The 72,089-nt window shown below is 35.3% G+C and overlaps 1 protein-coding gene across 1 annotated transcript; it reads left to right on the forward strand.

Annotated features, from left to right (window-relative positions):
• The first annotated feature begins 9,020 nt into the window (after positions 1–9,020).
• LOC127791399 (cellulose synthase-like protein E1) lies at positions 9,021–50,755 on the forward strand. The gene is made up of 8 exons (XM_052321263.1): positions 9,021–9,330; positions 9,412–9,733; positions 33,394–33,534; positions 33,672–33,803; positions 33,891–34,103; positions 34,195–34,419; positions 34,513–34,860; positions 50,176–50,755. Exons 1-8 carry the CDS (start codon positions 9,056–9,058, stop codon positions 50,728–50,730), a joined length of 2,211 nt encoding a protein of 736 aa, XP_052177223.1. The 5' UTR covers positions 9,021–9,055; the 3' UTR covers positions 50,731–50,755.
• Positions 50,756–72,089: the final 21,334 nt, after the last annotated feature.

The following is a 72,089-nucleotide window of genomic DNA, read 5'->3' on the forward strand; positions in this document are numbered from 1 at the left end:
TGTATTGATATGTTTGTATATGCCTCTCTTTGGAATCATCCTAAAGATATTGCATAAGTAGCTTGCGGAGCTCATGATGTGTGGCGGCATTAGTCAAAGGATAAGAGTAATGTATTCTAGATATGTTGTCTAATGTTTAAGTGTTAAACATCAAGTCAAGTTGTCTATTTGATATTTAGTATCAAATTCTTAAGGTTCTCAATGTTATAAAATTTAATGAAAGAATACTTGAAGAACTTATAATATTGAATGCATGTTATTTGATAAGCAAATCATTCAAATATCTATAGGACTGTTGATTTCATGCAACATTTGGTAAAACTCCTGAAAGTTCATCTTCTTAGGCTGATAATCGAGTGATGGTTAATCACTTGAATAAGTATGAAGATGTATTTAAGTGGTGCTATCTTAAAGCATCTAGATATAGTTAGAACATTTCTTGAATGAATTTAAATGCTCCAAGCAATATTTTCTAGTATTGCTCATGTTTAGGATAAGTGCATTTGAGTAATAGATCTCTAAAATTTTCATCTTTCAAATATCGCTCAAATTATGCATTAGATGTATATATGGCCGAGGGCTTATAGAATAAGAAATCATGCATACTTTGTGTATATGTGTTCTTGAGAATAATTGATAAATCATGATGCTAGAATTAGAGCATCTTGATTGTTGTGTTTTAACTTATGTGTGCTCTTGTCTTGATATATAAACAAGTTATCATAATGATCAAGTTAGAGTATCTTTGTGTTAATGATGTGCTCTGCTGAGGAACATATTTGCAATGTTTTATATGTGTTATGTTAGTCAAGAAATAGTAAGATGCTTAACTTATGAATATTTTATGTGAATATGTTTCATAAAACATGTATGAATATGTATGCTGAATCTTTATGCTATATGTCGTGTGTTGATGCATTTTCATGATATGAAGGATCGAAACAACTTACCCTGATGAGTCTACGCGAACTTCTCAAGGGGTCACCCATTCTTGAGTTTCCCTAGCTTAAACACGCTTAACTTGAGAGTTCTTTGCCTACATTTAGCCCAAAAGGTATCCAAATGATATTGTTTCCTTCCTTACTTATCCTCGACATATACTATCATTCTTTAGGCTCTTGGGGTATTACATATAAATTTAGAAGAATGACTTTTGTTTGAATCTAGAAATAGGATTTTGAGTAACATGTATTGTTCTCAACTTGTTATCAAAAGCCATGTGTTGTAAAATATCTCATTTGTTAGAACAGTAGGTTCTATGACACACACCAAGAGGGGGGTGAATTGGTTATTTTAAAAAAACTTAATTGATAGAACTTTGAAATCCTTTTGATTGAAAATAAATAACTCAATGCGCGTAAGGATAATGAAATGCTAGTAGTGATAAACAAATAAAAAGAAACATAAGCAAGAGAGAACACAAAGATTTATAGTGGTTCGGCTTAACCCAAGCCTAATCCACTACCTTAGCTCCTCACTAAGGATTTTTCAAACCATCCACTATCAATCCCCTACTCAACCCGAGTAGGTCCTCTAGTCCGAGACTAGGAATTACAACCTCCCACTCAAATGGGCCCTCTAGCTACACAAGCTAGGAAAATAACAACGATACAAATGAAAGAAAGAAGCTAAGAGTTAACACTCTTAGTTACAAGTTCTCTCACAATGAAAACTAAGCTTAAGAATAGATTTACAATGATAGAACAAAGCCTTGCATAGAAAAATATAACAATGAAAGCACAGAGAACACTGTAAGCACGAATAAAATGATTTGTAATATTTAGATCATCTCGTTTCCGTCCATTAGCCTTCTCTTGATCATCCATGACATGTATATATAAGTGTCCCACAAAGTTGAAAAGAAATATAGTCGTTTGGAGCCGTTGGGATTTGAAAAAATGGCCGTTGGAAGCTTTCTGCAAAACACATAGTCGACAGAGAAAATAGGTTAGTCGACTATTTTATCAAATAAAACTAGCCATAGTCGACAGACAGAAAAGTATAATCGATTATCTTATAACACAAAAATCCCATAGTCGACAGATGTGAAAATGTGAAGAAAATTTTGAATTTATAGAACAAAAATAGTCGACAGATGAAATAGCATAGTCGACTATCCTTTCACAATAGTCGACAGACACAAAAATAGTCGACAGATGCAAGATATAGTCGACAGACTAAATAAGCATAATCGACTATCCTTATGCATAGTCGACAAATTAAAGCACACAGTCGACAGATGAAGAAGATTTTCAACAGAATGAATTTTGAAAACATTACAACATATTTACCTTTTATATTTTACCTTGTTTAATTTAACAGATGAAGTAAATGTCCTCATTTTGTTTAATTTATATTTTACCTTCCATTTACTTTAATACATAAATGTAAATAAGAAAGTATCCCCATTTGGATTCAATAAAAATATCAAAAAAATCAAAATCCATAAGAATAAAAAAGTAGAATTTGGATTTTAGTAGGAACTTAAGATTTTGCGATTTTACCACCTCTAAAATATACACTTTCTATTTCTTGAAAAATTCGTTAAAAATCATTTTATCACTAATGAATGTTAACTATTGAATTACCGGGAGTTAGTTTTCTAAAACTAAAACATTTTTATATATGTCTCTTTATAAGGTGCTAGTCTTCCAGACTTAGAAAAAATATTGAAACGTTATCAAAATGAGTTTCAAGATATGATGCATGAACTAAAGGATTTTTCATACGATTAAGTTTCAAGCCAAAACCTTTCATGCACGTTTCAAAATATGAAAGGTTATTTTAAAGTATGAGATTAACATAAATGATTTTTCATACTTAAGATTGGATTTTCATCAAACACATATATGTTAAAGATGGTCTTTTGCCTTAGAACAATTTTAGCTCTATGTTGACCAACAACTTCAAAGCTAATTTGAAAATCATTTTAACAAAGCATTTGAAATTGATTTTTGTTAAAAACCATAGACTTGACTCATGACTCAGGGATAAAACAAGGTATTGTTTTTCATTATCAAAACTGAACACAAGAGTAGAACATCATCATTATCTTGGCTCCTCAAAGGGTCTTTATGTAACCTAGTGAATGTGATTGGAAAGTTTGTTTTATTCAACTTTCACAAACATCACCTATGTTTAAGGTTTATATATGTTGAGAAAATTGAGTTTTATATTTAAGCTTATTGTTTATGATATTTAGATGTTGATGAGAAACTTGTGCTTCATATATTAATTATTTGTTTTTCTCATTTAGTTGTTGTTATCAAGTAAAAAATTGTTTTGATATTATTCAAAACAATATATATTGTTTGATTGATAATCAACTAAGAGTTGTGCATAATCAAGTATATCCTTGCATTAGTCGAGTGTATTGGTTCCTTAGTTGAGTATGATTATTTATAAGGGTTTAATCGAGTATTTTTTAGAGCAATCAAGTATATGTTGATGGATAATCGACTATTAGTGAGTGATTGATGAAGATTTTCTGCAAGTGTACGGATCACACAAGTAATAAAGTAGTGAGTAGAATATCATTCCCACGAGGGTCGGGTGATAATTACCAAAATTATATTGACTCAAATGTTATTTAAATAATTTATTAAAGAGAATTAATTTAAGAAAAAAAATAATAACACTTAAAGTAAATATAGAGAGTTTCAAGATTTGGAGAGCACTAGGGTATTTTGATTTCACCTAATTAATCTAATTTAATTTAAATGGTTGATAATCCAAATTTAATTATTCATGCAATGATAATTAATCACAGAAGTCAAATTTTTACTTCCATTCCAATTATATTCTTGTGGTATTTATTATCTAGATCAAGTTAATTTAATTTAAATGGTTGATAATCTAAATTTAATTATTCATGCAATCATAATTAACCACACAAGTCAAATTTTTACTTTCGTTCCAATTATATTCTTGTTGTGTTTATTATCTAGATCAAGTTAATTTAATTTAAATGGTTGATAATCTAAATTTAATTATTCATGCAATGATAATTAACCACACAAGTCAAATTTTTACTTCCGTTCCAATTATATTCTTGTGGTGTTTATTATCTATATCAAGTTATAGATTTTTCTTTTCGGTCAAAATCTATATCAACATATCAATTAAATATTGGCCAAGTATTTGATAGCATTAACTATAATAATAAACACTTGTATGAATAAAGAAAATCAATCCATAAAAATTAAATTATCATAATTAGACTAAATCAAAACACCCTAATTATAGAGTTTAGTTCATATTACAAATGATGTAATCAATAACAAAACAAATGAACATAAATATAGAATTTAAAAGAAATAAAAGAAGAGAATAAAACTCTTTTGATGTGTAGGATTTCCTTCTTCAAAAAATGTTGTCATCAATTCTTGAAAAAGTCTTTCGCCAAGAGTGTTTCAATTCTCCAATCCTTCAAGTTCTCTCACCTCCGACTCTCTCAATTTTTTAGCATTCATTCTCTATTTATACTCATTCATTTCTTATTTTCCCTAATTTTCTCCTTAAAACATGAGATACCCTACCTCCATGTTTTCCTCTGCATATTTCATGCCACCCATGTCCACTCAAAAGTTTAGGTCCCATGCTCAATACAAAATAATCCCTTAAAATATCAAGAATTATAATTTAGGAATTTTTGTAAGATATGAGCTTAATTTAATTAGACTTTTGGGCTAGGCTTCTTAGGTCCAATTGGGCCTAATTCTTCATGAAATAGGAAGCCCAAATAATCCTTAAAAAGCCTTTTATTCCATCTACAAGTCAACCCAACCTGGAGAAAATGGAATGCAAAATTCGTAGGTAATGCTGAATTTTTGACAACTTTGACATTCTGTCACTCCAACAGCCATAGCTTTCTGCAAAAAATTTGAATTTATGCATCGTTTGAAGCGTAGAAAAGTAGACATATAGAGCTCTCACATATATTTTTTTTCAATTTTTTTTGACATTCCAATTGGTAGAATTTTTATTTTTAATCGGACCATTGGGTAGTGAAAATCCACAACTTTTGCTCTTCTTTCTCACTTTTCCTTCAAATCCTATCAACATGATAAATTATCTAAAATTAATATAGAAAATATATATAACAATAAGAATTAAGCATAAAATTAAGTAATAATGGTATAGAAAATATGTAAAAAATATTAGCACATAAGTGATAATTGACTATGATATGCAAGCTCTTTGTATTTCAAGTTTAATCAAGTTGCTGAAGAGTAAACTCGAGTATTTGATGGGCTTACTTGAGTATTTGAAGTATAATAAAGTGCTAATAAAATATACTCGAGTATAGAGCTTATATAATCGAGTATAGACTTTCATTAGTCAAGTGTAAGCTTGAGTTAGTCGAGTGAATGGCTGTTGAACTCAAATATATAACCATTAAACTAGTTGTTGCACGTGCTTTTAAGGCACAGATTGAACCGTTTAGGCTCCAGAAAAGCTTTAAATATTCTATAAATAATTAAGCATGATATTTAAATATTCTAATGATTATTATATGGATAAAGAAAGCTATCGTTGCATATTTATTTATCTTTTGACAACATTTATAAAATGAGATGAAGTTGAAGATAAAGGCTATCGTTCTTAAATTATTCCAACTGAATTAAGCCAAAGAAATTTTTCAACATTTCATCTTCAAATAGAAAAAGAGAGAAGGAGTGCTTACATTTTGTTTATTCTTTCTCTCTTTTTAGTGTGAAAAACATTTTTTGTACTTAATCTCAAATCTTGTGAGAGCATCTCTAGTTGGTTTCAAATTGTAAACTTCTTATATCTTATTGTAGTTACACCTGATCCCTAAAAGGCAAGAAGTTGTGCTTGATCCTTTGAAAAAACAATAGGTTATGCCAGATCCTATAAAAGGTAGTTTGAAAAAACAATAGGTTATGCCAAATCCTATAAAAGGTAGTGGTTTTGGTTGAACCTTTAAAAATCGATTGAGAATTGAGAACTGATATGTAAAAACTTTTTTGTTGAGAATTGAATTTTATTTTTATTCAACTTCATTAATACTTTTAGTTTAAAAAAATATTTTTCAAGATAAATCAGATAATTAAATGCTTTTATGAAATTATATATTACTTTTTATAAGAATTTTTAATTTTATAATGTAAAATGCATTCTTGTCAATTGTTTATATTTTCTTTTCCATTGCATATAAATCAATGTGTTCAAAATATGGGGATGGAATGAAATGAACATTCCATTCTTGCCTTGTACCAAGCATGCAGATGGAATGAAATAACCATTCCATTCCCATGTCGTTTCCGTTTCCGTTTCCGTTTCCGTTTCCGTTTCCCTTTCTGTCACCCTCCATTCAACCTAACCAAACAAGGAGGGTGGTATTTCTTCACCAAAGCCATTATGTCCTACTTAGTTATATCCTTTAACAAAATAGCCAATTTAGATACTACATCCATGGTACTAGGTTTGACCCACCGAGCTTATGGGTAGTGGCTCCCAGCTTGATCAAGTGGGAAGACATTTCATGTACTGTGTTGCCCACCCTTGGCCTTTTTAAAGGACAAATGAAAGAATTAGAAGTAGAGTTGGACAAAGTGTTCGAGCTAGTACACATTCTAATCTAGAGAAAGGGTTTTAGGAATTGGTAATGGAGGAAAACATACCAGTCCAATAAGAGAAAGCTAATGGTCTAACAAGAGATAGGAAGAAGATACCGGTTGAGCAACCAGGGAAAATAAACCTGAGTTGCAAGAAACTTGTTGCATGTTCACTACAAAAAAAAAAAATGACATTTAACGGCGTTTTTTTCTTCTTTTTTTTTTTTTTACATTTAGCGGCGGTTAAACCACTGGAATAACTGCCGCTAAGTCATATTTTTTGCAATGGTTTCAAAACTGCCTTTTAATAAATTTTCAAGCAATTGGGCCTAATTCTTCATGAAATAGGAAGCCCAAATAATCCTTAAAAGGCCTCTTATTCCATCTACAAGTCAACCCAACTTGGAGAAAATGGAATGCAAAATTCGTAGGTGATGCTGAATTTTTGACAGCTTTGACCTTCTATCACTCCAATAGCCATAGCTTTCTGTAAAAAATTTGAATTTACGCATCGTTTGAAGCGTAGAAAAGTAGACATATAGAGCTCTCACATATATTTTTTTTTCAAATTTTTTTGACATTCCAATTGATACAACTTTTATTTTTAATCGGACCATTGGGTAGCGAAAATCCATAACTTTTGCTCTTCTTTCTCATTTTTCCTTCAAATCCTTTCAACATGATAAATTATCTAAAATTAATATAGAAAATATATATAAGCATAAGAATTAAGCATAAAATCAAGTAATAATGGTATAGAAAATATGTAAAAAAATATTAGCACATAAGTGATAATTGACTATGATATGCAAGCTCTTTGTATTTCAAGTTTAATCAAGTTGCCGAAGAGTAAACTCGAGTGCTTGATGGGCTTACTTGAGTATTTGAAGTATAATAAAGTGCTAACAAAATATACTTGAGTATAGACACTACAAAAAAAATGATTTTTTGCGGCGGTTCAGAAAATCGCCGCAAAACATCGTATTTTGTGGCGGTTTGCAAACCACCGCAAAAGACGTTTTTTGCGGCGGTTTCCAAAAGCTGTCGCAAAATTCACTAAGACATTTAATTTTTCAGCGGTTTTAAAAAACCGCCTAAATTGGGACTAAATTAACAAAATAATTAAAAAATTAAATTAAATTTCGTGACGGTTTCTTACAAATCATCGCTAAATTAAAAAATAATTAAATAATTAAATAACATTTGCGGCGATTTTTTGAAACCGTCGCAAAATTTGTTAAAAATTTTAATTTAGCGACGATTTTTGAGAAACCGTCGTTAAAAATTCAATGAACCACAACTTGTCGTGTGTCTCCATCCTAATTAATATAGTATCACCATGTGTTCTTTTATTTAAATGTATGTTTGATTGCATTATTTAGAATTTAATTTTAGGTAATATTGACTAGAAAACAAAAATCACCTCACCCCTTAGAAAATGAATTCCATGGAAAGAATCTTTAAATACTTGTACCATACATATTTTTTTATAGAAAAATTAAGAGTGTTTGATTATTTTCTATAGAAAATGCGTAATAATTACATATTTTTCATGAAAAATGTGTGCAATCAAACACATTCTGAGTGATTTGTTAAAAAATTCAACTCTAGATCTCAATCTTGGAGGATCCAACACCTATCTAGGAGATTTGTTGTTATCTCAATCTATCCCAATGAATTCTTTGCTAACATGAGATAACTAAACCTGAGAATCTGAGGGATAATTAACTAAGTATCCTGGCTACAGCTGCCTATATAATAGCCAATACCCTTGTAGGTAAACCATTTCACTCATAAGCACTTGTTACATGCTAGTTGTTATTCCTTACTAAATTGAGCGTGACTATTTTGGAAAACTTAATCCACCTCTTGTTGCAAGTGCTTATATCAAGGACAATGGATCCCATTCATCATCATCACTATTTGAAAATCAAATATGCAACTACTAATGAAGAACAATTGTAAATCCAAAATTCAAATTATACAAATCTTATTTGCGTACCACATTTTGAGTTGAATTATTTAAATTTGGATGAAAGGCATTCTCAACAATTTATAATTATAAAATATTATTATTTATTTGAGTAACATTTGTTAAAATAATTAAAATAAAGTTATATCAAGATAATTTATCTGAATGAGGGAAGAGATAAATTTATCTGAAAAATTTAATATAAGAAGTTTCTAAATAAAATTAACAAATACAATAAAAAATATTTTGTTTTGAATGATTTTCATATTCTATTTATTTTTCAATTTATATGAAAGATTAGGTATGATTCTTAAAAATATATATATATATATATATAGTTGTTAAAATATTATTATTTCTTTAAAAATTATTGTTTTGTCTTGTACATCGTAGGTAGATGATAAGGGAAAGAAGACCACAAGATGTAATTGTTATATATATATATATATATATATATGTTCCGTATAGAGGCATACAGAGAGAGAGAGAGAGAGAGAGAGAGATGGGAAGCAAGGGTGAGTACGTTCCATTGTTCGAGACAAGCAGAGGGAAGGGAAGGGCGATATACAAAGCGTTTGTGGCATCAGTGTTTGTGGGTATAGTTTCCATATTGACATACAGAGCCACAAACATCCCGGCATGGGAAGAAGACGGGTTTGTGGGCTGGATTTTCTGCTTTGCGGCGGAGCTCTGGTTCGGCTTCTACTGGCTCCTATCCCAATCTCTTCGCTGGAACCCCACCTATCGCCGCACCTTCAAGAACAGGCTCTCCCAGAGGTGATGATCTCTCTTCTCAATAAATATATAAATGTATATATTCTATATATATATTGAATATTCTATTCTGTATATTTGTAGGTTTCAGGATGACGAGCTCCCGGGAGTGGACGTATTCGTGTGCACGGCGGACCCGAACATGGAGCCGCCGGCGATGGTGGTGAACACTGTGTTATCGGTGATGGCGTACGACTACCCGCCGGAGAAGCTGAGCGTGTACGTCTCCGACGACGCAGGCTCCGAACTTACTTTCTATGTTCTCTTGGAGGCGTCTCGCTTCGCCAAGCACTGGATTCCGTTCTGCAAGCAGTTCATGGTGGAGCCCAGGTCCCCCGCCGCTTACTTCCTCTCTTCTTCTTCCTCTCGCGATTCCGTTCCGGCTGAATGCTTCAACTCCGTCAAGGTATTTACTTCGTCAGGATTCTTGGTTAGTGGGATAACTGTTGAAATTATAAAGTGCCTAATAATCGCGTATGATGGTTGGTTGGGTCTCTCAATTTACAATTATTTTTCATTGTTCGGATCCATGCTTCAAATATATGATTTGATTTCCTTCTTTTGGCCCCCTGTTCTCACTCAGCAAAAGACCTTGGGTTTGTCTTACGTCACTTGACTGGAAGGACCCAGTACAGTAAGTGGTCTTATCTCAATCAACAGTTAAAATAATCCAATCTCCTTGTAGAAAAATACAAATAAAAATCGAATCTTTGAGGCATCCCGTTGTTTATTTTTAGTGCGTGGGTTTTGTTGATTCCACTCGTAATCCTGGCGTGCATGACTTGACCTTTCTTTTTGCCATTTCGTGAACCACTTATTATCCTATTATGACGCTCCGAGCGTGACTTGATGAAATATGTAAGAGTTTTAAAAGAAGTATCAGGAATTAAATTCTTTTGATGATATTTATTTTATATAGAGGTGTAAATTAAATGTCTTATTTTATGTATATATAGACTGTGACCCCATCCAAATTTACCCGATCAATAAATTGGGAAAGACCACGACCGTCTCCAAAACTAATAGGGACAAAGCTCAAAACTTAAGTTATCTAATAATAATAATAATAATAATAATAATAATATTATAATATTATTATTATTATTATTTAAAGTCCTGGTGGATGCGATGAGGTCGAGTACTGTGGCCATGTAATTTAAAAAAAAAAACAAAAATATTTGACATCACTTTAAAATCTCATGTTATAGTTTTCATTTTATTTTTTTATTTTATTATAATTTTTGTGCTATAGTTAATTTAATTTAATTTTTTATGTTCAATTCGTGCTTAATATCAAAAATGATTTGGCTTGTGTTTTGTATACGGCCTCTTATTTTATTTTAAATTTATTTTGACCGGATATTGAGTTATTATATTTTTTGTCATTTTCAAAAGAATATTACTTGATAGAAGTTCATTATTACGTTATGTTTTGTCTTTCTAATTTTTAAATATTTTTTTGGCATAAAGTTAAATCCAAAATTTTTATTATTACATATTTATTTATTTTATTAAATAAAACTTTTGACTTGACTCTGTCTTATTTCCAATTAAGCCAACAAGAGAATGTCAATGTAGCAATAACCCTTCACATCAGTCTGCCACCACTGTAGAGACAACCATCACTCAGGCAACCAATTGAGACCAAGTTCTTTTGCCTTGCCCAAGAAAGATCTCTAGTCGCCATTAAAGAACACGAGCTTGATTCAAACCACCACTGATCAGCAGGGATGGTAATGGGAAGTAAAGTTGAAAGTAATAAGGTCGCTTGTGAATGCTTCGTTCGGGTTTATTTATATGCTTAAATAAATAAATCTAAGTTGTACTTTTAAGTTTACTTTGTAAACTAGTTGAGCTTAAATTTTAGGGGGGCCGGTGTGATTTGTTTGGGCCTGTAAACATTGTAAATTTTTACTTAAGAATAGGTACTCTTTTCAATTAGATTAGAAAGACAAGGGGTCATGTGAACTGAAACACCATCTATGATTCAAGGAGAAGTTGAGTTGAGTGTTTTCCCAGCCAGATTGCCAGAATGAGTAGAAGTAGGTTTACCACCTAAAAGCAAGATAATTTGATCGTATTGCCCTTTTGTTAGTCCCATAATAAGAGATGGATTTGAGGCACTTTCATCACACTCTTGAGATGCATTTATTGTAAAAGGTGAATGTTTATAAAGGCTTTAGATCTTCAATGACTCACTTTGCACTTTTGATTTGTTGCCTCCAAATTTCCAATTTACTGGATATCCCGCAATCTCAAAACATTTGTCATTCGTATGACCAATTTTCTTACAATAGTCACAACACTCTTTTCATTTTATGAGGGGTTGGAGCAAAGACCAACATTGGTTTTATGAACTAGGGTAGTTGTTTCATTCATCGATGCTCTAGATGAAGCCAAGCAGGGGCAGAGCTAGGCAATTTTTCCAGTGGGGGCGAGCGACGGAAAGTCGGGGCTCGAAGAGACGAGACCGAGGCAGCGACGCCAATGAGCAATAGAGTAAGAGAGCCAAAGAGGTAGCAAGTAAGAGATCGAGGGGAGAGCCGATGGTCGGCGAGGGTGAGTGACTACTGAGGGCGAAGGGTCCAGGGGTGACTGGTGAGGTGACAAGAGTGAGGCTGAGGCCGAGGCAGTGCTGGTGAGCGACAGAGGAGGACAAGCGAGGCGAGCAACTCAGGGATGATCCGAGTCATCTAACGGAGGCAAGGAGGCGGGAGCGAGTGAGAGCGAGAGACTGGTAGGCAGACAGCTTGCAACCGATAGCGAGTGAAGCAAGAGAGGGAGAAGGGCAGGGAGGTGGGCGGCGGCTGGCAGTGGGTGCTTGAGCAAGAGAGGGAATGAGTTGTCTAAGTGCGGGCCAAGGCCAAGGCTCGAACTGGGCCTATACTGGCTCTGCCCCTTAAGTCAAGGTAGTTGCTGATAGAATTGAACTTATATGACACACACCAAGAGGGGGGGTGAATTGGTATAATTAAAAAAGATTTCTTTTGAGAAGCAAAGATACTTTCAAATGGTGAAGAGTAAATATGGAATTTTATCAATGAACATTCAAAGTCAGTAGAAACAGAAATGCAAAGGAAGCAAGAAAAAATATGGAAAGCAGTGAAGACACGTATTTATAGTGGTTCAGCTTTCCAAGCTTAGTCCATTACCTTAGCTATCAACTAAGGATTTTAAAACCAATCTTTACTCTCAAACCCCCTACTCAATACGAGCAGGTCCTCTAGTCCTTGACTAGGGAACTTACAACCTCCCAACTTAATGGGCCCTCTAGCTACCGCTAGGAAAAATACAGAGAATGAAATGGAGATTCTAAGAGTACAACTCTTAGTTACAAGCTCTCTCTTTAAATGTAAGATCGAGGCTTAAAAGTACTATAACAGTAAAATATCAAAGCCTCTTAAATGAAAATACAGAGAGAAAAGTTAAAGCTCGATGTAACAGTGAAGGCATGATCGTTCAAGATATTCAATGTGTTTTCAGCAGCCTTCAATGCATCTTCAACCACCTATTTATAGTTGATGGTGGGTAAGTTTGAATTTTGGACCGTTGTGGGTGGTTGGGCGAGCATTTAATGCGCCAAAAACTAGCCGTTATAAGTTTCTGTGAAACACATAGTCGACAGAGAAAATGGGTTAGTCGACTATTTTATCAAATAAAGCTAAGCATAGTCGACAGACAGAAAGAGATAGTCGACTATCTTTTAATATAAAAAAACCATAGTCGAAAGATGCAAGTGAATAGTCGACAGATGAGAAAATGTGAAGAAAATTTTGAATTTACAGAACAAAAATAGTCGACAGATGAAAAGCCATAGTCGACTATCCTTACTTGATAGTCGACAGACTAAGAAATAGTCGACAGATGCCTCACATAGTCGACAGATCAAACCAGCATAGTCGACTATCCTTATACATAGTCGACTATCCTTAACAGCATAGTCGACTATTCTAAGGCATAGTCAACAGAATGAAACACATAGTCGACTATCCTTTTGAAAACATAGAAAACTTTAACAAATCCACATTTTGATCTTTTTTGAAGGCAAGTTGAGATTATCAAAAATATATTTTTAAAATAAATATCACTCAACCAAACTCAATATTTTTTCTATAGGATTTCATATCTTGCTTCAAAATTCATGTATTACAAATTTATTTTCTCATTCATATAATCCATACCTTACTTCACAATTCACATATTAAAAGCTATTTTCTCATTTACATAATCCATGCCTTGCTTCATTTTATAAAAGTTATTTTCTCATCTATGTAATCCATATTGTAGAGATTGATTTTCATATAGTCATTATCAAAACCATTTTATTACTAAGAGTAAAATATCAATCTCCCCCTTTTTGATGATGACAAAACAACTATGAACAATTATGAAAATCAATTCATCATTTTATCTCCCCCTTTTTGTCAATATCAAATAAAAAAAAATACTCCCCCTTTTTGAAACACACTAAGGCTCCCCCTTAAACCAAGCTGCACATAGAAATTCAACTAAACCATTCAGCTAGATTGAAACATACATTAAATAAGAGAAAAATGTCAAAACATTCATTCATAAAGTGATGCTTGAGTTCAACAAACCATAGAACAAAAAACAACTAGTAAAGCTGCTAAAATAAGCATACATAAGGCAAAAGTAAAGTGGAATGTATGATGAGGGCATCATCTAAACATCTGGAGAGATGGAAGAAGGAGAAGACTGAGCTGATGAAGGAGAAGCAACTGATGGAATGGATGGAGATGCAGCAGGTGGAGGAAACTGAAAGGAAAGCATCTGAATAAGCTGCCCCATCTGAGACGATAGATCTTCTTGCTGCTGATGAAGACTCTGTAGATCTATCCTGACTTCTTCTCTGAATTCTTGCAGACTGGCTTCAACTCTAGAGATATCTAATTTGAGATCTGCCATACCTTGAACCACTGGATCTTCATGAGATGAAAATGGTCCTTCTGATCTTCTCTTCTTTCTAGGGGTTTCAGGTTTGTCAGCTTTAACCCATTCACCATCTTTATTTGCATAGCCAATTCTAATGGGTGTCTTGTCATTTATATGTTGAGAGAGATTGAGATATACTTTTCTAGCACTGTCCATGTTCCCAACCAGACTATCCAGTAAAACACTGACTGTCATACCATAGGGAAGTGACCTAGTTTTGGTGGAAAATGAGTCTATCATCAGATTTATCATTAGTAAACACAGATTTGGCCTTCTCTTAGCCTTAATGCATTGGAGTAGCCATAAGTCAAGTCTTGTAACAAGAGAGAAGCTTCCATTTCTAGGGTAGATCATCTAACAACAAATAAGATGAAGAATCCTAGTGTTTAAGTCCATACTTGACGTGTCAGTGATTTTAGTTGTAAGAGAGTCATTTCCTATGACTTCTTTACTAGCCTACACAAAGTCTTGAGTCCAAGAAGCATACTCTTCTCCTTCTAAAGGAATTTTAAACTGATCGTGGATTAATGTCAAAGTGATTTCCATATGAGAGTCCCCAATGTTGGTCCTAAACTTTTTATTCGACTTTCTTTTGTGATAGGTATTGTCAGCATTGGAATAAAAAGCCCTAACTGCATCTTCATATATGCATCTATGAATTGTTAGAAAATCCCACCAACCAAAATCCTTAAACGTTTGAATGTATGGAAAACCAATGGTGTCTAGAAATGATAAATCCAAATATCGACCGACAAGAACTTCGCGGGACTCAAAATGAATGGAATACCTTTCTTGTTGTCCCTCAGAAATGAAAAGCTGAAGTTGAGGCCTCGGTTGAGATGGAGGACGGCTTGAAGAACTAGATACCTTCTCTTTTCCTTTTCCTTTTCCCTTATCCGAGTTCTTGGTACGCGCCATTAAAAAAACTTGAGATAGAGAGAGCAAGAGAGATCTCGGAATATGACCGAGAAAATGATTTCCGAATGTAGTCGAGTAGAAGCGGGTGATTTTGAGAGCTTTGGCACTTTAAAGAAAGAGATGGGCTATCGGTAATGCCAAGAAGAGATGGAAATTGACACTTTCAAAGAGAGAAGGAGAGAGCAAATCGGCCACAAGGGAGAAGTTAGGGTTTAAGAAAGCCGATAGTCGCCTATTCTTTAAATAGGCGGGATATGATAGTCGACAGATGAGAGAGGTATAGTCGACTATTATTAAAAGAACTGAAGGAATAGTTGACAGATACAATGAAGCTGTCGACTGATTTTTGCTTTATACTTAGCGCATAGTCGACTAGGCTGAGCCTTCTGTCGACTATCTTAGCAATCTCACAACATCTTAGTCGACAACAGCACAAATGCTGTCGACTATATTTAAGATTTAAACAGATTAATTTGCAGAGATGTGCCCCAAACATCACATATAAATTTTGGCCTGAAAGCATTCTGTCAATAGATTTTATATTGATTTGACATATTTGAATCTTGGCCGTATCAAATATATATATAAACAGGAGCAAGAAAAGAAATCAATTACCACACACTTACTCATGTTATAATTAGTCCCAGATCACTCCTAAAATATTCAAACTTTTCTCTATCAAGAGGTTTTGTAAAGATGTCTGCTGCTTGATGATTTGTATCTATGAATTCAAGACTTATGTCTCCTTTTTGAACATGGTCTCTAATGAAGTGATGTTTTACTTCTATATGTTTAGTTCTTGCATGAAACACTGGATTTTTTGTTAAAGCTATAGCACTAGTATTATCACATTTTATTGGGATGTTATGAAGTCTTATGCCATAGTCTTCTACTTGGTATTTCATCCACAATATTTGAGCACAACAATTTCCAGCTGCTACATACTCAGCTTCAGTAGATGATAGAGCCACTGTATTTTGCTTTCTACTTGACCAAGATACTAAACAATTTCCTAAGAATTGACATGAACCACTTGTATTTTTTCTATCTATTTTACATCCATCATAATCTGCATCAGTGTATGCTATTAGATCAAAAATATTTGATTTTGCATAAAATAGTTCTAGATTTGCAGTTCCTTTTAGGTATCTCAAGATTCTTTTAACTGCTTTTAAATGAGATTCTTTGGGATTGGATTGGAACCTTGCACATAAGCACACACTAAACATAATATCAGGTCTACTGGCTGTTAGATATAACAAAGAGCCAATCATGCTTCTATAAAGCTTGTTGTCCACAGCCTTGCCTAACTCATCTTTGTCTAGGCTTTGAGAACTACTCATAGGTGTAGCCATAGGTTTACAATCTTGAACATCAAACCTCTTGAGAAGATCTCTTATGTACTTTTGTTGAGAAATATATATACCTTCTTCTTCTTGTTTTATTTGTAATCCTAGAAAGTACTTAAGTTCACCCATCATACTCATCTCAAATTCTCCTTGCATAAGATTTGCAAATTGATCACATAGAGATTTATTTGTAGATCCAAAGATGATGTCATCTACATATATTTGAACTAATAAGATGTCCTTATCATGACTTCTTATAAATAAGGTTGTATCTATTTGGCCTCTTTTAAATCCTTTTTCTAAGAGAAACTTACTAAGTCTCTCATACCATGCTCTAGGGGCTTGTTTTAGACCATATAAAGCTTCAGACAATTTGAACACATGATCTTCATACTTGTGATTTTCAAAACCAGGGGGTTGTTCTACATAGACTTTTTCATTAATATATCCATTTAAGAAAGCACTCTTAACATCCATTTGATATAGCTTGAAATTTTTGTAACAAGCAAATGCTAACAACATTCTTAATGGCTTCTAATCTAGCAACAGGGGCATAGGTTTCATCAAAGTCAATACCTTCTTCTTGGCTATAACCTTGAGCCACTAGCCTTGCTTTGTTTCTTGTTACAACTCCATTTTCATCCATCTTATTTCTAAATACCCATTTTGTGCCTATAATAGGATAATCTTTTGGTCTTGGCACTAATTTCCAAACTCCATTTCTTTCAAATTGATTTAATTCTTCTTGCATGGCTATAATCCAATTTTCATCTTCAAGAGCTTCTTTGATATTTTTGGGTTCAACTTGAGATAGAGAGGCAGCAAATTGACATTCATTTCTAATGGAAGATCTAGTTCTAATGCCTTTGGATGGATCTCCTATGATTTTATTCTTTTTGACATATTTCCTTTCTCTTGGAAATGTTGGTTCTTTTTCTACTTGCTGCTCTTGTTCTTCTTCAAATGGATCATTTTCTTGAGAATTAGATTCATTTTGTCTTATTGAAATCCTTTCAAAATTTTGAGTTACATCATTTTCACCATCTTCTCTAGGTTTTGGAACCCCAATGCTTATGTCATCAACTATTACTTGAATTGTTTCTTCTACTACTAAGGTTCTTTTGTTGAATACCCTATAACCTTTACTTTGAGATGAATATCCTAAAAATATACCTTCATCACTTTTAGCATCAAACTTACCTAGTGATTCTTTTCCATTATTGAGAATATAGCAAGTACTACCAAAGACATGGAAATGACTTATGTTAGGCTTTCTTCCTTTAAATAATTCATATGGTGTCTTTTTCAATAATGGTCTCATTGAAACTCTATTAAGGATATGGCAGGCAGTATGCACAGCTTCTGCCCAAAAGTATTTAGGAAGATTTTTTTCACAAAGCATTGTTCTAGCCATTTCTTGTAAGGATCTATTCTTTCTTTCTACTACACCATTTTGTTGGGGAGTCCTAGCACAAGAGAAATTATGATCTATTCCATTTTCTTCACAAAACAGTTTGAAAGATTCATTTTCAAATTCTCCTCCATGATCACTTCTTATTTTTGAAATACAAAAACCTTTTTCTCTTTGAATTCTTTTACTAAATATTTCAAATGACTTAAAGGTTTCATTTTTGGATGCAAGAAAGATAACCCATGAGAATCTAGAATAATCATCTACTATTACCAAAACATATTGTTTACCTCCTAAGCTTAGAGTTCTCATTAGACCAAACAAGTCTAAGTGAAGTAGTGTTAGAGGTCTAGATGTTGATACTTCTTTTATTGGTTTGAATGAAATATTGATTTGCTTGCCTTTCATGCAAGTGCCACAAATGTGATCTCTTTCAAATTTAAGCTTAGGCAATCCAATAACAAGATCATGTTTTACTAACTTGTTTATTAGGTTCATACTAGCATGCCCTAACCTACTATGCCACAACTAGGAATTTTGAGTTGAATTTGCAACTAAGCAGTTCTCCATTTTTGGTGATTCTAGAAATGTGAGATAGATGTTTCCTATTCTATTTCCTTTTAATTTTGTTTCTTTTGTCTTGGAGCATACAACTTTACAAGAATTAGCATCAAAACAAACTTCATAACTTAAATCACACAGTTGACTAATACTAATCAGATTATGTTTAAGACCATCAACAAGAAATACATTTTCTAATGTAATGTTTTCAAAAGAAATAGAGCCCATACCTATGATCTTACCTTGAGAGTTGTCACCATAGAAAACCTTACCTCCTTCCTTGAAAACGATGTTGCTGAGAAGATCTTGATCTCCTGTCATGTGCCTAGAGCACCCACTGTCAAGGAACCACTTGCTCCTTGAATCATTTGAAACTAATGCAGCCTACACAAGAAATCATTCATGTTGTTCCCTTTGGTACCCATATCATCTTGGGTCCATACTTGTTAGAAGATACTACATCTTTAGGAACCCAAACTTGTTTGAATTTTTGAGGAAAATTTCGTATGAAGCATTTGTTGACTGAGTGACCATCTTTTCCACAATAGTGACAGTTAATACCTCTTTTTGAAAACGTTGGTTTGAAAGATGATTTTCTTTGAATAAATTTTTGGTTTGATGCTTTAACAAACATTGTTTTACTGGAGCTTGCTTGAAATGGATCAAATCCAATTCCTTGTTTATTTCCAAAATTTCTTTGAGCTCCAAGTATCATCTCTAGTTTATTTTTACCTTCAACTAATTTTTCTAAAGATTCCTTCATGTCTTTGTTTTCTTTCAAGAGATTTTTCTTTTCAGTATATAAACTGTCTCTTTCATTTTCCAACATTCCTATTTTGATTTTCAGATCATTTACCTTATTTTCTAAGGAATTTAATTCTCTTTTTAAAACACTATTTTTCTCATTCATATGCTCACATTCACCTAGCAAATCATTGAATGCATCATGAAGTTCTTCAAATGTAAATTCAGAAATTGAATTTAGATGCTGAGAGCTTACCTCGTCTTCAGTGTTGGCCATAAAACAAATGTTGGCAACTTCTTCATCTTGAGATTCATCACTTGATGAGAGCTCTTCTTCACCCCATGCAGCTAGAGCCTTCTTCTTCATTTTTCTTTCCTTGCGATCCATCTTTTTCAGTTGAGGGCAGTCACTTCTAATGTGACCTAGCTTCTTACATTCAAAGCATCGAAGCTCATTAGTTGGATTAGACTCTTTTTAATCTTTTTCTTTCCGAAATATTCTCCTTTGATTAAACCTACCTTTCTTCATAAATTTCCTAAATTTCCTAGCTAATAGTGAAAATCATCATCTTCACTTTGAGAGTTTTTATCTTCATCCTCAATTTTAAATGCTACATTTTTGTTTTTCTTGGAATCATCAACTTCATTTCTTTTCATCATTATTTCATGTGTCATTAAAGAACCTAGCAAGTTGTCAAATGGAAGTGTATCTAAGTCTTTTGCTTCTATTATGGCAGTGACTTTAGATTCCCATGATCTAGGTAAACTTCTTAAAATTTTTCTAACTCTTTCTCCATTTGTAAATGTCTTACCTAAGGCCTCTAAAGTAGTAACAATGTCATTGAATCTAGTGTACATATCTTTTATGGATTCGTCATCTTTCATAGAAAATAATTCATAATCATGGACAAGAAGATTGATTTTCGTTTCTTTTACCTGATTTGTTCCTTCATGTGTTACCTTTAATTTGTCCCAAATTTCCTTAGCTGTTTTGCACGTTGACACTCTGTTGAATTCCTCTGAGCTCAGTGCACAAATAAGAGTATTCATGGCTTTAGCATTAATCTCCATATCTCTTCTTTCTTCTGGTGTCCAGGTCTCAATTTTCTCCATGTCAGCTAACTTGATGTCCTTATAAACTGCTTGCATTAAGCTTGAATCCTGCATCAAATAAATTTGCATTCTTGTCTTCCAGTAATTATAGTTAGTTCCATCAAAGAATGGGGGACGAGTGGTGCTTAGACCCTCAGATTGGGATGATGATGCAAAATGAGCCATATGATAAGATCTTTTTCCCTAGGTTGTTAAACCGATAAAAACAAGGGAACTTGGCTCTGATACCAATTGATAGAATTGAACTTATATGACACACACCAAGAGGGGGGTGAATTGGTATAATTAAAAAAGATTTCTTTTGAGAAGTAAAGATACTTTCAAATGGTGAAGAGTAAATATGGAATTTTATCAATGAACATTCAAAGTCAGTAGAAACAGAAATGCAAAGGAAGCAAGAAAAAATATGGAAAGCAGTGAAGACACGTATTTATAGTGGTTCAGCTTTCCAAGCTTAGTCCACTACCTTAGCTATCAACTAAGGATTTTAAAACCAATCTTTACTCTCAAACCCCCTACTCAATACGAGCAGGTCCTCTAGTCCTTGACTAGGGAACTTACAACCTCCCAACTTAATGGGCCCTCTAGCTACCGCTAGGAAAAATACAGAGAATGAAATGGAGATTCTAAGAGTACAACTTTTAGTTACAAGCTCTCTCTTTAAATGTAAGATCGAGGCTTAAAAGTACTATAACAGTAAAATATCAAAGCCTCTTAAATGAAAATACAGAGAGAAAAGTTAAAGCTCGATGTAACAGTGAAGGCATGATCGTTCAAGATATTCAATGTGTTTTCAGCAGCCTTCAATGCATCTTCAACCACCTATTTATAGTTGATGGTGGGTAAGTTTGAGTTTTGGACCGTTGTGGGTGGTTAGGCGAGCATTTAATGCGCCAAAAACTAGCCGTTATAAGTTTCTGTGAAACACATAGTCGACAGAGAAAATGGGTTAGTCGACTATTTTATCAAATAAAGCTAAGCATAGTCGACAGACAGAAAGAGATAGTCGACTATCTTTTAATACAAAAAAACCATAGTCGACAGATGCAAGTGAATAGTCGACAGATGAGAAAATGTGAAGAAAATTTTGAATTTACAGAACAAAAATAGTCGACAGATGAAAAGCCATAGTCGACTATCCTTACTTGATAGTCGACAGACTAAGAAATAGTCGACAGATGCCTCACATAGTCGACAGATCAAACTAGCATAGTCGACTATCCTTATACATAGTCGATTATCCTTAACAGCATAGTCGACTATTCTAAGGCATAGTCAACAGAATGAAACACATAGTCGACTATCCTTTTGAAAACATAGAAAACTTTAACAAATCCACATTTTGATCTTTTTTGAAGGCAAGTTGAGATTATCAAAAATATATTTTTAAAATAAATATCACTCAACCAAACTCAATATTTCTTCTATAGGATTTCATATCTTGCTTCAAAATTCATGTATTACAAATTTATTTTCTCATTCATATAATCCATACCTTACTTCACAATTCACATATTAAAAGCTATTTTCTCATTTACATAATCCATGCCTTGCTTCATTTTATAAAAGTTATTTTCTCATCTATGTAATCCATATTGTAGAGATTGATTTTCATATAGTCATTATCAAAACCATTTTATTACTAAGAGTAAAATATCAGTTGCTTCAATCATTGGTGCTCTAGATAAAGCCGCACTTTGTTGTTTTTCCTTTTTAGATACCATAGCATAAACTTTACCAATATATAGCAATAGTTCTACGCTCAAAATTTATGTACGAATGAATGCAAAAGTTACATTTAATCCCATTAACAATTAATGTACCTTCTTTGTTTCTTTGTTTGTTATGAAAGCTTTAATAGCCTCGCTAGTGCACCTGCAAGTACAAATTGGTATGGGATCCAAAATAGGTTTACATTTAGTATGATACATGAATTCTAACCTAGTTTGTTGTGTGAGATTGGCTAATTCAAGTTTCAATTCATGTACTTTGGACACATTCCCTTGTGAGAATGTTCTTGATAAATTTCTCATGTGTCATCAACATATGCTACACTTTCATCTAATTCTTTAATTAAAGAATTTAAGATTCAAGAAATTACCATTGAGTTAAACTTAGACCAAGCTAGAAGATTAGGTGTATACATATGATAGTTATCCCCACTCAAGGGTGTGTTCACTAACACCCTTCCTAGATCATCACTTGGGTGAGGGTAATATGGTGACTTTGGATTAATGATTTTCCTAGTTGATTAAGAGGCCTCTTTTCATATCAAACTCAATGGGGGCCCAATCTAGCTTCCTCGGCCCATGGCTTGATCCTAGCCTTGCACCACCCTACAACAGCATCATTGCAGCCGCATGTTGGATACTCCCGCACTCGCTCAAGATCCCATCCTCATTTATGACAGATCCCATCCACATTAATAAGGGTCTCGTTGGCACCATGCCGCCATTTGGGAGCCCAATTGACGCCGGATATCCCATCCTATCATCCTACAAATACACGACGTATGCATGTAAGATGACCTCTCCTCCTTCTATATAAACCAACTTTCTTCAAAGCCAAGGTATGTTCTTCTCTAACCCACTGATACTCTGCCCATTTACTCATTTACTTACTTGAGCGTCGGAGTGCTTGCAGGTGTCAGCCGTCCCTCGATGGACCGGTTGCCAGAGTCCATTCCTTGCCATTGTAAGCCCTTGTTTGACCTCCCTTTTTGGGTTAGAAGGAACAGTAATCAAGACACACGAATTCATTCCATAGGGTATTGCTTATATACAAGCAGTTGCCTTCCATTTAGCCTAATTACATGTAAACATAGGGAAGAGAAACATAAATAAATCAGCCTATAAGTTAGCCTAAAATAGGGTAAATTGTCTTCAAACCCTTATAGTTTAGGTTTTTACACAAAGAGTCCTTGTAGTTTATTTTTGTCTCTAGCTAAAGGTCTTCTTATTTTTATTTATTTATTTATTTATTTTTAGCACAGAGACCCATCTATCAATTTTTAACTATAAAAACTAAAAAAATATAAAAAAACAAGAAGAACAAAATGTTCCTTTCTTCAAAATGAGATTTGTGGTAAAAGAAAGGCCACCATCGACAACAATTGTAAGGAAATGAGGGGGGAATAAGAGAGTGAGTAAGATAAGATAAGGGAATAATGAATCTCTCTAGTAGCTTTTTTGAGGGAGAATGAGCCCTACCACAAGGCTAGGGTCAACAACAAGACTTTGATGGTCTTTTTGAGCAAATTGAGTGAAAAAAAAGAAGAGAAAATAAGATGAAGACACAAATAGGAGAGATGAAGACTAAGAGTAAAGGAGAAATTGGAAGGGTTTTTAGAGGATGACTCAAAAGAGTTTTATTTTGCAATTAGGGACAACAACAATCTTTTCCTCCATTAGTGATGGTATCTAAGCAACAACATTGTTATCCTTCTCCGAAGTGATTTTAAGGCTAAGGCTTCTCTCCTCAATTATATTGATAATGGTAGATATACTAATGAGGTTGTCTTCTTCTTTGCTAGCGACTACAACGACAATATTCTTCCTCAACCTTATTTTTTAGTTACTTCTAAATGTCAATGAAGATCCATAACCTTCTCAACATGGTCATTAGTCTCATTATTAACCCTATAGCCTTGGGAACTTTGATCATCTCCCTTAATAAAAGTAGTTGGAGGTGTATGTGTGTTCTCTCTTTCCCCTTTCCCCTAGTAGTTGTTGCTGGTGGTGACCTTTCTTCCACAACAGCTTTTTTGTTTGAAGAACAAAAAGATCTATTCTTCTTTTACTTTTTAATTTTCTATTAGTTAAATTTTATTTTATTTATTTTTAAGTGTTAAAAATTGATGGAGGTGTTTGGGGAAAAAAAGTAAATTATAAAGGCCTTTACAAACCGCTAAAGGTGTTCATGTAGGTGACCTAAACCACAAGAGTATCGGGGTAATTTACCTTATATTAATTTACACTAAACATAAAATTAGGTATATTATTGAAAAAATTGAAAGCTCATTTTATTATTGAAACTAAACATAAAAATTCAGTATATTGTTAAAAAATTCAAAAGTTTGTAATAAAATTGAAACAAAGGTAAAAGTTTGGTATCCTTTTGGTAATTTTATTGATTATATAAAATAAAATAATAAAAATAAAAACACATTAATTAATGTTAACAGGTTGAAAATGGATCAGGGACCCCTTACCCACCCTTAGTGGATATCTCAAATGTCTAACTTAAGGCTCCCTTATGGGAATTTCTTGTACCATCCCTCCTAATTACTCAAGAACATCTATCTAAGTTTTGCATAGCCTTCCCAACACTATCTAGAAGACTTCCTTCTCTTTTTCATTTTCCAAGACTTTTGGTTTATACTAGGTTTAAGAGAAAAAGGAAAATAGAGAAGAGTGAGGAGAGAATCAAAATACAATTAGGATAGAGGGAGGAACCTCAACTAAATAAGACAAATCACTGTCATGCCTTCCTCATCTCCTACTTTGCTATCCTTGTCCAAAAAAGGTTCTTTCCACCCAATATTGCCAGGATTTCCTTTGCCATATTTGGGAAAAGATAATGATGACATTTTGCAGTTGCCTCATTTTGTAATTAAGAAGCAACCCAACTCAATTTGATTAGTCCTTACTTAAACTAAGTTTTAGACCTATCTTTAACTTCTTTTAAATTAGTTTAACCCAACTAGGATCAACAACCTACCTTTTGATCTGACCTTGTGCAATGGCATCAATTTCACTAAGCTATGAAAATATCTTTATCAGATGAAAAGAAAAAGTTTTATTTAATGGTAGAATGTGGTGTATCAAGGCCATGATATGGTTTTAGATGAGCAAAAATAATAATAATAATAATAATAATAATAATAATAATGACATAACTGTATGTTTATGAATTTTTTTGGCTGAAAAGGAGCCTCGTGCATCCTAAAAACATGAATCTTATTGGCTTACTTAAATCTTTATTTATCTCCACTTGCATAGTATGTGTTCCCTTTTCCCATCTTACTTATTGAAAAAGAAGTTACTTTAAGACTACCCCACATATATTGAAAAAGAAGTTACTTTAAGACTACCCCACATAAATGTTGAGAAAATAACATCAGATTAGAGTAGAGTCGCAACTAATAATTTGAGAAAAATAATTGGACACACAAATTTTATGTGGAAAACCCCTAAACAAATCAGGGTAAAAAATCACAGACAAGGATGGAAGAATTCACTATGAAAAATAATAGGAGTTACAACTTTCTCTCTAGATTACAATCAGATAATAATAATAATCTCTCTTGAAAATAGGAGAAAACACTTTAATATTTCTAACTCTATTTTTTTTTCTACAAATGGGAAATTTAAGATGCTCAACAAATGAGGTGGGGAGCCCAATTTATAGGCCTCACTTACACGTTCAAAACCCGTTTGACAGCAATGGGAGGCCAATTTTGGCAGTAAGGGACGCAGCTAAAATTGGCTACCCACTTTTTATCTTTTTCCAAATTGGTTGGCCACATTCCATTTCTTTCTTCATTCAATTTCAAGAGTGGCTACTAGAACCACAACTTTTGACTTTCCAACAATCTCTCACTTGAAGATTTGATTGAGAATTAATCAATCTTCAAATCATTCTTTCTTCCTCGTCATTCTTGTTGCTTATGTCTCTGTTAGACATAAATAATAGGAATATTTGGCTTTCTTAGAAAAATTATTTGAAGAAGGTCTTGCGGCACTTCAACATGCAAGATTGTAAGCCAATTTCTACCCCACTTCCTGTTAATTTTAAGTTATCCTCAATTATGAGTCTTAGCAGTGAAGTAGAGAGGATAGAGATGTCTTGAGTATCGTATGCATCAGTAGTCGCTATGATTTGTACAAGACTAGACATTGCACATGCAATGGGAATGGTTAGTCGATATATGAAGAATCTTGGTAAAGAGCATTGGAATGTTGTGAAAAGGGTCCTGATATACATTAATGGGACCACAAATGTTGCATTGTGTTATGGGGGATCAGACTTTATTTCTAGAGGATATGTAGACTCAGATTATGTAGGTGATCTTGACAAAAGCAAATTCACCACAAGATATGTGTTTGCACTTGCTGGTAGAACTATAAGCTGAGTTTCAAAACTGTAGTCAGTTGTGGCTACATCAATAATAAAAGCACAATATGTAGCAGCTATACAAACCAGTAAAGAAGCAATATGGTTAAAAATAGTATTGGAGGAACTCGAGCATGAACAAGAGAAGATTTCTCTATTTTGTGATAGTCATAGTGCTTTGTATCTTACAAGGAATCCAACCTTTCATTCAAAGGCAAAACACATTCGAGTTCAATACCACTTCGTTTGTGAGAAAGTGGAGGAAGGAATAGTGGATATGTAGAAAATTCATACTAAAGACAACCTAGCAGATTTCATGACAAAGGCAGTCAATTCTGACAAGTTTATTTGGAGTCAATCCTCTAGTGGCCTAGCAGAGACATAAGCAACAAGAATGGTAAGGAAGAAAGAATGGTGTGAAGATTAATTGATCCTCAACCAAATCTTCAAGTGGGAGATTGTTGGAAAGTCAAAAGTTGTGGGTCTAACAGCCACTCTTTAAATTGAATGAAGAAAGAAGTGGAAAGTGGCCAGCCAATTTGGAAAAAGACAAAAAGTGGGCAGCCAATAGAAATCAAAGGGCATCAGCCAAAATTGGTTGCGCCCTTTGCTGCCAAACATGTAAGGGAAGCCTATAAATATTCCTCCCAGCTTATTTGTTGAGCATCTCAAATATCCCATTTGTAGAAAAAAAAATAGAGTTCGAAATATTAGAATGTTTTCTCCTATTTTCAAGAGAGATTATTATTGTTATCTCCTTATAATCTATAGAGAAAGTTGTAACTCTTATTATTTTTCATAGAGAATTCTTCTATCATTGCCCATGGTTTTACCCTGATTTGTTTAAGGGTTTTCCACGTAAAATCTATGTGTCCATTATTTTTCTCAAATTATTAGTTGTGACCCTGCTCTAATCTGGTGTTATTTTCTCAACAAGTGGTACCAAAGCCTACATTGGGGTGTTTATATATCTACTTATCGTATGCTTTGTGGTTGCCACTATAAAAGTGGATCCTCCACATCTGAAAATAAGTTAGATTATTAATCACTCTGTTTGAAGGTATTAGGTACTATTCACATATACGAGGGTACTATTCATACGTATGGTTACTGTTCACATGAAATAGTGGGAGCTAATTTTTTGTTCAAAGAAGTTCGTGATAGAAGCAATGGCGACAAACCTTGAGATTGAAAAATTCAACGGGAGAAATTTCTCACTGTGGAAGTTGAAAATGAAGGCTATCTTGAGAAAAGATAATTGCCTAGTGGCCATCAGCGATAGGCCGAGTGACTTCACAGATAATGATAAGTTGAATGAGATGGATGGGAATGCTATTGCAAATCTTCATCTAGCACTAGCAGATGAGATGTTGTCTAGCATTGAAGAGAAGAAAACGACAAATGATATTTGGGAACAAAATTGTACAAGGCCAAAACATGTCACAAAAATTTTTTTCTTAAGAGAAAATTATATACTCTACGAATGTCAGAATCTACTTCGATAATAGAGCACATCAACACTTCAAATACTCTATTTTCTCAAATCACATCTTTAGGTTAGAAAATAGAAACAAATGAACGTGCTAAACTTATACTTCAAGGTCTACCATATTTGTATGATCAACTCATCATCAATCTGACAAATACTTCCATTAAGAAAATCCTAGTTTTTGATGATATTGCAGCTGCTATTCTGGAAGAAGAAAATCGACACAAAAATAAAGAAGACAGATTGGCCAGTTCACAATAAGCAGAGGCACTAATGGTGGTGAGAGGGAGATCGACGGAACGTGACTCAAATGGGAATCAAAATCATGGTAGGTCAAAGTCAAGAAGTAAGAAGAACCTGAAGTGTTACCACTGTGACAAGAAGGGACACTTAAAAAAGGATTTTTGGAATTTGAACAAGAAAGATTCCAATCCTCAAGGAAATGTAGCAAGTACCTCAAGTGAAGGTGATGCACTATGTTGTGAAGTAGCGACGACTTATGAAGGCAGAAAAAGATTTGTTGATGTATGGCTCATTGATTCGAGAGCCTCATTTCACATGACCTCTCAAAGAGAATGGTTCCATCATTATGAACCGGTCTTTGAAGGATCTGTGTACAGTTGTGATGATCATGCCTTAAAGATTGTTAGTATTGGAACCATCAAGTTGAAGTTGCATGATGGTACAGTTCGCACTGTTTGAGAAGTGCGACATGTGGAAGGCCTGAAGAAGAACTTGTTGTCTTTTGGACAATTGGATGAACTTGACTACAAAATTATGGTTGAGAAAATGATCATAAAAGTGATTCGAGGAACGCTTGTACTAATGAAGGGAGAAAATGTGGCTGCGAGGTTATATATGTTGAATGGAGAGACTTTGTTGGAAGGAGACACATCAATTGCTTCAAATAATTCAAGTGAAAGATCTACAACAGTGTGGTATCAGAAACTTGGACATATGTCTGAACAAGGAATGAAAATCCTTGTGGAGTAGAATCTACTTCCGGGTCTCACAAAGGTATCCTTACCCTTTAGTAAGTATTGTGTTACAAGTAAATTCTAGAAGCAAAGAAATTCTACAATTGGTTCACTCTTATGTATGGAAAGCACCAATTCCATCCCTGGGAGGAGCAAAATATTTTGTGTCCTTCATAGATGATTATTCAAAGAGATGTTGGGTGTATCCTATGAAGAGGAAGGAAGATGTGTCTCCAATCTTCAAAGTATACAAAGTGCGGGTGAAACTTGAATTTGGAAAGAAGATCAAGTGTCTAAGGTCAGATAATGGAGGAGAATATATCAACAATGAGTTTGTTGAATTCTGTAATCAGAAAGATATCAAAAGACAGTTCACTACTACATACACTCCTTAAAAAAATAGAGTGACAAAGTGGATAAATAAAACCTTGTTAGAAGAACAAAAGTAATATTGGGAGCTGTAGGTTTTGAAAAGTTTTTCTGGGCATAAGCAGTTAATACCGCCTGTTATGTGATAAATTAGGCCCTGTCAATTACAATTGAGTTGAAGACACTGATGGAGATGTGGACTAGGAAGAAAGCTGATTATTCAAACCTCCATATATTTGGAAGTCTAGTGTATGTGATGTATAATACCCAAGAAACTACAAAGCTAAATCTAAAATCTAGGAAATGCTTATTCTTGGGGGTATGCTAAAAGAGTGAAGGGGTATCTCCAATGGGATCCCATTGCACACAATGTTATAGTTAGTAGGGATGTTATCTTTGTAGAAGATAAACTATAGAGGAAAGAAGGTGATCATAGCACGGTGAAAGAAAATCTAGAGACTATAATGGTACAAGTAGAAAAGGAATATGAACAAAAGGATTCTTTTGAAGTAGCACGAGAGCATGAGGAACAACAATCAATTGTGTCCGAGGCACCATAAATTCTTCAATCAGGTCGCTTGACAAAATGGCTAGGTTGGCACTCAGATTATGTTATGGAGAGCAATGTTGCATACTGTCTTCTAACAGAAGACGGAGAGCTATCGACTCTTCAAGAAGCAATGAATAGTTCAAATGTATTTCAGTGGATGACAGTAATGCAGGAAGAAATTGAAGCTCTTCATAAGAATAAGACTTGGAAACTTGTGTCATTACCACAAGGAAGAAAGCCTATTTGTAACAAATGGGTGTATAAGATTAAGCGTAATAGCAATGATCAAATGGAGCAGTATCATGTAAGACTGCTGGTAAAAGGATATACTTAGAAAGAAGAGATTGGTTTAAATGAGATATTTTCTCCTGTTATTTGAATTACTACAATTCGAGTAGTCCTGGCAATATGTGCTACATTTGACCTATATCTAGAGCAGCTAGATGTGAAGACGACTTTTCTTAATGGAGATCTTGAAGAAGAAATATATATGCTCCAATCAAAGGGTTTTGAAGAAAAAGGAAAAGAAAACTTGATTTGCAGGTTGAACAAATCTCTATACGGTCTCAAATAAGCGCTAACATGTTGGTATAACAGATTTGATTCCTTTATCATAAGCTTTGAATACAACAGACTTAATGCAGACCCTTGTGCATATTTCAAGAGGTTTGATGAAAGTGATTACACTATTTTGTTGTTATATGTAGATGACATGTTGGTAGCAGGCCTTAACAAAGATCGTATTAAAGAATTAAAGATACAGTTGGCTAGGGAATTTGAAATAAAGGACTTGGGATCGGTAAACAAGATTCTAGAGATGCAAATTCACCGAGATAGAAATAATAGGAAGATTTGGCTTTCTCAGAAAAATTATTTGAAGAAGGTCTTCCGGCGGTTCAACATGTAAGATTGTAAACAAATTTCTACCCTACTTCTTATTAATTTCAAGTTATTCTCAAGTATGAGTCCTAGCAGTAAAGCAGAGAGAATGGAGATGTCTTGAGTATCGTATGAATTAGTTATGGGAAGTCTAATGTTCGCTATGATTTGTACGAGACCAGACATTGCACATGCAATGGGAGTGGTTAGTCGATATATGGCGAATCTTGGCAGAGAGCATTGGAATGCTATGAAAAGGGTCCTAAGATATATTAAGGGGACTACATATGTTGCATTGTGTTATTGGGGATTATACTTTATTGCCAGAGGATATGTTGACTCAGATTATGCAAGTGATATTGACAAAAACAAATCCACCATAGGATGTGTGTTTACACTTGTTGGCAGAGCTGTAAGCTGGGTATCAAAATCGTAGTTAGTTGTAGCTATGTCAACAATAGAAACACAATATGTAGCAACTACACAAGCTAGTAAAGAAGCAATATGGTTGAAAATGGTATTGGAGGAACTTGAGCACGAACAAGAGAAGATTTCTCTATTTTGTGACAGTCAGAGTGCCTTACATCTTGCAAGGAATCCAGCCTTTCATTCAAAGACTAAACACTAGTTCAATACCACTTTGTTTGTGAGAAAGTGAAGGAAGAAACAATGGATATGTAGAAAATTTATACTAAAGACAACCTAGCAGATTTCATGACAAAGGTAATAAATACTAACAAGTTTGTTTGGTGTCGATCCTCTAGTGGTCTAACAGAGACATAAACAACATGAATGGTAAGGAAGAAAGAATAGTGTGAAGATTAATTGATCCTCAATCAAATCTTCAAGTGGGAGATTGTTGGAAAGTCAAAAGTTATGGCTCTACCAGCCACTCTTGAAATTGAATGAAGAAAGAAGTGGAAGGTGACCAGCTAATTTTGAAATAGACAAAAAGTGGGCAGCCGATAGAAATCAAAAGGTAGTAGCCAAAATTGGTTAGGCCTCTTATTGCCAAACGCATTTTGAATGTATAAAGAAGGCCTATAAATTGGCTTCCCGAACTCATTTGTTAAGCATCTTAAATATCCCATTTGTACAAAAAAAATAGAGAGTTAGAAATATTAGAGTGTTTTCTCTTATTTTCAAGAGAGATTATTATTGTTATCTCCTCCTAATCTAGAGAGAAAGTTATAACTCATATTATTTTTCATAGTGAATTCTTCTATCCTTACCCGTGATTTTTATCATGATTTGTTCAGGGGTTTTTCACGTAAAATCTATGTGTTCAATTATTTTTCTCAAATTATTATCTGCGATCTTGCTCTAATCTGGTGTTATTTTCTCAACAAGAATCCAGAGTGGGAACTCAAGTTAGCTTATTTTATGGGCTCGTTTCAAAACAACAATTGCCTAAAAGTCATAGTTGGCAGGCTCACATATTTGAGTCTCCACTCGGCTTAATTTATGATGTATGTTGCCTCTTTCCCATCTTACTTATCAAAAAAGAAGTCAACTAAAGGCCATGTCACATTGTTCTAAAGTCATGGATTTAAATTAGCCTATAAGGATTCAATGAGTTCCTTTCTAGTTAACAGTTGCCTGGAAGTGGTAGTTTAGTGGGTCCAGAATCTCAATGAGCTTCTCTTACGTTGGACATGTTCCCCATTTCCATCTTCTTATGAATGAAATTTTCTATAGGCTATTGCACACTAGTTTGGAATGGCGATTGAAGTTAAAAAATAAGCATTCCATGGACTCTCTTCTAGTAAAGAATTACCTAAAAGTGATAGTTCATAGGGCTTACCTACTTAGTTGAATCTTTATTCTGTTAGCATTTTTACCTAATTAGGTTACATGCATTGCTTTACAAGAAACAACATAAAAGACACTATAAGAAAGTTGGAGAGAATTCATACTTTCAATGGATTTGTATCCACTCAAAACGGAGGGAAAAGGTAATTTGCATGATCATATTAATACCTTTAAATAGCTAATGTTTGGTTTCAAGAGTCTATATGAGATGAATGTTATATATCAACTTTAAAAAATAAGATTGTTATGCTTTTTAAGGACAAAGCACAAACAAAAAGTATGTTTATCCCGTTCAACTTTTGAATAACATTCAATTTCACATAACATTTATGCTAGCCATCTTAAGTAGGAAAATTAAAAATGTGAGATCCAATATCCTATACCCTTTCTTTAAATTGTTCACTTCAGTAACAAGTTTAGAAAAGTGACCGTTGATGTTATGTTTGGAATAATTTTTTTGATATAAAAAAAAAAGGAGAAAATTTCCTATGTGTATGTAGGCGTATATTTTTACATGAACTAAAAAAAATTTCATTTTATTTTCATTTCCTTTTCTCCCACCAGTCCTTGTTACAAACAATATAATTAATAAATTATCTCCAATAATAAAAAAACGAAGTGTTGATATCATAATGGATTTTTGTGTTTCAATTGGAGCATTATTCCTAGTTATGAAGGCTTATACTTTTGCATGTTGTGATGCAATTCCACTAATTAATGGGATCATCTTTTAAGTATTCGTTTTGCTTCCTAATTTTGATGTAACATATTCAAAAGTTCCTTGATGTCTACTGCTCATATCTTTTTTCCCCTTATGTTTTATGCAGAAGTTATATGAAGACATGGAGAATCGTATCACAATTACAGCTAAACTTGGAAGAATCCCAGAAAACATCCGCTCAGAGCATAAAGGATATCTTCAATGGAACAAATTTTCATCTAAATATGACCATCACACCATACTTCAAGTATTTCACACCTTATTTTCTTCATTTAGCATTCAATCTTGTTGTTCTCCTTTGATATATATATGAAAATGCTAAAACTAACCAAGTTATAGTAATTTATTTGCCTTTGAGAATTTCTTTCTTGATTATATTTTTAGACACTAATTGATGGGAGAGACTCAAATATCAAGGATATTAGAGGTTGTTCATTGCCAACTCTTCTATACTTAGCTAGGGAGAAGAGACCAAAGCATCCTCATAATTTCAAAGCTGGAGCTATGAATGCATTGGTAATGAAAATTAACCAATACTTTATATGTAGATGAAACTAATGGTCTAGAAAAGATTGCTTCTAAAAAATTATGATCATTTTGCAGATAAGGGTGTCATCAAAAATTAGCAATGGGCAAGTAATATTAAATGTGGATTGTGATATGTTCTCGAATCATTCATGTTCTGTGAGAGATGCACTTTGTTTCTTCTTGGATGAAGAAAAAGGAAATGAAATTGCCTTCGTCCAGTTCCCACAGGGTTATGAAAATGTTACAAAGAATGAATTATATGGTAGTTCATTAAGAGTTATTTATGAGGTAAGTGTTCTTTTAAAATGATTTAACTATATATATGTATATATCATCTTTTTGAATTGTTTTCTTATTTGTGAACTTGACAAAAATGAAGCTGGAATTCCATGGTTTGGATGGTTATGGAGGTCCTTTTTATGTTGGAACTGGTTGTTTCCATCGAAGAGATAGCTTGTGCGGTAGAAAGTTCAACAAGGATAGTAGGATTGAGTGGAAGATGGAGAATGATGGGAATATAAAAGAAACTGCAAGTAAATTAGAGGAAAGACTTCAAGGACTTGCAAGTTGTGGATATGAAGAAAATACTCAGTGGGGAAAACAGGCTCTCTCTCTCTCTCTCTCTCTATCTCTCTCTTATTTTGTGTCTATTGTACAAAGGCAAGGTTTATGACTTAGGGATTTTTTTCATATGCAGATGGGCTTGAAATATGGTTGTCTTGTTGAAGATGTGATAACTGGGCTATCGATTCAATGTCAAGGATGGAAATCCGTATATTATAACCCAACAAGGAAGGGTTTCTTAGGTGTTGTTCCGACCTCATTGAGTGACACACTTTTGCAACACAAGAGATGGTCTGAAGGTGATCTACAGATTTTGCTCTCTAAGTATAGTCCTCTAAGGCATGGAGTAGGAAGAATTAGCCTTGGCCTTCAATTGGGATATTGCACATACGGCCTCTGGGCTCTAAACTGCTTCGGAACATTATATTACTCTATTATCCCTTCACTTTACCTTCTAAGTGGCGTCTCTTTGTTCCCACAGGTGTGTTCAAATTTCAATTTCTAATAGTGTCATTATTACAATAATATTAATTCTGCCATTGTTGCCATAATGTTAATATGCAATTCCTTTCATTTTTAGAAGTACTGGTTTGATCTAATTATTTTTGTTTGTTAAATTGAGAAGTCCTTGAATCATCACCAGGATGCATATGTATGAGCCAAATGTTTTAGTAAAATCAACCAAAATGTTGCAAATTTAGGTTATTTATTTAATTTTTTTTTGTTACATAAACAATAAAAATTGATTTGAACTTTGAGGTTGAAAGAAATTATCTAAAACAAGATATAATGGGAAAGAGTACTTTAAAAAGCTCATTAATAAATAAACATAATATTCTTAATGATTCTATTCTTATGTGGTTAAGGTAAAGAATCAAATCAAAAAATTTCTTTTTCTCTTTTGATTCTATAGTGTAATATCTATTTTATCACCATTCATGTCTTCATTTATGCTTTCACATGAAAAATACGATGTTACCTGATTGCAAGTCAACAGTACACATTTTTGTGGTAACTCAAATGATTACACTAAAAATAAAAAGGAAAGACGAGAAATGGAAAATTATCCATAAAAATGTAGAATATCAATCTCTATGTTTCTAAATTGATTTGGACCATTAGCATGATATTAGGGATTGGTATATATGATTGTGTATTTTGATTATATTATGGGGATTGAATAAGATTATTTATATAAGGATTGCATATATAGGACCATGATATCTACCAAATGTGTTGACTTTTCTCATTATAAAATTTATATACATATGAGCATAAATACCCGTACATATATAATGAAATAGAGCATGTAATATTGGGGACATAAGGATTGGCCACAAATTAATTTATACGATTTAATCAAAATTTTGATCATGTGTGATACTGAGATGGACTGGAATTGCCTGTAAAGACAAAAAAAAAAAAGAAAGGAAAAACTATTCTATGACCTATTCAAGATAAAGTCACTTCAATGCTTAAGTCAACAAGAGATTTAGAGAACTCAAAGTTATAAGAATTGTAACCATCATACGTTTGGCTCACCTCTCGAGGTTTTTTTTTTTTTTTATCTTTTAAGATGAGGATAGTGATAAGGATAGCTAATCTTGCCTATTTTGAAAAGGATTATTTGATTCCCTTTGTTTCATGAGTTTGTTATTGAGTTGAGTTGAGTTGTGATTGGAAAATAAGTGTTGATCAAGAAGACTTGGATTGCCAATCCCTTAATTTTGTGTTCTCTAGGTGTTATGGATAAACCTAAAGGGTAATTTGATAGGTTTTGGAGATCTTATCTTATTTGAATTATGCTTGTAGTGGCTAACAAATAATACCTTTATTTATCTTTCTTGGAGTGTACTTTGGTGTTTGCCTTCTACCTTAATTAGGTTTCCTTGTCCCACTTTACTTCAGTTTCTCTATAGACACGTAATGATTGGGCTCCTAATCCTTCTTGACATCTATTCTATCATGGTATTGGTTCAACAAGTTAAATTGAGAGTTGACTAGGTGTTGACTATTGACATGGTATGGTTGGCAAAGCTTTATTTGTCGACGTTGTATTTGTTTTCACAAGCATCATCAAGACTCCCCCACTTCCTTAGTTCAATATTTTTTTCACTTAGGAAGTAATTTAAATGCTTTGCCAATCATGCTAATTTATTTCTAGCTATTAATAGGAATTTATTTGAAATGAGACATTTCCTCCATTAAGGCATAAATGGGATGTTCTACTTTTTCCAATTTCTAGTATAAGCTGAAGTTGGGTCATCAGTTTAACCATAATTGCAACCTTTTCATTTTCCCACAATCACGACCATCTTTGGTATCTAAGAATTTGTACTACCTCCTTAGCCTTTCTTTTTCGGCGAGTACAAGCATATATATAGACATGCATTGGGGAGAGATTCCTACTTCCTTTGCTCATGGTTCCTGTTTTGAATTCCCTTTTATGATTCCTCGCTTCATGGTCCTTACTTTATCTTCATTCAATATAATTATTCTGTGTTTCCTTTACTCTTATATGTCACGATGGCTTTTGGCTTTAGCAAATTTGAAGTTGTTAATATTATGTTAGTGAAGTACAAAGTTCAACTGTCTTCGCTACTTACCATGACTATATTACTCGAGGACAAAGGACAACATTTCTTTCTACTTACAACATTCTTGAAGTTTGGCTTATGGAGTTCAACTCCCATCTTCCAGCCTACCGTCCTATGTTCAATTGATTTTTCTTTTAAAACGCAGAGTTCAAATGGGGCTTCTAGTTATCGTTTGAGAAATAAGATGATGAACTTGCTTCGCTACATTGCTATTTTTCCAGCTTAATTATTGGCCTTTGGTTAGAGTATCTAATGGGTTCTTGGCGATCTACTTTATCGCCAAAGTTAAGACAACTACCAAAATGTTCTATTTCTTATTTCATTCCAACCAAGACACTAGGGGTTAGGTTCTTCTAGTACTTCAGATGATCAAGGAGAAGAACTTGGTTGCATTAAAAGAATTGGGCACTAAGCACATGATTTTAATGGAATATGGGGAGGATTTTGGTGACTCATAGAAGAAGTTAGACTTTATCAGGATGAACACTAATTAATTTTCTATCAAAGTTTAGGACATGTGCAACTCTTCTTCACCACTAACTTGTCGAGGAAGTCCATGATTTCCTGAGGTTATTAAGGCCAAAGCTTGTCACCATTACTATTCAAAAAGGTAAGGGTAGGAGTCATAAAGTTGGTTTGGGTATTTTCAATCCAACTAGACCAATTTTGAAGAAACAAGCTATCCTACAAACAAAAGTACGCTTTATAGGTCCTTAAGGACAAGATTTCAAGGAAGAGGGTTGTTGAGCAATTCACAACCCAAGTGGGTGGAGCTTTGATGGAAGTTGTCAGAGAAGAAATTAAGGGTGAAGTTGACGTGGGAGTGATGGAGACTTTTTTAGAGTCCTTTCGATCTCAAGGCTAAGCTAAAACTTCCTTCTCTATTATTACTTATGTTCTGTTGGCTCTCTTGCTAAAGTGACTTCAACTCTTATCTCTTTCATGAAGATTACCCTTCTGTTAAGGAAATGAGAATTGTAATACCTCGAATGTTTTTAGAAAACTCAAAGAGTTAAGCCTAAGAAAAAATTGAGGATGAAATTTCTTTAAGGGATATTTGATGTAATATTTGAAAATTTTATAGGCTTTGGATATGGAAGAATTAAGGTTGAATTAATTTGAACTAGACCCAAAATGGGGAGGGGTTGAGAGGTAGTTTGAAAATTTATGGGGCATAGGAGGAATTTAGGAAAGACAAAATGTGAATTCATGAAAGGATGGAACTAAGTGTAATTTATGGAAAATAATAAATAGGCCATATATCAATAAGTTCATATGCTAAATTTAGCCGCAAAATTTTAGCAAACTTGACCAAACTGCATTGAGCCTAATTGGATTAAAAATTATTCAAACCCAAAATTGGTTGAAATACACGATGGGTTGACCGAGTAGTCTACTTTGGACCTACATAAAATTCTATTGAGGTCAGGTTGAGATGAATCAAAAGATGAGTATTAAAGTAGACATAATTGAGAACACAGTGGTGATTTTAGATTTTGATATCAACAGTCAAATAAAAAATAATAATGCTCGAAAGATTACAAAAATAAATTACAAACATGATGAACAATTCAGGAAAGTGACTTTAGACTTGAATATTGAACAAATGAGTATGAAATGGACAAAACAACTTGACAACCCTTACAAAAGCCATGTAGGAGGGTAAAATGGAAATTTTAGTATGTATTTCAGACCCTAACGGGGAAGACACCAAAACAATTTGACAAAAATAACACAAATCACTCATGAGGAAATCTCCTGATTGCGTTGGGTTTCCAAAACTTGTTGAAATATCTTAATTTGGGTAGAATATTGATACAAATAATTTTTTAACCAAAAAGGGTGTTGGATAACTAGGTGATTGGGCAAATTTTGACAAGAAATTCGATGACACATGCAATGTCAGATAAAATTGAATTGAAAGGTTTAACACTATAAAATGTGTTTTTTTTCCCAGTTTTTGAGGCCACAAGCAAGACTGAACAAGCAAATGAGTGAGAAAGAGAGAGATTGGAGGTGTTTCGGTGGCTGGAGGTGGTTTTTAGTTAAGCAATCGTGACATACAGCTCTTTCTAGCTTCTCTAGTGGTAGAAAAAGAACACTAGTGGTTGACAATGAACTAATGGTGTTTTTTGATATGGCAAGTTATTGTTTGGGAATTACTAGAAGTTCAATGAAGCACACCAACAATGAAACGGTGTGTTTAGAGAAGACAAAAGCATGGGTAGGATTTCTAAAAAGTTGGAACTTTTGGCCAAGTGACATTTCTACCCAAACTTTTGCTTATTACACTTAGACCCAAAAATTTCTATAAATTATGCATACAACCTCTAATTTTTCACTTAAATTTCACGAGTTCCCTTTAAGTTGCTTGTTTTTTCAATTATGATCATTATTATTACATAAGTTGCATTGATGACATGAAATTCATGCATATTACCGTGTTGTGTAAAAGTTATGGTCTATTACATGAAAACCTATATGTCATGGCATGCATATGCATTTATGGCCATATCATTGCCCAAATGATAATGGTGGATAATCAATAAATGTTGTCATCTTCTCATTCATCAAAATGGGTGCAAGAGGTATTTAGTATAACGAATTTTCATGTGCATGAAATCAACATGTTTTGAAGGTGTCACTAGATGGTTCATTTAATACCCCGAGAGCCAAGGTCAAGTTCAAGAAGGGACTCTAGAGAAGGTAGTATATATATCGAGGATAGTAAAGAAGAAAACAACACCACCTGAATACCTTTTGGGCTGAATGTGGATAAAAAACACCCGGGTTAAGCGTGCTTGAGGTAGGGTAGCTCAAGGATGGGTGACCCCGTGGAAGTTCTTGTAGGTTTATCATGGTAAGTTGATTCGGTCCTTCCTATCGCTCGATGTAGGATGTTACAGTTCATCACCTAATCGACATATTCCCACATGTTCAAAAGTAATCTAAAAGTGTTAAAGGGGAAAGAAAAGATGATAGGTAAAGGAGATTCTTACTTTAGTTTTGTTAGGGTAGTTTACCACTTGTATTTTTTCTAAAAGTTTCCTAAATGACATGGACTAGATTTGTGTTTGTTCAATGTTGACATGTTATTTAAGCTTGATCTAGACTACATTCTATGTAAAACTTTGTTTACTCACCTTAATTATGATTAAATGATTAAAAGAGGAATCCATGAAAATTATTGGGCATAAAGGTAATTAAAGAAAAAACTAGAAAAACTTGAAATTTTAAGAAATCTTTAATTTCCAAGGAAATGTACTACAGAAGTAGGGCATTACATGAAATTCTCAAATTCAAGTTTATACTCCCTAAGAGTTGTTGCAAATGCTTGATGGAAAAAGATTGACATTAGGTCATCAAGGTTTCCTACAAAAGATTTAAGCCTTGTTTTGGTGGATCCTTTCAGCATCATTAATCTAAATAGGTAAAGCTTTGAAGGTAGACTGTGTTAGTTCTATATAATGGCAAGTATAACCCAAGAGGGGGGGTGAATTGGGATTTAGGTAAATTTTAAATAAATTAAAAATTTATAGCATGTAGGACATTATGTTTCAAAACATGCATGAGAAAGTATGTTTCAAAATAAACCTTTTTGTTAAGTATGTTTTGAAATCAAACTTTCTGTCAAGTATGTTTCGAAACCTACTATGATATGTTTCAAAACCTTTCTCTCTATTTTGCTAATTTCGAAACTCCTTTAGCTTTTGAAAAACGATTCTTTTGAAAGCATGAACAAAGATAACAACAAGTAAGAATGAAAAATAAAGTGCACACGAGATTTATAGTGGTTCGACACCCGCCTACTCCACTACCTTCAAGTTTACCCATTTGAAGGATTTGCAAACACAATCACTTTCACTAGCAATCAACGACACCAAGGGTTTTACCACGATTCACCCTAAAACCTTACATAATGAGTTTTTACGGGCTCAACTTAAACCTTACAATAAGATAAATAACACTTATCTTTTACAAACCAACAATTTGAATGTAATTAAACACCTTACCAAACTAACAATTTGAATGTAATTAAACACCTTACCAAACCAACAATTTGAATGTAATTAAACACCTTACCAAATAGTTATTACAAACCTATTGGTATGGAGTGAGGAGAGCTTGAAAGGATGATGGTTTCAGTTTACTTCTCCTCTTCACACCACAATGCACACCAAGGAATGATTGAAATGATCTTCTTTGAGAGCTTGTTGAAAGAGCTTCGTTTGCTTATGCTTGTGTATGTGGCAATATCTCTTGTAGATGTGTAAACTTGTGTATGTTTGTGAGAGAGTGCTTCTTGTCTTCAAAGAACTGATATATATATATATATATATATCAAAGAGATAGAGTTTTGGCTAATTATAACCGTTAGAGACAAGATAATAAAATAGGTTTTGAAACACACATTATAGGTTTCAAAACAACACATTTTTACACAGAGGTTTCAAAACATACATACCATGTTTCAAAACATCCAACCTTTACAGCTGGATATGCACCAAGAGACAGAATAGATAGAATGAGTGGGAGACATTGTTTTAAAAACAAAATGATTTTGTTTTATTCTCCACTTACAAAACATTTGAAATTAAAACATCAAGGTATGGAGATTATTTCAAAAGTTGACTTTTAAAATAGCTTTTGAATTAAAGTGCAAAAGCATGATAGATTTTCAACTATTCTACTGACAGAGTCAGATGTTTCGAAACATGATATGAATATTTCGAACATACTTCAGAAACATATTTCAAAACATGTTAAACAAAAATTTTTAAATACTCTGCTGTCAGAGATGACAAAGGTTTCAAAACATACTATATAGGTTTCGAAACATATGCTTAGTTTTTAAACATGTTTCGAAATATAGCATATATACATAGAAAATATTGAAACCTTATCAAAAGACATTTCGAAACATGTATAGAAACATGACAGAATGATGTTTCAAAACATAGAAAGTTGGTTTCAAAACATAATGCATGAATTTTGAGATTTTCAAACATTTGAACATTCGTGCCAAAACACTAATCATGCTTGTTTCGAAATATGAAAAACTTATTTCGAAATATGAGATTTTCATAAATGGTTTGTCATTATAAGTTTGGTTTTTCATCAAACACATTTTCTCATATATAAAAAAATATGATACAACAAACTGGAGCTTATCCCAAGGTCCAAGTTGAGGTTTGAGATCCTTCCTTATCAAATAGAGAAAAATAAAGAAGAAAAGAGAAATCAAAATTTAAGGAAGACCAAGTGCATTCCTTCAAGGAAAAAATTCCTCAGGTGGCACTTGAAAGGTCCAAGAGAAGGATTATTTGGCATATCGCTTAAGGGTACATTCTCTTAAACTTTCTCTATTAGGTTTTTACTACCTTTGGGAATTATGATGTACTTTTCTTCCCTTTCCTTTAGAATATTTCTACATTCCAAAAATCAAGTGACTTTTTGGGAGTCCAAACTTGAGATAAAGGTTGGGCTAGGGAACTTGGAGGCTACCTCTCTTCATTGTCATCTCTGAAGGCTTGAAAGTTAAGTTACCCCAGTATATCAAGCGAGAAAGAGAGAAAGGGAAAGAGAGTTCTTTAAGAACTTAGCCACAACAAGCAAGATGATTGAACATCTAACTCCAATCCAAGTTCAATAGGGTATATTCAAGGCTAATAAGGCTAACTTCAATTTCAGTTGAGATTATGATAATCGGAAGGCCTAGCTTAACCGTGTCAAGAAGAAGTCTATGGATTGGAATGCCCATTTATTAAAGATGGTCTCCAAATGTAATAAGACAAGAATTGATCGAAAGGTGATCATGGAGTCAATTGAAACCTTTAAGATCAACTTGATTAGCTTGAGATGGTGTTTCTTTAGTGATCCACAATGCCAAGGAGAGGTATCACTAGTTAATTTAGTATTCCAAAGAGCTAAAGATGAGTGCTTTGAGGAGGGGGAGAGTACATGAAAACTCTAGTAAAAACCTAATTCCCCAAAGTGGATGTTAACTCCTTGGATTTTAACCTTGACAAACCTTTTCATTCCTTGCCTTTTAAACTTTTTGTAACAAACACTAGTAAAGATTTCTTACACATCAATGAAGATGCATTCTTTAAAGAATTTTCTTCCTTTTTTGATTTTTGCTTTTATATGCTTGTGATCTTATATGGTTTTAATGATATGAGCAAGTTCTCCCAATTACTAAGGTAATGTGTAAGGTCATGTTGTTAAAGAGTTACGATGTACCCTCAATGATACTTAGTTTCAAGAACTTCTTAGTTAACTTGATTTTCGATTCCTTTATGTTAGATTTGAATAAAGGGGGGTGAATTGGGTTGTTTTAAAATTTTGATTGAACTTGAAAATCCTTTTGATGAAAAACGAGATTTTAGTGTAAGTGATTAATGAAATGCTTGGAACAATAAATGAAACAAAAAGCACAAGCAAATAAGAGACACAACGATATATAGTGGTTCGGCTTAAACCAAGCCTAATCCACTACCTTAGCTCCTCACTAAGGATTTTTCAATCAATTCACTAAAACCTCCTATCTCTTTGGATAGGCCCTCTAGCAACAAGTTAGAAAATACAACCTCTTGCTTAAACAAGCAAGCGCTCTAGCAACAAACAAGCTAAGAAAAATACAAAGAGATACAAGAGAAGATCTGGGAAACAATATTTTCAGTTACAAATTCTCTCAAAATAAAGACAAGCCTTGATAATGAATTTAACACAATGAATACAAATCCTTGAAAAGAGAACGAATTTACCAATGAAGCACAACAATGATCTTGGCACTTGGGAGCTTGTAATGTAATCTCTTGGTTGGTTTAAATCACCCATTTGACTTGTATTTATAGAGCGTCTCGAGTCCATGCAAAAATATAGCTGTTGGAGACTTGAACAGTGGAGAATCTAGCCGTTGTAAGCTGTCTGTGATATAAACTGTCAACAGTTTCTTAGGAATTGTCGACATCCTTGATGCAGAGACTATCGACATTTAGATACAGAGAGTAATGTTTGAAACTATCGACGATTTTTATTAAATTGTCGACATTTTTATAAAAACTATCGACATCTCGAAACAAACTGCTGACAGTTTGCCAAGATAAAAATTCACTACTTTGATGATACAATCCACAACATATTTACATTTCATTTACTTTAATACATAAATGTAAATAAGAAAGTACCCCCCATTTGGATTCAATAAAAATATCTAAAAAATCAAAATCCATAAGAATAAGAAAGTAGAATTTGGGTTTTAGTACAAACTTAGGATTTTGCGATTTTACCACCTCTAAGATATACACTTTCTATTTCTTGAAAAATTCGTTAAAAATCATTTTAACACCAATGAATGTTAGCTATTGAAATACCGAAAAATAGTTTTTCAAAATGAAAACATTTTCATATATGTCTCCTTATAAGGTGCTAACATTCCAGATTTAGAAAAATATTGAAACCTTATCAAAAGGAGTTTCAAAAAATAATGCATGAACTAAAGGATTTTTCAGATATTTAAATTTCAAGCAAAACCTTTCATGCATGCTTCAAAATATGAAAAGCTTATTTTGAAATATGAGATTAACATAAATGATTTTTCATACTTAAGATTGGTTTTTCATCAAACACATTTATGTTCTACTTGGTCTTTTGCCTTACAACAATTTTAACTCTATCTTGACCAACGACTTCAAAGCTATTTTGAAAATCATTCTAGGAGATTTCATCATAATACATGTTTGTGCAAATCTCCATGTATAGGAATATAAATCATTTGGTTTTCATTTTAACAAAGCATTTGAAATTGATTTTTGTTGAAAACCATAGACTTGACTCATGACTTAGGGATAAAACAAGATATTGTTTTTCATCATCAAAACTAAATACAAGGGCAGAACATCACTTTAGTTTGGGGATTTAGTGGTTGAATTGCCAGCCTTAGTACCTAGTCCTTGCAAATGGTGTTAAGTTCGGTTACTAAGAAAATTTTTAATTTGGCAGTTTTCCCTAACAAACTTTTTAAGGAGTGCATAACCTTCATTTCCCTCTTTTTGGAAGTTCTATCTAATCTTCGATTACATGTCTTTCTTTTAGGGATTTCGTCTAAAATGTTAGGGTAGTGGCATGACATCTTGGCCATGAGTTATGCTTTAAATTTACTAGTGTGGTGATTAGAGTTTAATATGTTGTGAACGTTATCCCTTAAAAATACATTCTTGCTTAGGTTTAGTGCTAACCAGTCATCAAACCACCGAGGACTCCTAGAGAATCCATCTTCAAAGTCCCACAACTAATCTTTTGATTCCCAAACTCCATACCTTAAGAAGGAGATTTGGTGTTGGTTTGCTAGGGAATAAGGTATTGCAAATGGCTTATCACTTTGTTCATCAACACTTAGTTCATGACACTTTTCACTTTCTACTAATTTATTTATTGACCTAGTTGTTCACACTTTTGCCAATGGTCATCAACCTTGCCACTTCCATGATGTAGCTTGCAAAGTTAAGTTGTTATATCTCTCTTACAAACTTAAGTTTCATGGGGAAGCTAGCATGATTTTAAGGGTTGATTAAATATTGAGTTTCATTACTTAACTTTATTATTTTGGATTATACATTAATAATATAGGTGAAGGAAATCTCGTATGGCGGTATGGGTAAAATTAAAAATTTTACATATATAAGATACACGAAACGAAATTAATCATACATAAACTATACGCAACTTGGATATTTAAGCAACACACATATTCATCTCATGAATATAAATAAACTCATACCTACAGTCTGATGTAGGGATGGTGTACAAAACCAGTTTTTGTATTGAGATCGTATCCACCTTAAGTTGTGGTGGTTCTAGTCCGTCCATACCTAGTACGCTATTCGGTACTGTTCCGACTACCTCTTCTCGTGCTAGACACTGAGGTTTTTCATATCACTCATACTCGTGTCTCAATTTTTTGCATGACTCTCACACGTATTTAATTTCGTAGCTGTAGCAAAATTTACAGAGGAATTAGAAGAAAGAAATAGTAATGTAAAGCAGTAAAACTTGCGTCTCCAATTTAATCTCTACCCAAAAATTAGCCATCGCCTCCCATAATGCTTGCCCAATTTCACGCCATGTGAGGTTCAATTAGGCTGGCTGAGTGGTGCCAAGAGTTGACTCTTGGCAAGAGTCAACTACTCTTGTTGCCTCCGAAAGTTAACTCTCTTAGGTAAAGTCGACTCTCACGTTCTGTTGGTCAACTTTTGATTAGCCAATCCCTGAGACGCTTTAGGCACATGATGTTGATACCAAATGTGACACTATAGTGTGTATAACTTTCTATGTTCACTACCCACTAACAATCAGATAGCACCAAAACTTATTTTTGTACTGATCAATATCTTGACCCATCACTAGAATCTCTCCATTTCTCAATGACGATCTGAGAGTTCTTAAGAAGTGCTTAGTAGTAGCTCAAGACAATATAGGTGGTAGTGAAGTCTCACTTCAAGTGAATCTATTATGATTGATGATTACTGTGTGCTACTGTAACACCCTGCCTCGCTAGGCGTGTCAGTATAAGAGAATTCTCGAGAATTTTTCTTTTCCAAGTTCATCACGCGCGGTGCATCAAGAACAATCTTCACATGCATACACAGGTCAGCACCCGCGGTGATTCCAAGAACAGTCTTCACATGCATATAAGATCTCGAAAATCTCAGTTTTGCCCGTTTAAGTAACAATATCAATAATCTTAAACTAAATGAGTTATAGAATAACGCAGTGGATAAAATAACATCAAAATGTCGTGGCCTTCCACGAGATTCTTCCATAGTATTTCCACAACAAAATATGTTGTACAAGGCTACCAAATGATAACAACATTATCATACAGTCATTCATTCATATATCAAAGTAAATACTATCGCCTCAAAATGCTACAACAACTATCATACTTAACACCGTTAGCCTTCAACTGGCCACGTCCTCACATTTGCAGTAGTCCCTAGTTGGAACGTTGAACGTTCCAGGGGCATAACCCAGATTAGATGATAAAACATCTAAGTGATGGCCTGATACAGTTTACTGAATGCATGAAACACACACACGAGCATGGCATATACAGATAACGACAACATGCAACACGTCTATCTTGAGAAATCTCCCTGACAAACTCAACCTCCCGTGGAAAATCCATTCCACATACCTTTGGGGTTGACCTTGTCGCGACATACTTAATTCTCGAGTGCCCTACTGTGTCACCCGATCACTAGGATCAACCTTGCCCCATTTTTAAAAAGACCCCACCCCAATAATATGAAAAATCATATGCCATGCACCGACTATTTTACAAGTAAAAAAAATTGATGCAATATACTACATGTTTAATATGCATACGATGTCACAAGTACGTAAGTAAAACGCCTACACGATATAACCCAAATTTTGGAGAGTATAATCGCTCGCTGGAACTAGTTCAAACATATGCAACCTAAGCTCGGGAGGGTAGAACCACTCACTTAAACCCATTACACACACTCCAAACCATTTTCAAGACAATGGGTAAGACTGGAATCGAACCGCTCACCTTATTCGAAAAGTCGATTTGCGCCTCGTAATGTGTTCTAAGCCTCAAAATGTGCATATGAATAATTTCTTAACTTTGGCATGCTCCTCTAGCCTCAAATTAATCCTCAGAATTTTCTGGGATTTTTTCGAAGCTTTTTTCCTAATTTTCCCAATTTTTTCTTCTCATTTTTCCTTCTATTTTCTCTTTTCTTTTTCTTTCTTTTTCTTTTCTTCTTTTCTCCTTCATCTTCTTTCCTCTACAACTCCCATTTTCGTCCAGTGAATAGAGCCTCACGCACAGCCTTCCACGACTGTCGCCTGGCCTCTCGCAGGCCTTCCACCGGCCTCAGCGACCTCATTGGACCACCGCCCCACCTTCCAACAGCCATCATCATGGTTGTTTTGGCCGCCATGGATGCTGCCCAGTCGCAGCAAGCTGGTGGATATGGCCGCTGCTTTCAATGCAGCCAACTCCGATAACCTCTAACACTCGTCGCGACCACTTCCGACCTCCCAAGACCTCGCGCAACCACTAGCCAGTCTCCTTGTCGTCGCTGCTCGCCTTCAGTGTGTGCTGCCATGGCCGTGGCTTATGTCCATGGATGCTATTTGCCTATCGCGAATAGCTTGGGTCACCATCTCGGCCTTTCTCGCAGTTGCCTTCGGCTACAAGCATCGCTCCCAGCAATCCCTCTTGATTCCTCAAGCTCTCAGCCACTTATTGTAACTCTCGGCCACTTCCCTCTTCCTTTTTCCATTTTTCCTTCAATCTCTTCACCTATTTATAGGCTATCCACCGACTTAAACATCCTTAGACACCACTCTTGCATCCAAACTTGGCCACTACTCTAAGCAATTTGGCTATGAAGCTTCTCGGCAGCTTCCACCAGCACACACGCACACATGTATATATATATCACACTATTAATATAAACAAATTACACAGTAACCCCCTAATTTCCATCTTAATTTCACTTGGCTAATTCCCTTATTGCAACTATGCCCTCAAACATCCAATTAATTTGCATTTTAATACCGAAAACGCAAAATTAATAATCCAAGATTACTCGATAAAGACGATTCTGCCCCAGTGTCCTCATCGGGCTATCGTTTTATTCCGAAACCACTGAAGGGTTGTTCCTTATGAAAAATCGAATCCCCCTCAAGCTTCCATTTATTTTTCGAAGGTTTCCTATGACAATTCGATAATTTAGGCTGAATCAAAGCTATACCAAAAACTGTCTCTATTCTGACTTCTCTCAATGTCATAAATCACGTTTGGATATGCTTGATGACTTCATCCTCTTTATTTTAAACAGCTAAGTCCCGAGGCATTCCCTCTCGCTGATTCGACAACTTATTTTTCTATCACAGTCATTTTTTGGTATCCCAGGCTCATTCAAATAACGTGGCAACCGAACGAAACATGGGATATTATATTCATCCACAAAATACTTTTTCTTCTAGAGATCCTTATGTTCTGAGGTATTCCCTTCAATCGATTCGGTTGTTTATAACTCCAAGAAATTATATTTAAACCCCAAAACTTCTAATAATTTCATTTTTGCCCCCGGATAAATTACATGTGAGTCCTTTAGAAATTCTCGGGTATTATAGCTATAATCCTTCCATCACTTAACGTCTTGACTGAGTGAGAGACATGGAGTGATAAACTCACAAACTCAATAACTATGTGTCTGGCCTCATCAATGTGACTAGTTGACACTTCAAGAAACCCATTTCTTGATAATCAATCTACCCTGACCAGGGACTGTCCTATCACACTAATAGTAGATCACGTAGGACATTCACCCCATCAAATACCGACGAGGGCAACAGATCCTATCCTCAACACCTATCTCCACATACCAGTAATATGAAACGATATAAATGAACGTTCCCAACTCCCAATTGGATTGTGCAGCTCATTAACAACTCTCGTACACCAATACACAAAACAACCGTGCTAGTTCAAGTCCAAGGATCAACACACCATCGCACCTGATGACTTGACCATTATGCACGATCCATTTAGTCAATCATTGACATCATATTTAGTTAGTTGTTCCCCAATAGCCACCCATCGGTTTACTAGCGACATCCCCATGTCATATGGCGTGTGACACACCATCCTTCCATCAATAATTTATACTGAACAAGGTAGTAACCCCTGTGCTAGCTCATACTCGACTAATCGGAATTCTCATCCAAAGAATCTAAGGACTAAGAATAGTTTAAGACATCCTGTTACCAGAGAATCCTGTCACATAGTCTTAACACCTTGAGAATAAGATTCTCAAATAGAACATCTAGAGACTCATTCATATGGTAAACTGGAGATCTCATAAATGAAGAAAAAATTACCTTTTATTAAGGTATACAAAGACACAATAAATGTGTTCAATTACAAGCCCGCTAGACATCATCCAAATCTAACATTAGGACACACAACAATAGGTCCCTATATAGTTAAACATCATAGTGTGCAATACATATAGATTCCTTTTGGTTTGCATATTTCTCATTTGTTTCATTTGCTACATACATATTGATTTTGGTTTGCAATGCATACCAATGTTAGCTTATTTTGTTTGGTTTACTTGTTTACCCTTTGTTTTTACTAACAAGCTAAACTTTAGGTCTCAAGCCCATGGTTACTACCATTTGCGTACGTGATAATTTGCGTAAACATGTACAGTTTGGTTGAGTTTCTATGGTGTCAAGGCACAATCTTAGGATGGTGGAACGAACAAAGAATGTGGCTCTATAAGAGAACAACCTCCTATCTATATGCCTTTATTGATGTCATCTTAGGGTTACTTGGTCTTTCAACAACATCTTTTTTGGTCACAAATAAAGTGTTTGATCCAGATGTGTCCCAGAGATATGAGCAAGAGGTGATGGAGTTCGGAACCTCTCTTCCCATGTTTACCATTTTGGCAACACTAGCTCTACTCAACTTATTCTCGTTGATTTTGGTAGTCAACAAAGTGTTACTCACAAAGGATGGACTTATGCTTTGTAAGACCATGGTTTTACAGATTCTACTATGCAGCCTTCTTGTTGTCATGAATCTGCCACTATACCAAGCTCTTTTCCTCCGAAAGGATAAAGGTAATATCCCAAGCTCTATCACAACAAAATCGACCTTTTTAGCTTTCTTTATTTGTTCTTGTTTTGTGTTTTTGTACTAGATTTGATATTCAACTTAATATCCTTCAATATTATAGGAACCTTCATTCAACTTGGATACTTTATTGAATTTGGACAATTGTAACTACATTGCATGGTTAAGCAAAGTCTAAACTACAAGCTCCAAGTTGTACTCGAAGTACAAATATATATTTTGTGAAGTAAATGATCAAATTGTCTCTTGAACTTTAGTTTTAATGTCAATCTTAAGTTTTTTGTTTTAGTTATTTAAGTTATTTGACTTTAAAATTGAAGTCAATATAATCTCATCAAATTATTTCTTTACGTTATTGCATTCTAGTTCTCTTAATACTATGAAAACAATTATTAAATAATAAAAAGAGAAAAAAATGTTGATCATATATGAAACCTCTATTCTAACTTTTTCCTAGCAAAAACAAGAACATGTATTCTAACTCTTAAAAGAATAATTAATAAAAGTAATATATAATTTGTTAGAGATTAAATTTTCACCTTGAGAGGGTGGAGAAAGAAAAACCAGTTTGGACAATAGTAGTGGTGTTTCATCAATTCTCATATTTAAATTCTAACTATGTTTACTTACTCACAAAATTCTAGTTAAATTAATTATTTATAGCTTAAATATTTAAATTAATTAAATTATATTTACTATATATATTACATTGATGTGTAGAAGGGGCTAAGCCCAAAAGGTAGGCCCACCATTAATGAAGCCCATGAGGGTTAAGAAAAGAGCAGGTCGCAAGAGAAAAATCTAGGAGACCCTCTTGGGAAGAGGATCCTTAAGAGACTTTCTTAGAGAGCCATAGCAAGGCATGAAATATACCTCCACCAGGGAGGATTAAGGCCTTTGAGAGAACCTGAAAGGTCTCCTAGTGGGCCTTATGCAAAGTACTTACCTATGATAAAAATGTGCAAAATAACTCTGTGATATTCCTCAAAAATTGTGTAATTAATTATGATTAATGGGATCTATGTCAATCACAAGAAATCAAGAATCATTATTATTGGATAACTCTGTGATATTCCCAGACAACTTGAGCTACTTTTTCATAGCATTCATCTGCTTATTCATCCATTTCACCTACTTGTGCATGACACCATGAAGACTACGTCGACTTAAGTATTGAAGGGCCTGCGTAGGAGAAATCCTTGCATGCCTTCTAATTGTTGCTTCCTTGCAAAAACTTTATCTCGGAGAACAGAGCACTCCCTTAAGCATTCACCTTCACTCTCTTGCTTCATCCTTGAGTTGCTTATTCAAGTATAATAGTTGCTTATTCGAGACGTAAACTAACTGATCTTTCTCCCGGACAGAGGCGTGAACTCTCCCCCAGACAACAACTTGATACTTGTCTCTCGACTTGCAGACTAAGTTCCTTTTCTAGCTCTATCTTAGCTTGAGCATCCTAGTCTTTAAATTTTACTTGTATTTCCATCAACAATAAGTTGGCATCATCCGTGGGAAGATACAAAAAGTTAAGCTAAAATGACAAGAATAGAGTCCACCCATGCCGAAGAACCACAACACCAAGGAGCAGAAGTTGCCAGAGCTAGAATGAGTCATTCAAAGGACATGTGTCCGTTGCATCTCTAGGGCCCCAACAGGACGCTTATCCGTCGCATCTCTAGGGGGCCCCTGGAGGACATGTGTCCATAACATCTTTGAGACAACTTTTTTCTGGTGGCATGCATAGTCCTCCCAAACAAAAGAAAAGTAGAGCCTAATACCAACCAACAATATTCACTAGAGTAAGGTTAATCCATCGAACATAACTCTCCTAGACAAGTCTATAGTTCACCCCAAACATGTCTAACCTATTACCAGTCAACAAAGACGTCCTCCTGGACAACTTTCTGCTCCTATTTGGTTTCATGACATGCATTCCTTATGAAGAACTTTAATAAAAATAGCATATGGTATGTAAATATACATGAATCAAAGCAGAATAATCAAACCAAGATTTGTCTAAAAACCTCTGCTGAAGAAAGCTATAAAAGCTTTATGTCTTCTATCCACCTCTTGTCCATCCAAGGCTCAGAATGGTGATGTCGGAGATGGTGTATGAGTGATTGGAAAACTAAATCAGAGTTTTTGCTTTTCTCTTTTTCCATTGTTATCAAAATGTCGTTTTAATCTGATGCAAAAGTAATGTTAGATGGAGAATGAATTTTTTTTTTAGGGTGAGGCGGGATTAGCACCTAAACGAGGCCTTAGCCTCAACAAAAAGAAATATCAGTTCAAGTTAGATATGTCAAAATTCAAATGGTTATAGTAAGCTATAGAAATGTTGATGTCAGGGCATCATTTTCCAATTAAACTAGAAGATTCCTGTATTTCTCTGTTTAAATGATTTGGGAATGCATCTTTCTTGTTACTTGCTAATGATATTTCATTTCATATCCAAATCCCTAAGTTGAAATGTACCAAATTTCTGATTGTTTTAATCAATGATGTTCATCTCATATTAAAATTCTCAAATCGTAGAATATCAAATTTTTAATTGCTTAAATGGTGGACCATTGGGATGCTTCTCCCTTCCCCTACTCCTATGTCGACCTTGGCATAATGTTGTGATAGCCAATCTATACCTAGGATAAGGTTAAAATCCTTTATGTCAAGCACCACTAGGTCGTCAAGTAATTCCCTATTATGCACCCTAATCTCGCAATCTTTGAATACCTCACTACCCATTAATACCATATCTCCCAGTGTAGTTACAAATAAATAATACGACAATGTAGTCTTAGAAATAGGAACATGACATACAACATGAGGTGAAATAAAGGAATGTGTAGAACTCGTATCGAAGAGTACACGAACATTAATACTATACAGGAAGAGAATATCTTGGATAGTGTCATTTCATCCCTCTACACCAGTTGTTATCAGAGAAAACACCCTTCCCTAAACATGTGTCCTGTCAACGACGGTAGGGTGCTATGTTGATGGAAGTGCTAACTGCGGGCCTCCCTGCATCTTGGGCACTGTCGGCCTCTGATTAGGTCTCTGACCCTATCCTTCTAGTCTCTGGCCTCCATGCTGAGGTGGCTATGTACAATTATTTTCCTTGTGACCCTTTTAACCACATCGAAAACACGTCGCCTCATGAGGATAATCCTTCTGAACATGTCCCCTCTGACCATAGAGATAACAAACCCTTCACCAAAAAAGACATGGTCCTCTATGCTTCTTACCACAAGTGTTACATGTCAAGATTCCTATTGTGTTCCTCCCTAAACCTGCTTTCCATTTCCTCTTCTTATTGTTGTTGTGAACTAGAAATGTACTTGTCCCTTTTTTTAGTTCCTTGCCCAACCTTTAACTCATTCCTATCCCGCTCAATTGCATATGCCTTTTGCACTATGGTCGGGTAATCCGTGATCTGGCACCAGCTAGTACGTGTCGGACGTCCACACATAGTCCTCTCTAAAATTTTGCGACCTTCTTAGCTCTATGGAGACCAACTCTAGAGAAAATCAAGCTAAAGAAATGAACTTTGCTTCATATTAAGATCTTGCTTCCCTATACCAACTCAATAAACTCATAAGTTTTTTGTTCCCGGATCCACTCTTAAAAATAATTCTCGTTGAATGCTTCTTGAAACTCCACCCATGATGGTTCCCTGCCTAAGTACTTCTGTCTGGTAGAGTCCCCCCATTTCTTTGTATCGCCCCTCAATAGGAAAGTCGCAAGCTGCACACTTTGTGCATCGTTACACCCCATAGATCTAAGGTGCTTCTCCATCGATAGTATCTAATTTTTCGCGGCTAAAACATCTATCCCTCCAAAAAATTTAGGAGGTCAAAGTGCCATGAAATTCTTCAACAACAAGCTTTTGGTATTACCATCAGTTCCTTAAGCTACAGAATTAGATGCCTAACCATTATTGTTTTCGATTGGATTACCATCCATTCTCGGTTGTGTCTGATCTTATCTTGACTAGTTAGTAGTTAACATGTCCACTGCTCTCCCGATGAGTTTGGTATAGGTGTAGGTGTTGTGGCAGGTATTGGTATAGTCTGGCAATGGCCTTGACCTCGTCCTTAACCTCGGGTTGGCGATCACCCTTGATGGGTACTCATTTTCCTGCATAACCAAAGTATTTAGAACACTAGTCCTTATTAAAAGTCACGCCTAACTATGAGACACCACCCTCACTCTACCCAATGTTTCTATGTGTACAGAGACACATCTTGATTGTAACACCCCCCTTTCCCGAGCTACCCTAATCCTTGGGTAACCTAGAAGAGAGAGTGTTGCAAATCAAGAAAAGATCTGACAGCCATTGACAAACAAATAATATATCTATACATCAAGCATAAGCCACCAAACCTAACATGTAAATAGAAACTCTAGGGGTTACAAACCCAATTCTAAGTTAGGTTACATATTACAAGATCAAACCTATGCAATCTTTAGACACACATTTTCCCCAAGACCTTTGATTTGAGAGTAGACCCGCGCTCATATCTTACTACCCATCTTTCTAGCTCGACTCCTTGCCAGCTATTTCTTTACTTTTACCTGGAATGGTGAAGAGTACAAGGTGAGCTACAAAACCCAGCAAATATAAGAAATAGGAAGGGAAAAGCATGGCAGATAGTGATGTAACAGAAGTCAAGTGAGTGGTATCTGATAAGCATATAGATGTGGATGACAGATTACAGCATATGGATCACCCACCCACCCATGAGGACAAATGCCATGCATAACACACATAGAAACTGGTAAACACATAACGGGCTAGTGGCCTCACATAACGATATAAGATGCGAGACTCATTCAAATGTATCCTAGGCCATTCTGATGTCTCTCTTAAAGATATGAGGTGTAATACCCGGGAATGGTTTGAGGTCATAAATGGTATTTAATGAAGGGTATAACCGAAATTATCGAAAGAATAAGGTTATAGGACACACTAACGCAGTATTAGACGACCGAATTAGTTAGAGGGAGTACCCCGAACCCTAGACGATTAATCAAAATGGTATAGTATCGACGAGTAATTTAAATTATGATTTTCAATGATGAAATAAATTAGATCGGGAACAGTTTTTGGTATAGCTCTCGACCAGGCTGAGAAAATCGAATCGACGTAGAAGAGGTCCAGAAGGTCAATGGAGCGCATCAAGGGCTAGTATTTAATGTGTAGAACAACCCTTAAGCGATTTCGGGTTGAATAAAATGGATTTAAGGTCAATTTGACCAACCGGGCCTAAGTGTAATTTTCTAAATTTGCTCGAGGGAGGTCAAAACGATAATTTTTTGGAAGTTTCAAGGATCAAATGAAGAGTACAAGACTTATGGGGCTTAATGGTGTATTTGGATAATTCGGGGGCTCAAGGAAAAGGGCAAAAAAGTCAATTGAAGAATCTGGGGGGCTGAAGTGCAAATTATGAAAGTTGCATAATGTGAATGTAATAACAGAAAACAGCCACCATTTCCGACGATGGGACGGTCGAGGGATGGCTGGGGAAGGTTGTATCCGGCGCTAGGAGTCTTGGGGGCCAAGCCAGGGCCTTTGATTGGTTGCAAACTGGCCGGAAATCGCTTATAAATAGCGAAGGGTTTGACCTAGACTTAGCATAAAAATTAGCCATGTTTTTGGATGATTTCTAGAGCTTTGATAAGGGGCTATTGGTGCTTGCATCAAAGGGAAGATTTTGGGAGATTTAGGGAACGTTTTCATTAAGAGTTGAGGCCGTTTGAAGCTTGGTCGGTGATGGGTGGTGGATCCACCACCGCGACCTGTAACTGCCCGTTTGGGCCTCTTTCTGGTGGCCTTTCGGCCAATAAATGGTACGGTTGGGATCGACTCAACAAGGGCTTGAAGGGGGTGTGCTCGGCTTCGCCATCGGAGCCGTCGCCGACGGCTGGAAATCGGGAAAGATGGTGGTGCGTGAGTTGCACGTGACACACTTCACGCGCACTCATGAGCTGGGCTGGTGAGGGCGTGTGAGAAGGGGTATTTTGGTAATTGTTCTGCAAGTATTTTTCTTTAATTATTTTAAGAATTATTGTGTTGAAATATTTTGGAAAATGTCTGAGGAGATAATTATTTTTGAATTATCGAGGTGAAAAATAGGAGAAAAATAGAGGAAATTATGGAAAAATTGAGGAAAATGGATTTTAATGTTTCCTTAATTGAATATGGTGTTTAGGAAGTGTTGTGGCTTGAGGTTGAGTGTAAGTTCAAATGATTGTGAATTGGCACGCAAATCGAGGTAGTACACCAGGATCGAGGCGATCAGAATATGTTCGAGGTGAGTGGTCTGACCCTAGTTTTACCCTTGTTTGGATATGTCTTGGTGTGAATGTAGTGAGTTCAGGTGAACAAGTGACACGGTAGGGCACTCGAGACTAGAACTCGGGATGCTATGCTTATGCGTTTTATTCATGTATATATGGCATCATTTATCATGTGGTATATTGCATCAACTGTTTTTACTTACAAAAGGTCGGTGCATGGCGTGTGATTTTCATATCATCGGGGTATTAATTTTCGTGTCGTTATTGGGTCCGTATGGGACGGGATGGGGTCTACTTGAGAATGGGACAAGGTTAATCCTGGTGAACGAGTGACACGGTAGGGCACTCAAGAGATTAAGTATGTCGCGGCAAGGTCAACCCCAATGGTGTGTGGAAGGTGTTTTCCATGGGAGGTTGAGTATGTTAAGGAGATTTCTCAAGTTAAACACGTTGCATGTTGTCGTTTTGTCTGTGTATGCCATGCTCGTATGTTTTTTATGCATTATGTAAACTGTTTCATGCCGTCACTTAGATGTTTTGTAATCTAACTTGGGTTGTGCCCTTGGAATGTTCAATGTTCTAGCCAAGGACTGCTGTGAGGGCAAGGACATGGCCGATTGAAGGTCAATGGTGCTTAGATTGATAGTCATTGTAACCTTTTGGGGTTTTAGTATGTATTTCAGCTTGTGTATGAATAGTTGTACGATAACGTTGTTATCATTTGGTCATTTGTATTACATATTTTGTTATGGAAATACTATGTAAGAACCTCGGTGTTTGATGTTAATGTATCCACTGCGTTATGATATGTCTCGTTTAGTTGTTAAGATTATTGATCTTGTTAAGTTAAACAGGCAAGACTAGGGTTTTCGGGATCCTGTGTGTGCATGTGAAGGTTGTTCATGAAGCACCGCGCATGGTGATGAACTTGGAAAAAAAAAAAAAAGATTCCCGAAAATACCCTTATAGTGACACGTCCGGTGAGGCAGGGTGTTACATGAGGTTTCCATGCAAAGACATTCGGATGAGATGATTCATATTTGAATGAATTAGAGAGAAATTTCAAGTTATGAGAGTGACATTCGAATGATGTAGTGGGGCATTCGAATGAATTTTAAATAGTTGGGTGAGTTACTAAAGAAATTGGGAGGTCATTCAAATGCAACAGTGGCCTCATACAGATGAATTTCTCAATTTTCACTTGGCTCATTTGAATGAAAGAGTGGTCATTCAAATGTGAGGGTTTAATTTACAAAATCGGATTCTGAATAGTTCCGACACCTGTTCGAACTTTGGGCATAACTCTCTTATCCGAACTCCAATTTAAGTGATTCAAGATGTTATGGAACTACAAGAGAAAGATCTACAACTTTCATGTTTTTAGATTTGAGAGATTCAAACTTCATCATGGTAAAAATCGGGTTGAAAAGGAAACACACACATAGGAATATAGTGTAATACCCGGTATTATATAGTATTAAAAATAAATAAATTTGGATTATTTTGTCAAGACCTCGGGTGGTCCGAGAAGCCCAAGGGTCAATATCGAGAAATTAATTAATAAAATTGTCGAATTGGCGGTTGGGAGTGTCTCGGGACTTGGATGTCCAGGGAAGAGGGCAAGGGATTGGTGAGCGTCTCGAGATGAGGATAGTGATGCTGGTAGCGGTCCGACCGAGAATAATTTTTGGAATAAATTCTGTATAAGCCTGAGTGTGTACCAATACCGAATAGTCGGAGGGGACCCTAGGGGTGGTTCAATTTTTTAAGTAAGGCAATCCTTAAGTGTTTTCGGGTCGAATAAAGGTCTCGTGAAGGCGCAGGGACGAGGTTGGTATTCCCGAGTAGCGGTCGGTTATTAATTTTAGAGAAATCAAGATTTAGTGGGACTTGATATCTATTAATTAAGGCATGGAGGGTCAAAGTGCAATTATCTAAATTTCTAATTGCAATTAATAAATCCCTCAAGTGTAATTATAGTGAATAAGGAGGGTTTAATATGTAATTACATAGATATATATATATATAGGCGAGGTGAGCTTCCAGGAAGCTTCGTGCCTTCCTCTGCCTTTTCAAAAACAAAGAGGGAGAAGAGAGTTGCGAGAGTGTGAGAGTGAGTGAGAAGCATAGAGGCCGAGAGATGGAGAGCTTGGGTCGAGAGTGATCGAGAGAAAGAGGGAGTTGGAGCGGTTATGGTGGATGCGGAAGGTAGCAGCAATGGCAGACGGTTGTGGCCGAGGCAGAGGCGATGGCGCGGGGATGCCCTGAGGCGGCTGTCGATGGCTCAAGTGCGGGTTGTAGCAGCTCGCAGTGTTGTCGGTGGGGTTTCTAAAGGCCGCAACTGCAACGAAGGAAGCAGATGATCGGCCATGGCAGCTCACTGGTGCGACTGTGCGTGCTGGCGGTGGCTCGCGGTGGCTCACGCCTGCAATGGTGGATGGTAGTAAACGCGAGGCGGTCAGCGGGAGTGCGAGGAGGTGCTCGGAAGCAATGGGGATGGCCGGGGGCACGGCCATGGCTGTGCGCAGCAACTGTAGTTGCGAAGTGGGCGACGGGCGGCGGTTGCGCGGTGGCCGGAGAAGATGGCTGAGCGGTGGCTCGCAGCCATGCGCGGAGGCTGCTGGCCGAGGAAGGAGAAGGGGCACGCAGGTCAGCCGCCCGAGGAAGAAGGAGGAGGAACAGTGCGCGTGGGAAGAAAGAAAGGAAAAGAAAGAGAGAAAAGAAAAGAAAAGAAAGGAAAAGAAAGGAATGAAAAGAAAAAAAAAAAGGAAAAATCCTGAAAAATTCTAGAAATTTGGGGGAAAAAGTCTGGAAATTATTTTAGGGCCCAAGGAGCGTGTCGAAAGCTCGAAAATGGAGATTTTGGGACAAGATGGCAGTCAAGAAGGCAAGGCCGATATGGGCGTTTGTCTGATTTTCTTCTCCAGATTAGTCGAGGTAAATGAGCTATTTTCTTTGAATTAATTTATTCAGAGAGTTAATAATGATTCGCTGGATTAAACCCTGTGTTGGGGTTATTTGAAATTTTGTTGATGGATGATTTTGCGGTGTGTGGCGAAGTTGAGGGCATTGGGTTAATGTCGGATGTTAATGGAGTTGGGTTTATGTGCGTTTGCATTTAGGATTGACCGAGAAGGCGGTGATCCTAGAGGAGTTTGAGGTTTAGGCTGGAGTTCGTGCCGAGGAAGGAGAGGCTTCGAGTCAGGTAAGGGATGGCCCTATGTGGAGGTGGCCCTGCAAATTGATAAATATGTTTGATAATGTTTTTATGTTACATTTGCATGTAGTGGTTAACACTTGAGTGATGCGAGATCTAGTGTACCTGTGGCCATATAGAGGACTAGTGTTGTGAGGGCTGATAGGTTAATGCCTCAAACCTTGGAGGGTTGTGAGGATGAGTGGGCCTAGCTTCATTTGCATGCATTCGGCATACATAAACATGGTTATATTCATATTTACATGCATTGTACCCTTACTGAGTCTTTATGACTCATGAGGCTTCACCTCATGTGTAGATGTTACAAGTCCAGATGCAAGCAGGGACGGCGCCGGGAGGCTATTGTGGCAACTAGCGGTGTTGCCCGAGTTGTGTATTTTATTATCTCTTGTATGTAGCCATGTGGTGTTGTGTATGTATACCCTTGTGAGTAAATGTATGTGTTGTTGAGCGTAGATGTATCTAATTGTTGTAATCATCAGTGTGATAGATGATTGTGAGTCTGCGTGATTTATATGTGGCTTGAGTTGTTAAAGCCAAGTTTGGACCGAGTAAAGATCAGCAAGGTATGTTCTCATAAATCCCCAATACTCAGCGAAGTGTTTGTTATGCTAGTTTTGTGCCTGGGTCACCTCTGGCTTGCTATGGGGCGAGCTGAAGAGAGGTGAAGCTCACTCGGGTTTCGGGTCTTGGTCCGCTGAGTTTTTCTTGTTTGAGTTGAGACCGATTCCTGAGTGGAGCGAAGGGAAGGACGAAGCCTAATTCCCACCTAGGGCGTTTCCTGTTGAAACATAGTCCAACCCTTCAATTGTGGTTCGTCGGGTGAGTAATCCGGTCAATTATTTACCGGTGGCGCCCGAAAATGGGAGCGGGTCGTTACATATAGGCCATTCGAATTGCTTGGCTCCCCATTCGAATGCTCCACACCCCATTCGAATTACTTCACTAAAACTCAAAAAACTCATATGAATAAAACCTAAGACTCACACATCCAAATGCCTAAGCTCTCATTCGAATATCCTAGCTTACATTCGGATATCTAAGCTACAATTTTCACATACATTTCGTTACAACACCAAAAATTTAGCTTACACACTTAACCTCTATCCAACACAAAAAAATTATCACCAAAACAACATATTAAACATCAAAGCTAACCAACTCAATCCTCCAGGCATGACACAAGAATAACTAAATTCGGGTTATTACAAATCCTCCCCCCCTTAAAAGAATTTAGTCCTCCAAATTCGGGTATGAGAATTTGAAAAGCTAGGTGGTATATATTTTATCTTGCTATCTTTTTATTACCATAGAATCCATTCAAAAATGTAATCATGCCGAACACATAAATCCATTTACCGGTTTTGAACAACACTACTTTCCCTGTTCCTTCCACAATTTGTTACATCATCCCATGTTCATGGAGGTGAGTATGAAAAATCATTTAATGTAAATATTTCCTTATTCCAAATACCTTGAAAACCAAAACATCACTATGCTCCTCAACACTTTTTCCTTTCTGGTCCAGAATGCAATTAAGAACCTCTTTATAGGACAAGTTTTCTCTTACCTCTAAAGGCTAAAAGTCAATTACATGCCGAGGAGCCGGGATATATTTTCGAAACACAGAAACATAGAGTACATTATGCATGTTAAATAACTAAGGAGACAAAGCACGTCGATCCACTAAAGGTCCAACACATTCTAAGATCTGCAAAGGACATGTATAGCGCGGGCTGAGCTTCCCTGAAACTCCAAATCTTGCTTCCAATGATCTGTATACCTCTTCTATCTATCCTAAGTTGCTTGCAAGGTGTCCCCAAAACACTTCATGTCAAAATCTCTAAGTAGTACCAGGTAGGCTTTATTGCCAACATCAATTCGATGATGGAAATTTTGACTCCAATCATCGAATTAATAACCCTAAATATTAAAGCACGAATAACTTCAATTTCTATATTAGGAGATTAGACTCTACCTACTACTTGTATCATTAACCTAATTATCCCCTCTTAAGAATTCGATGTTACCTGGACCATATCATTACCTCTAGTGCATTTATCATTCTTAAAAATATTACTGATGCTTGTTCTTACAAAATTATGATCCCTTATTATCATGAAGGGGAATTTACTTTGCCTCAATATCTTGTTTGTATCATGAAACCCATTCAAGCATGAATTTAAGCTGATTTGTTAATTCATTGTTCGCTTGTTGCCTTATTAAAAATAGAAGATTCTTACATGCCCCTATCATGAATTATCCCCAAATTTTATCATTAACTTATTTTTTTGGGTTCCGCCCGACTCTAGAGTGTGGCCCTTCAACATTTGATCTTCCACAATTCTTATAAGATATCTATAATCTTCAGATCAAATATCACGTTACTACTCAGAATAAACTATCCCCTCCATCCTAGAAAGATCCGTACCATTTTCCAAGTCTGTTCCACAACATATCACACATAATCACCTTAGTATTTACTATTATAGCATGATTGGGAATTCTCACTAAACAAACTTCTACCATGATAACCATAAACTACTCATATAATGAATCGATTCGCATAGACTTCAGGATTAATTTACCTATTCAAGAAAAATCGTGCCTCCAATTAAATATCGAACACTAAAACCCACATATCTTAAATAATTTCATGTCACTTCCTGACTCATTCCAAATCAAACCTCTTATGGTCGCATCTTGGGTGTACCCCTCATTTGATTTCATAAATCCAGTATCTTCTCTTGAACCACTAAATCTTTCACGTAGAGACTTTTATCTAGGTTCATACTACGTTCGCTACTATGGTTACTCCCAACGAGTAATACCCTAATCATATACCAACTTTTAAAATTATTCCCTACTACTGCAACCAGTTTAGACTAGTCTTTATCCCAAGGTAAGGTGTAACTATTTCCCATGGTCATTCTCTCTAGACACGATGATTCACTTACCTTCTCAATACCTAATTCCCTTTCACTAACCCATTTTCCCCAATTATACTTCAAGTTCCTTTTTCACCTTTTTATAGGGAGGCGCATTCACTTTACACCAAGCTCCTTTAACTACCAAACTACTCATATCATTATATCTATTGTTTGCTAGCTAATCTATTACAAGTCCTATACACTTCCCAAATCACTTCACTCAATATTCAAAAACTTCCATTCATCTTCCACACAATTGCACCATTCAAGGCCTAATATAACAATGTGACCAACAATCCCGTAAGTTAATCAATGGCCAATTAAATCCTTCTACTCGAAATGATTTTCACTTGGTGAATTTAAATCTTCTGCATGTTGCTCAACTATACACCTATAAACGTCTTTACTACCTACTAAGCTCAACCAATTCCTCTATTCGTTTCATAATCAAACCGCATGCGATGTTGAGCCCTTAAATAGTAACCTCAAACTTGGAAGTATATATATATATATTTATAAATTCTAAGTCTCCAGTACTTTCAAGCCATTAAATCTACGTTTAACTCCTCACTTTAATAAATCGTCTAGGTTTCCTTCTTTACATATCCATACGATTCATTTTAAAAATCCCTATCAAGTATATTTAGGTTGAGACGATACAAAACTTTCCTCTTATTCTTTTATAAATACATTATATCACATCAACTTGTGCTCACGAAACAAGCAAGACTATGGTCATTCTTGAAGGATCAAAAACGAGGATACAATAGCATGCAACGGAAGCGTTTTAATAAAAAACGATCCTCGTATTGATTAGAATCTAAGAGACTTACTTTTACGGCGGATTACCGGTCGGAATGGGGCGATAGGGGCAGGATGCGCGGTAGCTTCTTCGCGTGGTGGAGACGACGGCTGTCCTGCTATCCTTCGGCTCCTTCGCATCAGAACTTCGAGGCTCTCTTTCGATCTTCCGAAATATGACTCGAACTCGTGGCCTTTCTTCGGTGAAGAAGAATGAAAAACGACTTGGATGAAAAAACAACCAAAGAGAGATATATATATAGGGAGAACCCTAGGGTTAAAACCCTAGTGGGCCAAACCCTAATGGGCCAAGATCATTTAATTAATATCTAATTGGGTTAGCCCAATTAATTAATTAAAAACCCTAATGAACTATTATTTTATTCTAGCCCAATTAATTATGGACCATTCTGAATAAAATAATTCTCTCTCAATGTAATTCATCCAACAAGCCAAATGTATTAAAAAAATACATGAGTTACATCGAGCTACCCCGGGGACCAAAAGACAAATTATTCACGGCTACTAAAATGACCAAAATATCCCTGCTACCTAGTAGCTATATTTTGTCATTCTAAGTGTTCCAACTATCACCATATGGTAACACTGACCCCACGAATAATTTTTGCATATGCCATGTCTTTGACCTACTAGTGTAATGACGAAAATACCCCTCTGCGTAACACCCATCATTTAGAAAGGAATAATGTACTAACACATTTCTAAATGATTTCTACCATCCTTAGATCACTAGTCCAATAATCCGTGACTACTCGAATGTACTTGCTTATCACTGGGAGCTACCCAGAAGCACACACTCTTAAGTCACGTTCCCAGGGCCCTGGATTATTTGATTACTCTTGGACAATCACAAGGGGGTGAATCACAGAAACTATCTTGTATTAGTCTGTCTTAGCTAATTAGAAACCATACTCCCAACTCAAAAGGATATTGATCTTTGATAGACCTCACCTACAATGAATCTAAGAATATAGCTCTAGGTTCACTAGACCACCAACTAATACTCAAGTATTAGAGTACTCGTCCACGTAGTAGCAGTGATAGACTAGCTCCATGATAATTAGTACTTTGTCATTAGCTTCTATCACAGGTCCACTCTACGCATTCCAAATGCGCTTGTACAATTAGAGTAAACGGACTGTTTACTGGCTAAGGCAAGCCATCCTCCATTAGGATCTATTGCACAATGATCTTATCATGATAGAATGCCCAGTTCTATCAAAAGATCAAGAGTAATATTTTCTTGCTTATTAAGTACCCATGATTCATGCCTAACTGTGAAGAACGACCCATCACATGAATCACTTACTTAATAGCATGGACACCTTTCCAACAATTAAATGCAAATAATATATGTGTCATAAACTGAATAAAAGAAACATCATTACCATAAATTAAACAAAACGTGTCTTTAGGGCATACATTTCCAACAATTCTAACTATAAAACTTAATTGTGTTGTAAACCATCTTCATTTTCAGTATCACAGCTTAACTCAAGCTTACCATACTTGCACTATCATTGCATTACAAAAAAAATGGCATTTAGCGGTGATTTTGAAACCGTCGCTAAGTCAGCCGTCGCGAAGCATTTAGCGGCGATTTTTAGCAACCGCTAGAGTAACCGCCGCAAATTATATTTTTTGCGGCAGTTTTTAAACCGCCCCAAAATTAGTGATTTAGCGGCGATTTTTAAAATATTTAGTGGTAGTTCAAAAACTGCCGCTAAATATTAAAAAAAATTAATTTTAGTGGCGGTTTTTAAAACTGCCACAAAAATTAAAAAAATTAAATTTTTTAAGCTGCAAAATTAAAAAAACAATTAAAATTTTTAAGCCACAAAATTAAAAAAAATTAAAATTTTAATTTCTCGCAAGCGTGGGCGACCAGGCCAACCGCTCACGCCCGCGCGGGCTCATGCGCACCCCTGGACTTTGTGCGCCACGTGGCAATGCTTCTTCCCCGATTTGGAACACGGAACCTTCTCTATGCACGTGCATGCGCAAAAGCATCTGATCTGCCAAGTCTCCTTATTATATATCCGCACATATAAATTATATACTAATCTAGCCACTATTTTTCAGAATTATATTTTATATTTTTTAATATAAATTAAAAAATATTAATTAATTTATTATTTTTTAAAAGAATAAAGGAATAAATTAAAAATAAATTAATTGAATTAAATTCAATAAATTAATTGATTAAAAAATAAAAAATATATTTTATATATTTTTTAAAATTATTAAAATTTCATATATTAGTTTTTTTTAGTTTCTTTTTATTTTATTTTTTTAAATTTAAATTTTTAATTAATTTTGCAATTAATTTAAATTAAATTTTAAATTTCTTTTTAAGATTTTATATTTCTTTTTTTTAATTTAACTTTTAATTATTTTCTTAAGTAAAATTCAAATTTTTAATGAATTTTGCAGCAGTTTTGAAAACAAAACCGTCGCAAATGTTAATTTAATTTTAATTTCAAATTATTTAATTATTTTTTAATTTAGCGATGGTTCCTGAAAAACTGCCCCTAAATTCAATTTTTAATGAATTTTGCAGCTGTTTTGAAAAATCGCTGCAAATGTTAATTTAATTTTAATTTTAAATTATTTAATTATTTTTAATTTAGCGAAAGTTTTTGAAAAACCGCCGCTAAATTCAATTTTTTTTCAATTTTGCACTGGTTTTTACAAATGTATTTTAATTTTAATTATTTAATTATTTTTTAATTTAGCGACGATTTTTTTAAAATCGCCGCAAAATTAAATGTTTTAATGAATTTTGCAGCATTTTTGAAGAACCACCGCAAAATGTTAAAAAAACCATAATAAAATATCATGTTTTGCAGTGAATTTTAAAATCGCTGCAAAAAATCAATTTTTTTGTAGTGTGGCCAGGGACATACTCATAAGATACCGTCATTCTAGAAAATCCAACTTGAATCACAAATTAATGTCAATCTCAAGCCCCTTTCAACAAGTTATCATCCTCACATTTCATCTTTGCCTAACATTTATCCCCTCAAATGTGCACCCTAGGAAGTTATTTTCTGTACAACATATAATCACAACAAGACCATGGCGGCATAAAATTCCCATTTTGACCATAGTCATGCACATTATATATCGTTATCCCTTGCATATATGCATGTATTCTCTTACATACACGGGTCATATCTCCACTTTAAACTCATGTTTAAGTACCCTTCAACCTACAAGTTCCTCATTTGGAGTATTCTGGGGCACTTCACACCACTATACTTCTTTACTAACTATCCCGTCTACATACCTTTCAACATCATAATTCACTGTCTATATCATGTGCACGCTAATCAATATGTTCCTTTATCACCTTTGAATTATCGCAACTCAAAACTTTTATCTTTGTTATAGCCGTTTACACCCCTCATACTTCCCCCCTTGGGTACATATACACCTCATAAACATACACTCAACACATAATATCATCCTCACACCACCCCGGATAGGTAGTACGACTCAACTGTGTTATACAACATCTTACCAATTTTCCTTAACATAAATTATCTCTTTCCTTTGGGGAAATTTTCAAATTTCTAACTCTCCCATCCCATATTTTAAGTGGAGACACTTGTATATATATATGTTTTAATGGCACACTCATCTGGACCATATTGGAAATAGATTCTCCCTATTCTGCATGTCACATCACAATGGTATGGTTAAACCTTTCAAACCTATTTCATCTATTGCCAATGGTGTAATACGCTAACAAATATTTTCCTCAAGAAGATCTTCAATCAGTTAGACCTCCTTTCAAATTCTTTTATTCTTTCATGCACCATTAATGTATTGGGGAAATCGGGTCCCACAACCGAACGGTCGACAGACTAGAAAAAAGCCGGCAATCGTTGGCCACCAATTGACTGTTCCTTACCACCAACCAACAGCTAGTCTACAGTCACTTGATTCCTTTTTTTCTTAAATCCCTTTCACCCTTTCAAATTCCCCGAATTCTCATATGTGGGGGCAAGTACTCGACTTCCTACACATCAGTCCATCATGCTAGAATTTTTAAGTCATCATCTAACCTTAACCCGGATTGCTAGATAAACACCTAACTCTGCCCAACTATCCTGTGTGTGCGGGGTCACTTCTCAAACTTGCTCTGATACAACCTTTGTAACATCCCCCTCTCTTGAGCTACCCTAATCCCCAAGCAACCTAGAAGAGAGAGTGTTGCGAATCAAGAAAAGATCTGACAGCCATCGACAAACAAATAATATATCTATACATCAAGTGTAAGCTACCAAACCTAACATGTAAATATAAACTCTAGGGATTACAAACCCAATTCTAAGTTAGGTTACATATTATAAGATAAAACCTATGCAATCTTTAGCCACATATTTTCCCCAAGACCTTTGATTTGAGAGTAGACCCACGCTCACATCTTACTACCCATCTTTCCAGCTCCACTCCTTGCCAGCTATTTCTTTACTTTTACCTGAAATGGTGAAGAGTACAAGATGAGCTACAAAGCCCAGCAAGTATAAGAAACAGGAAGGGAAAAGCATGGCAGATAGTGATGCGACAGAAGTTAGGTGAGTGGTATCTAATAAGCATATAGATGTGGATGACAGATTATAGCACATGGATCACACACCCACCCATGAGTACAAATGCCATGCATAGCACCCATAAAAGTCGGTAAACACATAACTGGTCAGTGGCCTCATATAACGATATAAAATGCACCATAATACATATCGGCCTGTAGCTGATACCTGCAACCAGAGAAACTATGATAATATGTGGACCATATGTCCTATCTCATATACTCGGCTATAACCATACATATATATAATCTCGCCTAAGGTCGTCACCTCTGAGTGTGCCCCTCAGTCATCACCATAGGAGGGTAACCCCAGTCAGGTTAGTGCTTACTGGTTTTGGGAGATATATCCTGGCTGTACACAATCGCAGCGCGCATACCCACCTCTGATCTTGTCAATGCATATGCAACACGTAAGATGACCACATACAAATGCACGTGATACAGTGACAATATGTTATGCTCGTGTCCACTCATGTTACATGGTGATAATATTCATGCCAGTCCATGCCCAGGATGCACAATTACCATACTATCAAAACATGTCATAACAAGGAGTAACATTCTCAGTTGCAATTATTCTCATCTCATAATCATGGACATCACAGTTTTTGAGTAGCATCAGAAGTAAGGGAAATTTTACACTCAACTCATGGGAACAAGAAAAGTAAGAGAGAATATCTTTAGGCGTACGAAGCAGTAACAGGGCTCCAAATATACTTGCCATAGCTATGAGTAATATTTGGATTTAAAAATTATTCCTATTTCATATCGTGACCATTATTGACAGTAAATCACATTGAGAATATGGAAGGCTTCACTCTTAGGCTTTAAGAGTAAATTAGAGTAAATTGACAAATATCTGAAATGTTGGCAGGGCATGGGAAAGGAACAAACTTCCCATGCAAAATCTTAACAAAATCACCATTCCTTAAGGAAAGTGGAGAAGAACAAGCCCCACATGGCTATCAAAACATCCCCAAAGTTATAATCCATTAACCCATAAGAATCAATTGTATGACACTCACACCTCTGTTTATGTAGTAGCTTTTATTCATTTCTCCTGTATTCGACCTGCTTAAGTTCCTAAACCACTCTCACAGTTCTTCTCTTGTCACACCCAAGTGCATATATCAAAGTTCTATCAAAAATTTCTCGAACCCAATACCACATCTATAGAGAATTATAATTCAAAGAAAAGGAATGAAGGAAGAGAACTTGCCTTCTTAAGCTTCCTATGATGCTCGATAGCAGCTAGAAACCCCTTGGATGGTGATATTATGCTTGGGGTTGGAGAGGAGAATGAGGGTTTGCAAAGAAGAAGAAACTTTTGAGAGAAGTTTAGTGTTGCTCATGTGATACGTTGGTATTTTTTTCCAAAATTTTTCTCTTTTATATTTTCTCCAAAAGTGATACTTATCCATCCGATTATTTCCATAATTTCTCTAAAATCTCCTTCTTATGTCATAATTCTAGAATTTTCTACACCTTTCTAGAGTTAACGATGACTCAGAATGTATATATATATATGTATCACTGAGAGGGACATTCAAATGTATTATGAGGCATTCGAATGTCTCTCTTAAAGATATGAGGTTTCCATGCAAAGACATTCGGATGTGATGGTTCATATTTGAATGAATTAGATAGAAATTTCAAGTTATGAGAATGGCATTCGAATGATGCAGTGGGGCATTCGAATGAATTTTAAATAGTTGGGTGAATTGTTGAAGAAATTGGGAGGTCATTCGAATGCAACCGTGGCCTTATACAGATGAATTTTTCAATTTTTGCTTGGCTCATTCGAATGGAAGGGTGGTCATTTGAATATGAGGGTTTAATTTACAAAATTGGATTACGAACAGTTCCGACACTCGTTCGATCTTTGGGCATAACTCTCTCGTCCAAACTCCAATTGAGGTGATTCAAGATACTATGAAACGAGAAGAGAAAGATATACAACTTTTATGTTTTGAGTTTTGAGAGATTAGGACTTCATCATGGTCAAAATTGGGTTGCAAAGGCAACACGCAGACAGGAACATAGGCCATTCGAATTGCTTGGCTCCCCATTCAAATGCTCCACACCCCATTCCTACAGCATTCGAATTACTTCACTAAAACTCACAAAACTCATCCAAATAAAACCTAAGACTCACACATTCGAATGCCTAGGCTCTTATTCAAATATCCTAGCTTACATTCGGATATCTAAGCTACAATTTTCACATACATTTCGTTACAACACCACAAATTTAGCTTAATCACTTAGCTTACACACTTAACCTCTATCCAACACTTAGAAAATTATCACCAAAACAACATATTAAACATCAAAGCTAACAAACTCAATCCTCTAGGCATGACACAAGAATAACTAAATCTGGGTCATTACAAATCCTTGTTCTGATACCAATTGTAATGACCCGAACTTTTCCTTCATTTTTTTTTCACACAGTGAAAGCTAAAGAAGTATTACAAACCATAAAATCATCTAATCATTAGGGGTTTTTTCATCCATAATTCCCAAAAAGTGAAATGAAGTTTAGCATAATAAAATATAACAATTTTTTCCCTACAGTCGAAATACTCCCAAAGACCTTTTCGGTCGGGATTGCTTCGTACATAAGTCTACTCAAGGAGAATCAAGCTCTACTGGACTCATCCTCGACCTTTGCTTTCCCTTTTTCTGGAATGATGTGAAAGCAAGTATGAGCCGTCAGGCTTAACAAGTATAATTTTAACATGGATGGAATCAATAAGAATCGAAATAAGCGACGAAATTACTTATTTACTTTAAACACACCCACACTATGTCTCACAACATCATATAAAATTATGTGCATGCATAAATGCACACATATGGCCCTTAGAACCTACATAAGTCATATTAGCACTAAGGCTTAAAAATACATACCTGACTTATGGTCTTATACCTGCAAATATAAATATGAAACATTAAATTGTGGACTGAAGTGTTAGAACGGGAGATGCTATGGCACACACCAAGAGGGGGGTGAATTGGTTATTTTAAAAACTTAATTGATAGAACTTGAAAAAGTTTTTAATACAGGTTGAAGTTTTAATGATTTAAAAACGTGAAGCATATAAAATGACAAATGTGAATCAAGTGAGGAATTAAGGAATGCTTGGAAAGATAAAGATGATTTAAAGAACACAAGCACACAAGAACACCAAGATTTATAGTGGTTCGGCTTAACCCAAGCCTAATCCACTACCTTAGCTCATCACTAAGGATTTTTCAAACCATCCACTAAAACCCCCTACTTAAACCAAGTAGGTCCTCTAGTCCGAGACTAGGAATTACAAAACCTCCCACTCAAATGGGCCCTCTAGCTATACAAGCTAGGAAAACAAGAAATATATAGTTGAGAATCTAAGAGATGAATCTCTTAGTTACAATGTCTCTCAAAAATGATACAAGGCTTAAATGAATGTAAACAAATTAAGATTACAGCCTTGAAGAGAGAAAATTGAAGCACAGTGAATGTAAATAGAAACGAGTGTAAAATGTAAGCTCAATTCAATTCGTTCCCGTCCATT

The sequence above is a fragment of the Diospyros lotus genome, chromosome 15 (genome assembly GCF_014633365.1).
Source record: "Diospyros lotus cultivar Yz01 chromosome 15, ASM1463336v1, whole genome shotgun sequence".
Taxonomy (NCBI): domain Eukaryota; kingdom Viridiplantae; phylum Streptophyta; class Magnoliopsida; order Ericales; family Ebenaceae; genus Diospyros; species Diospyros lotus.

What these genes read in the sequence shown, in the direction of transcription:
- LOC127791399 (XM_052321263.1), top strand. Translation starts at nt 9,056, where the DNA reads ATGGGAAGCAAGGGTGAGTACGTTCCATTGTTCGAGACAAGCAGAGGG. An exon ending in AAGAACAGGCTCTCCCAGAG is followed by an intron (nt 9,331 to 9,411) that starts GTGATGATCTCT and finishes GTATATTTGTAG; the next exon opens with GTTTCAGGATGACGAGCTCC. An exon ending in ACCATCACACCATACTTCAA is followed by an intron (nt 33,535 to 33,671) that starts GTATTTCACACC and finishes TTATATTTTTAG; the next exon opens with ACACTAATTGATGGGAGAGA.